The sequence below is a fragment of the Rhinoraja longicauda genome, unplaced genomic scaffold, assembly GCF_053455715.1.
Source record: "Rhinoraja longicauda isolate Sanriku21f unplaced genomic scaffold, sRhiLon1.1 Scf000264, whole genome shotgun sequence".
In the NCBI taxonomy this organism is placed as follows: domain Eukaryota; kingdom Metazoa; phylum Chordata; class Chondrichthyes; order Rajiformes; family Arhynchobatidae; genus Rhinoraja; species Rhinoraja longicauda.
In genome coordinates this window covers 10725-82385 of record NW_027601482.1, presented here as the reverse complement: position 1 = coordinate 82385, position 71661 = coordinate 10725, and the positions used below count along the sequence as shown (strand labels likewise).

At 46.5% G+C, this 71661-nt stretch overlaps 2 protein-coding genes and 1 pseudogene across 4 annotated transcripts in view; 1 reads left to right on the top strand and 2 right to left on the bottom strand.

Annotated features, from left to right (window-relative positions):
• Positions 1 to 2867: 2867 nt before the first annotated feature.
• Positions 2868 to 14244, bottom strand: LOC144590713 (uncharacterized). Of its 3 annotated transcripts, XM_078395138.1 has the most exons (3): positions 13743 to 14244; positions 4470 to 10591; positions 3666 to 3682 (listed from the first exon to the last, which is right to left on the bottom strand). In XM_078395138.1, the coding sequence occupies exon 2, from the start codon at positions 10444 to 10446 to the stop codon at positions 5491 to 5493; it is 4956 nt and encodes a 1651-aa protein (XP_078251264.1). In that variant the 5' UTR covers positions 10447 to 10591; positions 13743 to 14244; the 3' UTR covers positions 3666 to 3682; positions 4470 to 5490. The 3 variants fall into 3 exon arrangements, 2 of the variants coding, with proteins under 2 accessions (XP_078251264.1, XP_078251263.1); XR_013546533.1 differs by lacking the exons at positions 4470 to 10591; positions 13743 to 14244 and adding an exon at positions 3826 to 4009 and having other exon boundaries at positions 2868 to 3682; XM_078395137.1 differs by lacking the exon at positions 13743 to 14244 and having other exon boundaries at positions 4470 to 12706.
• A 12732-nt stretch (positions 14245 to 26976) lies between these two features.
• On the bottom strand, positions 26977 to 54819 carry LOC144590714 (fibronectin type III and SPRY domain-containing protein 1-like; annotated as a pseudogene).
• Positions 54820 to 65595: 10776 nt separating this feature from the next.
• The window catches only part of LOC144590712 (signal-transducing adaptor protein 1-like), a gene marked incomplete at its 3' end in the record, with an annotated part of 16654 nt that continues 10588 nt past the window's right edge, over positions 65596 to 71661 (top strand). Inside the window, exon 1 of the mRNA XM_078395136.1 lies at positions 65596 to 65710. Within this exon, the coding sequence (XP_078251262.1) occupies positions 65621 to 65710 (90 nt within the window). The remainder of the gene's footprint in view (positions 65711 to 71661) is intronic.

Sequence of the window (71661 nt, the reverse complement as noted above, 5' to 3'; positions counted from 1 at the left end):
TGTAACCGTGAGGGGGGAGGGAGGGTGGAAGGAGGGTGGAGGGGGAGAGGGGTGGAGGGAGGGGGGAGGGATTGGTGGATGGAGGGATTGTGGGAATGAGGGATGGGGGAGTTAGGTGGGGAGTGTTGAGGGGAGGGGTGGGTGAGGAGGGGGGAAAGGGGAGAGGGAGTGCAATTAAAGGCGTGCATTGAGATGTCACACGCTGAGGACGATTAAGCAGGTGGAAAAGGAATTTATTAAAGTTAAAAAAATGCGAATAACTCAAAACATAACAATTTGAACATTAAAGATCTATTTTATTAACTTGTCAGTTTCTCTTTTGCTTGCTTCTTCGTTGATCATCGAGACATTGAGTTCTTTCTTCTTGGGTCTTTTATTGCCTTCTGTTATGCATACTTTCTCGTTGACCCTCAGTTTTTTGTTGTTGCATACCTTGTCCCTCTATGTTATGCTTTCTTTCTCGATGATCCTTCACGTTCAGTTATTTGTTGTTGTTCCTCTTGTTCCCTTCTGCTCCTCACTGTCTGTCGATGTCTCTTTGCGTCGTTCCTTCCTTGACCAAGCTGTGACTTGTTTGCTCCCTCCTCTTGGCATGATCTAGAAAGTATAGAAATATCAGGATGTATATATTTATAATAAATTCTAAATAAAAACCTACTTATTAATGAGCACGTAAATCATTAGATCCGAATGGCAATTTATTTTTCTTGAAATAAAATAAACCTCAAAAAGGTTCTTTAGTACCTGTCACTTTCTGTTTTGCGTTCTTTCTCGTTGATCCTCATATGTTCCGTTATTTATTGTTGCTCCTCTTGTTCCCTTCTGCTCCTCACTGTCTTTCGATGTCTCTTTGCGTCGTTCCTTCCTTGTCCAAGCTGTGAATTGTTTGCTCCCTCCTCTTGGCATAATCTAAAAAATATAGAAATATCACGATGTCTATATTTATAAAATCTAAATAAAAACCTACTTATTAATGAACACGAAATCATTAGATCAAAATGGCAATTTTTTTTAAATTGAAATAAAATAAACCTCAAAAAGGTTCTTTAGTACCTGTCACTTTCTGTTTTGCGCTCGTTATCGTTGATCCTCACACGTTCCGTTATTTATTGTTGCTCCTCTTGTTCCATTCTGTCCCTCACTGCCTTTCGATGTCTCTTCTGCTACTCACTCCCTCTCGATGTCTCCTTGCGTCATTCCTTCCTTGACCATGCTGTGACTTGTTTGCTTCCTCCCCTTGGCATGATCTAAAAAGTATAGAAATATCAGGATGTATATTTTTATCAATTCTAAATAAAAACCTACTTACTAATGAACACGAAAGCATTAGATCAAAATGGCATTTTTCTTCTTGAAATAAAATAAACCTCAAAGAAAAAGTTTCTTTAGTACCTGTCACTTTCTGTTTGCTTTCTTTCTCATTGATCCTCACACGTCCAGTTATTTGTTGTTGCTCCTCTTGTTCCCTTCTGCTCCTCAGTCTTTCGATGTCTCTTTGTGTCGTTCCTTCCTTGACCAAGCTGTGAATTGTTTGCTCCCTCCTCTTGGCATAATCTAAAAAATATAGAAATATTACGATGTATATATTTATAAATTCTAAATAAAAACCTACTTATTAATGAACACAAAATCATTAGATCAAAATGGCAATTTCTTTTTCTTGAAATAAAATAAACCTCAAAAAGGTTCTTTAGTACCTGTCACTTTCTGTTTTGCGTCCGTTCTCGTTGATCCTCACACGTCCCGTTATCTATTGTTGCTCCTCTTGTTCCATTCTGTCCCTCACTGCCTCTCGATGTCTCTTCTGCTACTCACTCCCTTTCGATGTCTCCTCGCGTCATTCCTTCCTTGACCAAGCTGTGAATTGTTTGCTCCCTCCTCCTGGCACAAAAGCATTAGATCCTCACACGTCCAGTTATTTGTTGTTGCTCCTCTTGTTCCCTTCTGCTCCTCACTGTGTTTCGATGTCTCTTTGTGTCGTTCCTTCCTTGACCAAGCTGTGAATTGTTTGCTCCCTCCTCTTGGCATGATCTCAAAAATATTGAAATATCAATAGACAATAGGTGCATGAGTAGGCCATTCAGCCCTTCGAGCCAGCACCGCCATTCAATGCGATGATGGCTGATCACTCTCAATCAGTACCCCGTTCCTGCCTTCTCCCCATACCCCCTCACTCCGCTATCCTTAAGAGCTCTATCCAGCTCTCTTTAGTACCTGTCACTTTCTGTTTTGCATTCTTTCTCGTTGATCCTCACACGTTCCGTTATCTATTGTTGCTCCTCTTGTTCCATTCTGCCACTCACTGCCTCTCGATGTCTCTTCTGCTCCTCACTCCCTTTCGATGTCTCCTCGCGTCGTTCCTTCCTTGACCAAGCTGTGAATTGTTTGCTCCCTCCTCCTGGCATGATCTAGAAAGTATAGAAATATCAGGATGTATATTTTTATAAATTCTAAATAAAAACCTACTTACTAATGAACACGAAAGCATTAGATCAAAATGGCATTTTTTCTTCTTGAAATAAAATAAACCTCTAAGAAAAAGTTTCTTTACTACCTGTCACTTTCTGTTTGCTTTCTTTCTCATTGATCCTCACATGTTCAGTTATTTGTTGTTGCTCCTCTTGTTCCCTTCTGCTCCTCACTGCCTTTCGATGTCTCTTTGCGTCGTTCCTTCCTTGACCAAGCTGTGAATTGTTTGCTCCCTCCTCTTGGCATAATCTAAAAAATATAGAAATATCACGATGTATATATTTATAAATTCTAAATAAAAACCTACTTATTAATGAACACAAAATCATTAGATCAAAATGGCAATCTCTTTTTCTTGAAATAAAATAAACCTCAAAAAGTTTCTTTAGTACCTGTCACTTTCTGTTTTGCGTTCGTTCTCGTTGATCCTCACACGTTCCGTTATTTATTGTTGCTCCTCTTGTTCCATTCTGTCCCTCACTGTCTTTCGATGTCTCTTCTGCTACTCACTCCCTCTCGATGTCTCCTTGCGTCATTCCTTCCTTGACCATGCTGTGACTTGTTTGCTTCCTCCCCTTGGCATGATCTAAAAAGTATAGAAATATCAGGATGTATATTTTTATAAATTCTAAATAAAAACCTACTTACTAATGAACACGAAAGCATTAGCTCAAAATGGCTTTTTTTCTTGAAATAAAATAAATCTCAATCAAAAGGGTTCTTTAGTGCCTGTCACTTTCTGTTTTGCGTCTTTCTCGTTGATCCTCACACGTTCCGTCATTTATTGTTGCTCCTCTTGTTCCATTCTGTCCCTCACTGCCTCTCGATGTCTCTTCTGCTACTCACTCCCTTTCGATGTCTCCTCGCGTCGTTCATTCCTTGACCAAGCTGTGAATTGTTTGCTCCCTCCCCTTGGCATGATCTAAAAAGTATAGAAATATCAGGATGTATATTTTTATAAATTCTAAATAAAAACCTACTTACTAATGAACATGAAAGCATTAGCTCAAAATGGCTTTTTTTTTCTTGAAATAAAATAAATCTCAATCAAAAAGGTTCTTTAGTGCCTGTCACTTTCCGTTTTGCGTCTTTCTCGTTGATCCTCACACGTTCCGTCATTTATTGTTGCTCCTCTTGTTCCATTCTGTCCCTCACTGCCTCTCAATGTCTCTTCTGCTACTCACTCCCTTTCGATGTCTCCTCTTGGCATAATCTAAAAAATATAGAAATATCACGATGTATATATTTATAAATTCTAAATAAAAACCTACTTATTAATGAACACGAAATCATTAGATCAAAATGGCAATCTCTTTTTCTTGAAATAAAATAAACCTCAAAAAGGTTCTTTAGTACCTGTCACTTTCTGTTTTGCGCTCGTTATCGTTGATCCTCACACGTTCCGTTATTTATTGTTGCTCCTCTTGTTCCATTCTGTCCCTCACTGCCTTTCGATGTCTCTTCTGCTACTCACTCCCTCTCGATGTCTCCTTGCGTCATTCCTTCCTTGACCATGCTGTGACTTGTTTGCTTCCTCCCCTTGGCATGATCTAAAAAGTATAGAAATATCAGGATGTATATTTTTATCAATTCTAAATAAAAACCTACTTACTAATGAACACGAAAGCATTAGATCAAAATGGCATTTTTCTTCTTGAAATAAAATAAACCTCAAAGAAAAAGTTTCTTTAGTACCTGTCACTTTCTGTTTGCTTTCTTTCTCATTGATCCTCACACGTCCAGTTATTTGTTGTTGCTCCTCTTGTTCCCTTCTGCTCCTCAGTCTTTCGATGTCTCTTTGTGTCGTTCCTTCCTTGACCAAGCTGTGAATTGTTTGCTCCCTCCTCTTGGCATAATCTAAAAAATATAGAAATATTACGATGTATATATTTATAAATTCTAAATAAAAACCTACTTATTAATGAACACAAAATCATTAGATCAAAATGGCAATTTCTTTTTCTTGAAATAAAATAAACCTCAAAAAGGTTCTTTAGTACCTGTCACTTTCTGTTTTGCGTCCGTTCTCGTTGATCCTCACACGTCCCGTTATTTATTGTTGCTCCTCTTGTTCCATTCTGTCCCTCACTGCCTCTCGATGTCTCTTCTGCTACTCACTCCCTTTCGATGTCTCCTCGCGTCGTTCCTTCCTTGACCAAGCTGTGAATTGTTTGCTCCCTCCTCCTGGCACAAAAGCATTAGATCCTCACACGTCCAGTTATTTGTTGTTGCTCCTCTTGTTCCCTTCTGCTCCTCACTGTCTTTCGATGTCTCTTTGTGTCGTTCCTTCCTTGACCAAGCTGTGAATTGTTTGCTCCCTCCTCTTGGCATGATCTCAAAAATATTGAAATATCAATAGACAATAGACAATAGGTGCAGGAGTAGGCCATTCAGCCCTTCGAGCCAGCACCGCCATTCAATGCGATGATGGCTGATCACTCTCAATCAGTACCCTGTTCCTGCCTACTCCCTATACCTCCTCGTTCTCCCCATACCCCCTCATTCTAGCCCTTGCTGCTACTCGATGTCTCTTTGCTGTTGGTGACTCAATGCGAACCCAACGGGTCCGCGCCTGTGCAGTTGGGGCCAATTATAGACAATAGACAATTCCAGTGTATACAAGCCCAATCGCTCCAGCCTTTCAACATACGACAGTCCCGCCATTCCGGGAATTAACCTAGTGAACCTACGCTGCACGCCCTCCATAGCAAGAATATCCTTCCTCAATTGATCTAATACTTACGTTAGAAGGACTTTTCCATCTCCAGTGCCCGTCATCCGTGTGTGACGTTACAATGTGAACCCAACGGATCCGCGCCTCTAAAGTCGGTGCCCGTTGATCTACTACTTACGTTAAAAGGCCGCTGGTTCTGTGCGTGACGCTCAACGCCTAATTGGTCCGGGTTCACGTGGTGCATTCTGATTGGCTCCTGCCGCTCCTCCACACGTGCGGCCGATTAATATGCTCTGACCTCCCGCTCGACGCCTCATTGGTCCAGGTCCCACTTGGGGAGTCATTGCTCAGCGAAGCACGCTTCGAATGACAACATTCTTCGTTGATATCGTATCCTTCAGGAAAACTTTGACATTTTCCCTAGCCTTTCCTCGGCTAAGAGCCACATACAATTGACCATGCTGAAATACCGGTTTCTCCAGGTATATCAACACTTTTTCCATGGTCTGTCCTTGTGCTCTGTGGATTGTCATAGCAAAACACGTCTGAACGGGGAATTGTCTCCGCTGAAAGGGAATGTCTTCGCCTTCTGTCAAAGTAAGCGGTATCCTAGGAATCATCACAATTTCATTTCTGAAGGCTCCAATGGTGATTTTTGCAACGATCAAGTTATTGTGTAGCTGTTCCACAATCATCCTCGTTCCGTTGCATAGTCTTGGTGGTGCCAAATTCCTCATTAAAATGATCGGAGATCCCTTTTTCAACTCCAATTTGTGCGGTGGTAATCCAGAGATCTCCACTGAATCGAGGAATTCTGTTGGGAAGTGAGTAGCATCAGTTCCCTCAGTCACAGCATTGAACGAAAGGTATGTCTTCATGATCCCTGGGAAGCATCTGATACATCTAGAATTGATGCTCCTCATAATGTCATTCAGCGGAACCAAGATACAATTGTTAGAAAATAATTCGGCAGGATTGTCGAAGGTGGGATATATAAAATCCATGCAATCCTCCAGTGATCTTCCAGCTAGAACCATGTCTTGTGGGATTTCAATCTCATCGTCTTCATTTTTCAAAATCCTGTCTTCTCCAACATTCAGCAAAAATTGAGAATAGTCGTCTTCTCCATCTCCCAATCGCATATTCCTCTTCAAGTTGAACATGGTGAAAGTCCTCCACAAGTAGGATTTCTTGATGCATGAATTTTCAATATCAGCATCGTTTCCCCTTTTCACAACAGGAAGGAGTTGTCTAAAATCACCACAACAAACGGTAATAATACCGCCAAAAGGCTCATCCTTGGTGCATATATCCCGAAGAGTTCTATCCACGGCTTCGAAGCTCTCCCTCCTAATCATCGGACACTCATCCCAAACAATCAGTCTCACTTGCCTGATCAACTGTGCCGTGTAGGAATTCTTTTCAATGTTGCACATTGTATTCTCGCTCACTTCGATGGGTATCTTGAAGCGAGAATGTGCAGTTCTTCCACCAGGCATCAATGTAGCAGCTATCCCAGAGGATGCTACAGCAAAAGCAACATCACCTTTACCTCTAACTTTGGAGAGGATCAAATTTGTGAGAAATGTCTTTCCCGTTCCTGCTGGGGAATCAATGAAAATCATTGAAGGAACATTCCTATCCAAGCAGCCGCACACATGGTCATACACGACTCTTTGCTCAGCATTCAGCATCGGCTCCTTCTCTGCAACAAACTGCTGTTGTTCAGGCACACTATACTGCAACTCATGCAGCAATTCTGGATTGTCAACAATGTTCATCCTTCCATTTCTTGGTTTGGGCAAATGAAAGTATTCCAGGGTCTTGTTATAATTCGCAAGCTTGTCTTGAATATACAACAGAGCTTGATCATGATGCCTCTCATCAATCATGATATTTTGATGACTGCTTAGTGTCGATTCTTTTTCAAGGAAATTCTCAGACATGGAATTTTTGAAGCGATCCCATAGTTGTCGAGGATTGTTGACCTCGTCGTTCATCAGCAAAACGACAAATAAATCTCTTATTGCACCAGGGAGCTTTGTCTTCTCAGCATCTTCCATCGTCTGTCGCCAATGGTCATCATCTTGCAACAAACCTCTTTCTATGCAGACGTCTTTGAATGAAGAAAGAATATGTCCATCATGTGTCCTTAATGAATCAAAGGATACTGGCCCTTTTACGTGATGGAGAAGCAGTCTCAAGTAGTACAGATCACCACATCTTGGAGAAACTGTATACACACGTCCCAGAACGTTGACTTCAAAAAAACCTGGAAAATCCTCCACTATCTTTCCAACCTTCCTTCTTTGCCATTTCTTCTTGTTCCACGTGTAAAACCGGGGAACATCAGTGTAATACAAAGTCCGTGCAAATTGATCTCGAGAACACAATTCCATGAATGCAGTTAAAGTTGTTCTCGCGAAATCATCATTTCTCACCCGCTGAACAGCATCGGCTGTGATAACGACTCGTTGTTCTTCTGGTAGATGTACCTGGAGTCGAATGACAGGAGGGTGTCTCTCATGAGTTGTAAATCCAAGGATTGATCCCACTGCTTCTGATGGACCAATGTATCTTCCAGTCAAGTACTGTATAATCTCGTCATCCCTGTTAAGTCCAAAAACTGCTTGATCACTCCCCTTCAAGGTGTACTTGATGACGTATTTGACCGACTTGACAGAGGAGCATATCTCAACATTCAAGTGACATTGGAACAACTTCAAGAGTTGAGCATTATAGGGCACAACCCATTCAGAAGTAATAGGTCGATGCCGGCGTCGTTCTTGATGTCCTTGAAATCCTCCCATATCCGGAGATCTTCTCCTGTACATAGGATATGAATCATCTCCACACCTTGTGCTCTCGATAAATGGCTTCGGGAATCTTTTATTGCATCTTCCATTCTTCCAACACTGAGAGGTGTGTTTGCAGTACGGTCCATGAATCATGTGCTTTAGTACCAATCCATGCAGCTCGGGATCTAACTGCGGGTCTGGTATTTCAGCTTGCACAAATCTGTCAACATCTCGTGGCCGTGGCTTATTCGCTTCGTCAAGCCACAGCAGACAGTGCAAATGAGGCAGTCCTCTCTTCTGATATTCCACAGTCAAGACAAAAGCTATACAATTTCCAAAGAGGCCATCCGGTCCAGTAAGGCACTTGATGAAGAGTTTTCTTTTCAGATCGAAGACCCTTGTAATCAAGTCTGGTCTATCACACGGCTGCTGATTCAAAAAGAGGCCGCGTTGGATCTCGCTCCACTTCGGATTGCAAGTCATTGTAATGAAAAACGAAGCAGTGCCGTACTTCCGAACATACATCATGGCGTCCTGGCATCGTTCCATCATGTATCTCGGTCCACCGACAAATGTTGAGGAGAGGATTATGCGCTTTCCAATGTTATCCAAATCGTCATTATCATTTAAGGCATCCGTCAGGCCTTTGTAAGTTGTTGATCTCAACGATGCTTGATTTAGGCGAATATAATTGAGCCTATCGTTCTCAATCTTAGCAGCCATGTCGACGACATATTGTTGAAAGAGTCGTCCTCCTCTCAAAAGTTGGTTAAATTCATTATCACGATTCATGATCTTATAGGCATAATATCGCATCGCTGTCAACTTCCTGCTGTTACGCATTTTGAGTTGGTAATGCCATCCATCATCTCCAAGCGGAAAGAAAAGAACATATTGAAGACTATCATACGACCTGTGAGACTCTGAAATGATCCGCAGGCCTCCTCCTCTTTCTTTCAAGATAATGTGACGTGATGTTGCCTCAGGTTCATTATTGTTTGGTATTATGACAGCAACTTCATTGGCAATTTGTCTGTTAAATCTCCTTTCATGTTCAAATGGTGGCCGACGATCTGGATCAATGACGATGGATGCCTCTGGTAAATCTCGAATTCTATCCTTTGCCACTTTAATTGAATTAATGTAAGGGTTGTTTAGTCTCATCAAGTTTTCAAGCATCTCAACAATTTCCCTTTGAATACCAGCATCTTGCAGTATACCCATTCGCAATTCAACACTATCTTGAGGGTCCATAAAATAGATCTGCAAGAATTGACTTGGCTGGTCTAGGTCAGGCATCAATGGACCAATGTAATGATGAATCTGCCCTTGAATGATGACTGAAGGACTCCATCCAGGTCTTGGTGGCACAACTTCCTTGGCACCGAATGACGTCATTTGAAAGAGGCAGTTGTATTGTCTAATATTCTTTCTGAACTCTTTTGCTTGTGGTGTGTCAATTGTGTACAATTTCATCAATTCATCAGGTAGTGTGCAGAGAGGAGCAATGTTTACCTTACCCTGCATGCAGCAAAAGTTTGCAGTTTCTCCAGAGAAACGGTACGCTCGACACTGAGGGCAAATCTTGGTCATTTCACCAACATCAGCAGATAGATTTCTCCTTGCGATTTGTACATTTCTTCTTCTTTTCCTGGCCCGCTCTTCAGCCACTCTTCTAGTTCTTTCATCTCCCATCTCTTGTCTCCTTTTGTTTTGCGTGCTCTCAAGTTGATCCTCAACACTCTCAGTCATTTCTTGTTGCATCTCTTGTTCTCTTCTGTGTTGTATTCTTTTTTGGTTATCCCTGAGACGTTCATTTCTTACTTGTCGAGTTTCTTCACTCCTTGTATCTTGTGCTCTCTTTCGGAGATGCTTGAGACGCTCAGTCTTTTCTTGTTGCGTCTCTTCTTCTCTTCTGTGTTGAATTCTTTTTTGGTTATCCCTGAGACGTTCAGTTCTTACTTGTCGAGTTTCTTCACTCCTTGTATCTTGTGCGCTCTTTCGGAGATGCTTGAGACGCTCAGTCGTTTCTTGTTGCGTCTCTTCTTCTCTTCTGTGTTGCATTCTTTTTTGGTTATCCCTGAGACGTTCAGTTCTTACTTGTCGAGTTTCTTCACTCCTTCTATCTTGTGCTCTCTTTTGGAGATGCTTGAGACGCTCAGTCGTTTCTTGTTGCGTCTCTTGTTCTCTGCTGTGTTGCATTCTTGTTTGCTCATCCCTGAGACGTTTAGTTCTTGCTTGTTGTGTTTCTTCACTACTACTCTCTTGCGCTCTCTTTTGAAGATGCTCAGTCGTTTCTTGTTGCGTCTCTTCTTCTCTTCTGTGTTGCATTCCTTTTTGGTTATCCCTGAGACGTTTAGTACTCGTTTGTGGCATTTCTTCACTACTACTCTCTTGCGCTCTCTTTCGAAGATGCTCAGTTGTTTCTTGTTGCGTCTCTTCTTCTCTTCTGTGTTGCATTCCTTTTTGGTTATCCCTGAGACGTTTAGTACTCGTTTGTTGCATTTCTTCACTACTACTCTCTTGCGCTCTCTTTCGATCTCTTTTTTGGCCTTCCTTGAGATGTCCCGTTTTTTCTTGTTGCCTTCTAATTTCTGCCTGTTGACGTCTGCTAATGTTCGTTGACCATCCTGCACCTCGTTTTCTCCCTCTTCTTGGCATGATGTTAAAAACAAACAGATATTGATCAGGTGGGGGGGGGGGGGTGGGAGTTGAGGGATACAGAGGGTGAGTGAGGAAGGGTGTTAGACCAATGCAGGAGAGGTTTGGGGGACTTTCAAGGAGGGATCAGGGGTGGATGGATTGGGTGAGTGGGTGGGTGAAGGAGGGGGGATAAAGGGGGTTGCGGGGGATGGAGGATAAGAGTGAGAGGTGGGTTGTGGGGGGGCGGAGAGGATGATAACGGGTTGACGGGGCAATGGAGTGGAGAGTGGGGCTCTTAAAAAAAAATCTGAAACCAATTTAAGTTAATGCAGCACAGGTTTGGGGTAGTTTTAAGGGGGATTGAGGGGGGAATGGAGTTCGTGAGTGGGGCTCTCAAAAAAATCCTAAACACAATTTCAGCTAATGCAGGTTTAGGGGAGTTTTATGGGGGGTGGGTGGGGGGGAATGGGGTGCGTGAATGGAAGGATGGAGTGGTTGAGTAAGGGGAGGGTGGTAGACCAATGCAGTGGAGGTTTGGGGGAGTTTTAAACGGGGTTCAGGGGGAATGAATTGGGTGAATGGGGTGGAGGAGGGGGGATAAGGGGGCTGAGGGAGATGGGAGTGTGTGATTGGAGGATAAGGGGAATTGATTTGGGTTGTGGGGGGGTGATAAGTGGGGTTGAGGGGGTGTGGATGGAGTGGGTGAGTGGGGCTCTTAAAAAAAAAAAGGAAACCAATTTAAGTAAATGCAGCACAGAATTGGGAGAGTTTTAAGAGGGATTGAGGGGGGAATGGAGTGTGTGACTGGAGCTCTGTAAAATCTTAAACACAATTTCAGTTAATGCGACAGAGGTTTGGGGGAGTTATAAGGGGTTTCAGGTGGGAATGCAGTGTGTGAGTGGTGGAGGGAGGGGGGATGGAGTGGCTGAGTGTTAGACCAATGCAGTAGAGGTTTGGGGGAGTTTCAAAGGGGGTTCAGGGGGGATGAATTGGGTGAATAGAGGGGGGGATAAGGGGGCTGAGGGGGATGGAGTGGATGAGAAGAGGATAAGGGGGGATGAGGTGGGTTGTGCGGGGGATGATAAGTGGGATTGAGGGTGTGTGGATGGAGTGGGATTGTGGGGCTATTAAAAAAAACCTGAGACCAATTTAAGTAAATGCAGCACAGGTTTGGGGGAGTTTTAAGGGAGATTGAAGGGGGTATGGAGTGCCTGAGTGGGGCTCTCAAAAAAATCCTAAACACAATCTCAGTTAATGCAGGTTTGGGGGAGTTAAGGGGGTTTCAGGTGGGAATGGAGTGTGTGAGTGGGGGAGAGGGGGGATGGAGTGGCTGTGTTAGACCAATGCAGTAGCGGTTTGGGGGAGTTTCAAAGGGAGTTCAGCAGCGATGAAATGGGTGAATGGAGTGTGGAAGAGGGGGGGATAAGGGGGCTGGAGTGGGTGAGAAGAGGATAAGGGGGCTGAGGTGGGTTATGGAGGGGATGATAAGTGGGGTTGAGGGGGGTGTGGATGGAGTGGGTGAGTGGGGCTCTTAAAAAAACCCTGAAACCAATTTAAGTTAATGCAGCACAGGTTTGGGGGAGTTTTAAGGGAGATTGAAGGGGGAATGGAGTGCGTAAGTGGGGCTCTTAAAAAAATCTGAGACCAATTTAAGTTAATGCAGCACAGGTTTGGGGGAGTTTTAAGGGGGATTGAAGAGCATGAGTGGGGCTCTCAAAAAAATCCTAAACACAATTTCAGTTAATGCAGGAGAGGTTTGGGGGAGTTTTATGGGGGGGTGGGTGGGGGGGAATGGGGTGCGTGAGTGGAAGGATGGAGTGGTTGAGTAAGGGGAGGGTGTTAGACCAATGCAGTGGAGGTTTGGGGGAGTTTTAAAGGGGGTTCAGGGGGACTGAATTGGGTGAATGGGGTGGAGGAGGGGGGTATAAGGGGGCTGGAGTGGGTGAGGGGAGGATAAGAGGGTTGAGGTGGGTTGCAGGGGGGATGGTAAGTGGGGTTGAGGGGGGTGTGGATGGAGTGGGGCTCTTAAACAAAAAACTGAATCCAATTTAAATTAATGCAGCACAGGTTTGGGGAGTTTTAAGGGGGATTGAAGGGGGAATGGAGTGCGTGAATGGGGCTCTGAAGAAAGATTTGGGGGAGTTTTAAGCGGGGGGGGGGGGGGGTTGAGGTGGGAATTGAGTGCCTGAGTGAGGGGGATGGGGTGGCTGCGTAAGGGGAGGTGTTAGACCAATACAGTCGAGGTTTGGGGGAGTTTTAAAGGGGGTTCAGGGGGAATGGAATGGGAGATGGAGAGAGGATAAGGAGGATAGTGGGTGAGGGGAGGATAAGAGGGTTGAGGTGGGTTGCAGGGGGGATGATTAGTGGGGTTGAGGGAGTATGGATGGAGTAGGTGAGTGGGGCTCTGAAAAAAATCCTAAACACAATTTCAGTTAATATAGGAGAGGTTTGGGGGAGTTTTAAGGGCGGGGGGGTTAGGTGGGAATGGAGTGCCTGAGTGAAGGGGGTTGAGGTGGGAATGGAGTGGCTGAGTAAGAGGAGGGTGTTAGACCAATGCAGTGAAGGCTTGGGGGAGTTTTAAAGGGGGCTCAGGGGGGATGAATTGGGTGAGTGGAGGGGGGGATAAGGGGGCTGAGGAGGTTGGAGTGGGTGAGGGGACGATAAGGCAGGTTGAGGTGGGTTGTGGGATGATAAGTGGGGTTGAGGGGGTGTGAATGGAGTGGGTCTCTTACAAACACCTGAAACCAATTTAAGTTAATGCAGCACAGGCTTGGGGGAGTTTTAAAGGGGATTGATGGGGGAATGGAGTGCAAGAGTGGGGCTCTGAAAAAACCATAAACAAAATTCCAGTTAATCCAGGAGAGGTTTGGTGGAGTGTTAACGGGAGATTGAGGTGGGAATGGAGTGCGTGAGTGGGGATGGAGTGGCTGAGTGTGGGGAGGGTTTTAGACCAATGCAGTAGAGGTTTTTTGGGGAGTTTTAAAGGGGGTTCGGGGGGATGAATGTGGGGAGGTGGAGGGGGGATTGAGAGAGTGAGTTGAGTTCTCAAATGAAACAAATCTAAATGAGGAAAAATGAAATTATTTTTATGTTTAAAAAACAAAGCGTTTTTTTCTTTAAATCGTTTTTTAAAGTGAAATAATCCTATGAAAACGTACTTTTTTGACAAAAAAGAAATCAATGCTTTTTGAAATGAAGCGTTTTTCTTTGAAAATGAAAAGAATATAAATGAAGGCGACGTTTTATTTTACTCCCTCACGTGGTACACCAACCAATGGGGCGTCGAGTGCGAAGTGGGAAGCTGAACAGAAAAAGGCAACGTTCACTCACTAAAAAACCCTCCCCGAAGTATGAAATAGAAATAAAACAATCGGAAATGAGGAAAAATGAAATGCAAGTAATGTTAAAAAGACAAAAAAAATTTAGAGCACAAAACGGCAAACCTCCCTAACTAAAGAAAGCCTCCCCTAGGTAAAAACTAAAAAGAAACGAAAGTAAATAAGGTAAAATGAAATGGACTTTATGTTTAAACAAAGCGATTTGCTTTAAATAAAATATCAATGGAAATGAAGCTTATCTTGTATTGCACAGCAGCAGCCAAAGCTCGACGTCTCAGCACGAACCAGACAGTTCAGCAGCAGCGAGAGCTTTCAGGGGGACACGCCCTGTCGTACAAATAAGAGCGTCGGCGATCCTCTCACGTGGGGGGGGGGGGGGTGAGCGGGGGAGCGCATTAGTGAAAGGTCCGGGGGGGGGGGGCGGGGGAGCGCATTAGTGAAAGGTCCGGGGGGAGCGCATTAGTAGAGGTTTGGGGGAGTTTCAAAGGGGGTTCAGGGGGGATGAATTGGGTGAATGGAGGGTGGAAGAGAGGGGGGTAATGGGGCTGGGGGATGGAGTGGGTGAGAAGAGGATAAGGGGGTGGGTTGTGGGGGGGGATGATAAGGAGTTGAGGGGGTGTGAATGGAGTGGGTGAGTGGGGCTTGTAAAAAAAAAACCTGAAACCAATTTAAGTTAATGCAGCACAGGTTTGGGGGAGTTTTAAGGGGGATGAAGGGGGGAATGGAGTGCGTGAGTGGGGCTCTGAAGAGGGGAGGGAGGAGGGGAGGGAGGGGGAACTCCCCTTTTCCCAGTACCCCTCTTTCCCCGTTGGGCCCGTCCCCGTAGGGTTTCCATTGTAACCGGGAGGGGGGGAGGGAGGGTGGAAGGAGGGGGGAGGGGGAGAGGGGTGGAAGGGTGGAGGGATGGGGGGAGGGAGTGGGGGAGGGTCGGATGGAGGGAAGGAGGGAGGGGTGAGTTAGGGGCTGAGTGGTGATGGAGGTTGAGATTGAGGGGGGAGAGAGTGGGGATGGAGGTGGGAAGGAGGGGGGAGGAAGAGGTTGAGGGGGAAGTGGGACCTCCCCTTTTCCCAGTACCCCTCTTTCCCCCACCACCAAGCCCCCACCGCAACGACCCCTGTTGTCCCCCTACCCAGTCCCCATTCTCAGACCACCCCGCATTCTCTTGGAATAAAAAAAAATGCTTTAAAAAAAAGTGCTTTTTAATTGCTTGTTTTGAAACATTCGCGGTTAAGTGCTGGTTTTGAAACATTCGCGGCTACTTAGTGCTTCTGTCAGTTGCTTTTCGAGGGAGGGAGTAGGGAGGTGTGGAGGGGGGAGGGGAGGGGGAGGGAGGGGGGGAGGGGGGTAGGGGGGAGGGGGAGGGAGGGGGGAAGGGGAGGGAGGGGGAGGGAGGGGGGGAGGGAGGGAGAAGGGAGGGAGGGGGGAGTGAGGGGGAGGGAGGGGAACCTCCCATTTTCCCAGTACCCCTCTTTCCCCATTGGGCCCGTCCTCGTAGGGTTTCCATTGTAACCGGGAGGAGGGGAGGGAGGGAGGAGGGAGGTGTGTAGGTGTGGAGGGAGGAGGGGAGGGGAGGGGGAGGGGAGGGGAGGGGGGGAGGGGGGAAGGGGGGAGGAGGGAGGGAGAGGGGAGGGAGGGGGGTAGGGGGGAGGTAAGGGGGAGGGAGGGGGAGGGGAGGGGGGAAGGGGGAGGGAGGGGGATCTCCCCTTTTCCCAGTACCCCTCTTTCCCCGTTGGGCCCGTCCTCGTAGGGTATCCATTGTAACCGGGAGGAGGGGAGGGAGGGAAGGAGGAGGGAGGTGTGGAGGGAGGAGTGGAGGGGAGGGAGGGGGAGGGGAGGGAGGGGGGTAGGGGGGAGGGGGAGGGAGGGGAAGGGGGGAGGGGGAAGGGGGTAGTGAGGGGGACCTCCCCTTTTCCCAGTACCCCTCTTTCCCCGTTGGGCCCGTCCTCGTAGGGTTTCCATTGTAACGGGGAGGGGGGAGGGAGGGTGGAAGGAGGGGGGAGGGGGAGAGGGATGGAAGGGTGGAGGGAGGGGGGAGGGATTGGGGGAGGGAGGAATGGAGGAAAGGAGGGAGGGGGGAGTTAGAGGGGAGGGAGGGGGGAGGGAGTTGGGGAGGGAGGGGGAGGAGGGGGGGAGGGAGTGGGGATGGAGGTGGGAAGGAGGGGGGATGAAGGGGTTGAGGGGGGAAGGGGGACCTCCCCTTTTCCCAGTACCCCTCTTTCCCCATTGGGCCCGTCCTCGTAGGGTTTCCATTGTAACCGGGAGGGAGGGGGGAGGGAGGTGTGGAGGGAGGTGTGGAGGGAGGAGGGGAGGGGGAGGGAGGGGGGTGGGGAGGGGGGAAGGGGAGGGGGGAGGGAAGGGGGGAGCGGGTAGGGGGGAGGGGAGGGAGGGGGATCTCCCCTTTTCCCAGTACCCCTCTTTCCCCGTTGGGCCCGTCCCCGTAGGGTTTCCATTGTAACCGGGAGGGGGGGAGGGAGGGTGGAAGGAGGGGGGAGGGGGAGAGGGATGGAATGGTGGAGGGAGGGGGGAGGGAGTGGGGGAGGGTGGGATGGAGGGAAGGAGGGAGGGGGGGAGTTAGGGGCTGAGTGGTGATGGAGGTTGGGATTGAGGGGGGAGGGAGGGGGGGAGGGAGTGGGGATGGGAGTGGGGATGGAGGTGGGAAGGAGGGGGGAGGAAGGGGTTGAGGGGGGAAGTGGGACCTCCCCTTTTCCCAGTACCCCTCTTTCCCCCACCACCAAGCCCCCTCCGCAACGACCCCTGTTGTCCCCAGTCCCCATTCACAGACCCCCCCCCCCATTCCCTCTCTCCCCCATACAGTGCTTTTTTCGAAACATTCGCGGTCACATAGTGCTTCTCACTGTAGCACCCATCTCAAACAAGCATTGGGAGGATGGGAGGGAGGGAAGGGGAGGGAGGAGGGAGGTGTGGAGGGAGGAGGGGAGGGAAGGGGGGAAGGGGAGGGGGGGAAGGGGGGGAGGGAGAGGGGAGGGAGGGGGGATGGGATGGGGGAAGGGGGGAGGGAGGGGGACCTCCCCTTTTCCCAGTACCCCTCTTTCCCCGTTGGGCCCGTCCTCGTAGGGTTTCCATTGTAACCGGGAGGAGGGGAGGGAGGGAAGGGGGAGGGAGGGAGGAGGGAGGTGTGGAGGGAGGAGGGGAGGGGAGGGAGGGGGAGGGGAGGGAGGGGGGTAGGGGGGAGGGGGAGGGAGGGGGAGGGGAGGGGGAAGGGGGTAGTGAGGGGGACCTCCCCTTTTCCCAGTACCCCTCTTTCCCCGTTGGGCCCGTCCTCGTAGGGTTTCCATTGTAACCGGGAGGAGGGGAGGGAGGGAAGGGGGAGGGAGGGAGGAGTTAGGGGAGGAGGGGTGAGGGAGGTGGGGAGGGAGTTGGGGAGGAGGGGGGGAGGGAGTGGGGATGGAGGTGGGAAGGAGTGGGGAGGAAGGGGTTGAGGGGGAAGGGGGGAGGGAGGGAATAGGGGGGGAGGGAGTGGGGATGGAGGTGGGAAGGAGTGGGGAGGAAGGGGTTGAGGGGGGAAGGGGGGGAGAGAGGGAATAGGGGCCCCATGCTGATCTGTGTATGTTAAGTGACTTGCACAACTTTAAAAAACTGGCAGTTGCCTTTCGCAACAATGTTGCAACAATCTCACACAAGCATTGTGACGTCACAAGCTGAAGATGTAAATTTAAAACCGAGCTGATCTCTCATTGGTGCACGGGTGCCATTGTGACATCACGCGCTGAAGCCCCTTCAAGAAAAGGGTTAGAAATGAAAATTTAAACTTTAATATCTCTCTAGCTTTAAAAAGGTAGCTTCAATTTGAACGAAAGTACTTACAATAGTTGCCCATGTTAATGGTGAATATGGCGGTACAAAAATCGTAGCGCTTTGGTGTACCGTCAGGGAGGAGTAGGGTTTGTAAGTTATATGGACAGAAACTCTTCGGAATCTTCCGTACATACACATATACATACATACATACGGAATGTTGGACCGCAGAGTTTTAGTAGTATATAGATAGATAGATAGATATAGATAGATAGACTAGCACAAGTGTGCCCGTTGGGCCCGTCCTCGTAGGGTTTCCATTGTAACCGGGAGGATGGGAGGGAGGGAAGTGGGAGGGAGGGGGGGAGGGGAGGGTGGAGTGGAGGGGGGAGGGGAGGGGGAAGGGGGGGAGGGGGATGGGGAGGGAGAGGGGAGGGAGGGGGGTGGGGGGAGGGTCTATTTTACTTTAAAATAAACAGCGTTCTTTGTTGAAAAGGAAATAAACTTATCTATAGAGCATCAGCTTTTTTTAAATAAATAAAATCAAACTTAATGAAAATCACATTCCTCATTTTAAATAAATGTCTTTGTTATAAATGAAATCAAACAGCGGGAGAGGCGACGGCGACTACACCTCCCGGCGGTCAGCGCTGCTGGGACGGGAGGGAGGGAGGGATGAGGGAGGGAGGAGAGTGGGGAGGGAGGGGTACCTCCCCTTTTCCCAGTACTCTTCTTTCCCAAACCACCAAGCCCCCTGTTGTCCCCCTCCCCAGTCCCCATTTTCAGACCCCCCCATTCTCTCTCCCCCAGATATACTCTTACTCTCCCCCCCCCTTTCCCCAGCACACCCCTTTCCCCGTTGGGCCCGTCCTCGTAGGGTTTCCATTGTAACCGTGAGGCAGGGAGGGAGGGGGGAGGGAGGGAAGAGGGAGTTGTGGAGGGAGGAGGGGAGGGGGAGGGAGGGGGAGGGGGGATGTGGAGGGAGGGGGGAGGGAGAGGGGGAGGGGTGGGGGAAGGGGGGAGGGAGGGAGGGTGGAAGGGGGAGGGAGGGGGACCTCCCCTTTTCCCAGTACCCCTCTTTCCCCGTTGTGCCCGTCCTCGTAAGGTTTCCATTGTAACCGGGAGGGGAGTGGGGGGGAGGGAAGGGAGGAGGGAGGTGTGGAGGGGGGAGGGGAGGGGGAGGGGGGGAAGGGGGAAGGGGGAGGGAGAGGGGAGGGAGGGGGTAGGGAGGGGGGAAGGGGGGAGGGAGGGGGACCACCCGTTTTCCCAGTACCCCTCTTTCCCCGTTGGGCCCGTCGTCGTAGGGTTTCCATTGTAACCGGGAGGCGGGGAGGGTGGGGGGAGGGAGGGAGGTTTGGAGGGAGGAGGGGAGGGAAGGGGGGGAGGGGAGGGGGGAAGGGGGGAGGTGGAGGGAGGGGGGAGGGAGGGGGGAAGGGGGAGGGAGGGGGACCTCCCATTTTCCCAGTACCCCTCTTTCCCCGTTGGGCCCGTCCTCGTAGGGTTTCCATTGTAACCGGGAGGCGGGGAGGGAGGGGGGAGGGAGGGAGGAGGGAGGTGTGGAGGGAGGAGGGGAGGGAAGGGGGAGGGGAGGGGGGAAGGGGAGGGGGGAAGAGGGGGAGGTGGAGGGAGAGGGGAGGGAGGGGGGAAGGGAGGAGGGAGGGGGACCTCCCCTTTTCCCAGTACCCCTCTTTCCCCGTTGGGCCCGTCCTCGTAGGGTTTCCATTGTAACCGGGAGGTGGGGAGGGATGGAGGAGGGGAGGGGGATGGAGGGGGGGGAGGGGAGGGGGGAAGGGGTGGGAGGGGAAGGGGGGGAGGTGGAGGGAGGGGGAGGGGGGGAGGGAGGGGGACCTCTCCTTTTACCAGTACCCCTCTTTCCCCGTTGGGCCCGTCCCCGAGGGGTGAGGGAGGTGGGGAGGGATGGGGAGGGAGTTGGGGAGGAGGGGGGAGGGAGTGGGGATGGAGGTGGGAAGGAGTGGGGAGGAAGGGGTTGAGGGGGTAAGGGGGACCTCCCCTTTCTTTTTTCGTAACACTTGCCCCGGTGGCCCACGAGCATAGGGGCCCCATGCTGATCTGTGTATGTTAAGTGACTTGCAATTAAAAACACAACTTTAAAAAACAACCATTTGCTTTTCGCAACAATGTAGCACAAGCATTGTGACGTCACAAGCTGAAGACCTTTGAAAAAAAAGGTTAAAAATTAAAAAATGTAAATTTGTAAAGAGCAGACACCCAATAGCAGCTGCTTGGCACAGGGGCATTGTGACATCACAATGAAGATTAATCCGCACCGCAGCGCCCCCCTGCTGTCAAAACGTCGATAAATCAGGGGGGGCAGCGCTTTAAAACCTCTGTAACTTAAAAAATATATGACCAAATTAAATGAAAATATCGCGGCCGGTCAGACGGGAGGTTGGTGATCAAGGCGGTGCAAAAACCGTGACGCGACGGTTTACAGTTTTGCCGCAATCAGTGATACATACACAAACCCAGGATACAAACATATTTATAAACAAGAAGTGAGTTTTAATAGTATATAGATAGATAGATAGATAGAAGATATATAGATAATAGATATAGATAGATAGATAGATAGATAGATAGATAGATAGATAGATAGACTAGACAAAGTGGGCCCGTTGGGCCCATTCCCCACTCCCCCATTCTCTCGTCCCCCATCCCCACTCTTACTCTCCCCACACTCTCCCCTTTGGCCCGTCCATTGTATCCGGGAGGGGGTGAGGGAGTGAAGGGGGGAGGGAGGGAGAGGGAGGTTTGGGGGAGGGAGGTGTGGAGTGATCGAGGGGGAGGGAGTGGTGGAGGGAGGGATGTGTTGAGGATGGAGGGTGGAGGGAGGGGGGGAGGGTGATGAGAGATGGGGTGGTATTTGTGGAGGGAGGGAGGGGGGGGAGAGAGGGGGGAGGGAGGGATGGGGGAGAGGGGAGGGATATGGACTTCCCCTTTTCCCAGTACCCCTCTTTCCCCCTCCACCAATTCCCCTCCGCACTACCCCTGTTGTCCCATTCCCCATTCTCACCCCCCCCCCCCCATTTTCTCTCCCCCAGACACACTCTTAGCATCAGTTAAAGGCCCGGGGGGGGGGGGGGGGGGGTGTGCGGGTGATCGGATCAGTGAAAAGTTCGGTGGGGGGGGGGGGGGCTTCGGGAGATCGCATCATTCAAAGGCCCGGGGGGGGGGGGGGATAGCGGGGAGATGTTCTCCCGGGTGTGGGAGAGAGGAGAGAAGCAAGGGGAGAGAGGAGAGGTGAGCCGGTGATCGCGGGCTGGCGCCGCTAACGGCGTCCATTGTTTTGGTGCGAGTGAGGAGATGCCGCGCATGCGTGCTGAGTACAGAGTGAGGAGGATTCCGCGCATGCGTACTGAGCACTGCCGCACCGCAGCGCCCCCCTTCTGTCAAAACTTCGATAAATGAGGGGGGCAGCACTTTTAAACCTCTGTAACTTAAAAAATATGCGTCCGAATTAAATAAAAATATCATTTTCCAGCAGCGAACCGCATGCTGATTAAGGCGGTACAAAAATCGTGGCGCTACGGTTCACCGTTTTGCCGGAATTGCCGTATTCAGCCGACATCAGTGGAATATATATATATACATACAAGATCTGAGTTTTAATAGTATACTAGAACAAGTGTGCCCGTTCAAAGCGGGCCCTTTGGGCCCGTCCCCACACCTCCCATTTTCTCCTCCCCCAGCCCCACTCTTACTCTCCCCACACCCTCCCCTTGGGCGGTGAGGTAGTGGTGGAGGGAGGGAGGTGTTGAGGATGGACCCGGGGGGGGAGGATAGCGGGGAGATGTTCTCCCGGGTGTGGGAGAGAGGAGAGAAGCAGGGGGGGAGAGGAGAGGTGAGCCGGTGATCGCGGGCTGGCGCCGCTAACGGCGTCCATTTTTTTGTTGCGAGTGAGGAGATTCCGCGCATGCGTGCTGAGCACAGAGTGAGGAGATTCCGCGCATGCGTACTGAGCACTGCCTCACCGCAGCGCCCTCTATCGAAACCTCAATAAGGGGGGGGGCATTGCATTAAAACCTGTGTAACTTAAAAAATATGCAGCGCCCTCTATCGAAACCTCAATAAGGGGGGGGGGGCATTGCATTAAAACCTGTGTAACTTAAAAAATATGCGACAGAATTAAATAAAAAAATCATTTTCCAGCATTGGCCCGCGTGGTGATTAAGGCGGTACAAAAATCGTGGCGCTACGGTTCACCGTTTTGCCGTATTCAGCCGACATCAGTGGAATATATATACAACGCTACAAGATCTGAGTTTTAGTAGTATACTAGACAAAGTGGGCCCGTTGGGCCCATTCCCCACTCCCCCATTCTCTCGTCCCCCATCCCCACTCTTACTCTTCCCACACTCTCCCCTTTGGCCCGTCCTCTTAGGGTTTCCATTGTATCCGGGAGGGGGTGAGGGAGTGAAGGGGGGAGGGAGGGAGAGGGAGGTTTGGGGGAGGGAGGTGTGGAGTGATCGAGGGGGAGGGAGTGGTGGAGGGAGGGATGTGTTGAGGATGGAGGGTGGAGGGAGGGGGTGAGGGTGATGAGAGATGGGGTGGTATTGGTGGAGGGAGGGGGGGTGGGGATGGAGGGATGTGTTGAGGATGGAGGGTGGAGGGGAGGGTGATGAGAGATGGGGTGGTATTGGTGGAGGGAGGGAGGGGGGGAGAGAGGGGGGAGGGAGGGATGGGGGAGAGGGGAGGGATATGGACCTCCCCTTTTCCCAGTACCCCTCTTTCCCCCTCCACCAATTCCCCTCCGCACTACCCCTGTTGTCCCATTCCCCATTCTCAGCCCCCCCCCCCCCCCCCCATCCCCATCTTCTCTCCCCCAGACACACTCTTAGCATCAGTTAAAGGCCCGGGGGGGGGGGTGCGGGTGATCGGATCAGTGAAAAGTCTGGTGGGGGGGGGGCTTCGGGAGATGGCATCATTCAAAGGCCCGGGGGGGGGGGATAGCGGGGAGATGTTCTCCCGGGTGTGGGAGAGAGGAGAGAAGCAAGGGGAGAGAGGAGAGGTGAGCCGGTGATCGCGGGCTGGCGCCGCTAACGGCGTCCATTGTTTTGGTGCGAGTGAGGAGATGCCGCGCATGCGTGCTGAGTACAGAGTGAGGAGGATTCCGCGCATGCGTACTGAGCACTGCCGCACCGCAGCGCCCCCCTTCTGTCAAAACTTCGATAAATGAGGGAGGGCAGCACTTTTAAACCTCTGTAACTTAAAAAATATGCGTCCGAATTAAATAAAAATATCATTTTCCAGCAGCGAACCGCATGCTGATTAAGGCGGTACAAAAATCGTGGCGCTACGGTTCACCGTTTTGCCGGAATTGCCGTATTCAGCCGACATCAGTGGAATATATATATATACATACAAGATCTGAGTTTTAATAGTATATATAGATAGACTAGAAAAGAGGGCCCGTTGGGCCCGTCCCCACACCCCCCATTCTCTCCTCCCCCAGCCCCACTCTTACTCTCCAAGTGTGCCCGTTGGGCCCGTCCTCCTGATCTGTGTATGTCAAGTGACCACTATAGCCTTCTTCTTTTTTTTTTTTTTCCTAATCAGATGTGCAGCACTTTGGTCAACATGGGTTGTTTTTAAATGTGCTATACAAATATAATTGACTTGACTTGACTTGACTTGACTTGCAATAACAAAACAATCAGTGCTTTTCTGGAAACTTTTCGAAACAATGTAGCCGTCACAAGCTGAAAACTAAATCATTTTCTGTCTGTCAAGTGACCACTATAACTTGTCTTTTTTTTTTTTTTCCTAATCAGATGTGCAGCACTTTGGTCAACGTGGGTTGTTTTTAAATGTGCTATACAAATAAAACTGACTTGACTTGACTTGACTTGACTTGCAATAACAAAAAAGACTACTTGGAAGCTTTTCGAAACAATGTAGCCGTCACAAGCTGAAAACTAAATCCTTTTCTGGAAACTTTTGGAAACAAATGTAGCCGTCACAAGCCACAAGCTGAAAACTAAATCTGCACCGCAGCGCCCCCCTGAAAAATGGGGGGGCAGCGCTTTAAAACCTCTGTAACTTAAAAAACACGCGACCAAATTAAATGAAAATATCACGGCCCAGCGAGCGCGAGATTGGCGATTGAGGCGGTGCAAAAACCGTCGTGCTACGGTCTGCCGTTTTGCTGCAATCGCTGTTACGTATAAACATACGATATATTCAGGTCAAACCCAAAAAAAATATATAAACAAGATCTGAGTTTTAATAGTATACTAGAACAAGTGTGCCCGTTCAAAGCGGGCCCTTTGGGCCCGTCCCCACACCTCCCATTTTCTCCTCCCCCAGCCCCACTCTTACTCTCCCCTCACCCTCCCCTTGGGCGGTGAGGTAGTGGTGGAGGGAGGGAGGTGTTGAGGATGGACCCGGGGGGGGGGGGGGGGGGATAGCGGTGGAGATGTTCTCCCGGGTTTTTGGAGAGAGGAGAGAAGCAGGGGGGGAGAGGAGAGGTGAGCCGGTGATCGCGGGCTGGCGCCGCTAACGGCGTCCATTTTTTTGTTGCGAGTGAGGAGATTCCGCGCATGCGTGCTGAGCACAGAGTGAGGAGATTCCGCGCATGCGTACTGAGCACTGCCTCACCGCAGCGCCCTCTATCGAAACCTCAATAAGGGGGGGGGCATTGCATTAAAACCTGTGTAACTTAAAAAATATGCGACAGAATTAAATACAAAAATCATTTTCCAGCATTGGCCCGCGTGGTGATTAAGGCGGTACAAAAATCGTGGCGCTACGGTTCACCGTTTTGCCGTATTCAGCCGACATCAGTGGAATATATATACAACGCTACAAGATCTGAGTTTTAGTAGTATATAGATAGATAGATAGATAGATAGATAGATAGATAGATAGATAGATAGATAGATAGATAGATAGATAGATAGATAGATAGATAGATAGATAGATAGATAGATAGATAGATAGATAGATAGATAGATAGATAGATAGATAGATAGATAGATAGATAGATAGATAGATAGATAGATAGATAGATAGATAGATAGATAGATAGATAGATAGATAGATAGATAGATAGATAGATAGATAGATAGATAGATAGATAGATAGATAGATAGATAGATAGATAGATAGATAGATGATAGAAGTTGTGTGGAGTGATGACCGGTCTCTAATCTAATCTAGAGATCTTGGGATATCTGAAGAACATTTTATTCATGGGTTGAGTTTTTATTTAACTCCTATTAACTCAATCTAATGCCATCCGGTATATTGGTTTATTGTCATTTGTACTGAGAGGTACAGTGAACCTGTTTGTGTGCTATCTGTCAAGTGAAACTACGCACAAGTGCAATCCTGTCACCTACAAGTACAAAAGGTAGTACAGAGAATAGAGATTTAAAAGTGTGTAAGGATTGTAGTGGATGATAGTCGATGATTTGTAAGTGTATTCTGTGCAAGTGTATCCGGTTTTATGCAAGGTTGATATTTGTGGCGCTACGACTGTTTAATGATTGGGTAGGATAAGTGTGAGACAGGATGCGAGGGTGTAGCATTTGTTTGAGTGAACTAATCGTCTGTAGTTTCCTTTATTTAGTAGATACTGCTAGCATAGGTGGTGAGAGCAGGTATCATGGGGGGTGGCTCTGGGACGCCAGAACCAACTGTTGAGCCTTCCCTTGGTGTTGTGGGCCTAACTCACCGAAATACCAGTGAAGGGAGGAATCCACTTGATAACTCCAATGATATACTTACATCAACGCAATTAGTTTAGCTTGTTAACATGTAGATAGCTTATTATTACATATGCAATTAGTATTTGTCCTTAGCATGTGTGTGTATAAGCAGTTTAGATACTACTTTGGCTATGGGTTCGGCTTTCTTGGTTGAGTGCTTACCCTATAACTTCTGCTGCCTCAAATGCAAGAAGAAGCGCTTACCCTAGTTTTAAAGCACAAGTACTTTGCGTTTTAAAAGTAATTTGTGTAAAGGAATAAGATTCAGTAGAAAACCGAGGAAATTATGTCTGTTGTGCAATACCCTGGAGTGATTACCGGTCTCTAATCTAATCTAGAGAAGGATTGATCTTGGGATATCTGAAGAACATTTTATTCATGGGTTGAGATTTTACTTAACTCTTTATTAACTCAATTTAATGCCATCGGGGTATATTGGTATAATACTGTCACATGTACAGCGATGCAGTGAAAAGCTTCATTTTCGTGCTATCCAGTCGTCATATTACGCACGTGTACATCAGGTACAACAGGCAGTACAGAGAATAGAGATTTAAAAGCATGCAAAGATTGTAGTGGATGGTAGTGGAACCCCTTCTATGACCAGCACATAAAGATTCGCTCTGACATCATTCTTGCAATCACAAAACATCAAGTTTGTCTGCATTTTAAACATTATCTAGGTAACTGATTTTGGACGATAGCAAGACATTTAGGAAAATGTAATAAACTAAAGAAAAACTGAAGAGGCACAAAAAAAAAATCATCCATGGAATACACAAACATAATAGTTTAAAGATTTACAATTTATCATTTCAGTTCTCCAAATAATTTTTGGAGGCCATCTATTATAACAACGTGGGAGGGGAGAAGAATTTCTACCTCTTTGCAAATGATGGCCAAAATTATTCTGGAAGAGATGCTCAACATTCAGCCAGCAATATTTAAGTCAGAATTAGACACAAGGAACTGCAAAAGCAGGTTTACAAAAAAAACAAAAAGACACAAAGTGCTGGAATAACTTAGCAGGTCAGGCAGCATCTCTGGAGAACATGGACAGGTGATGTTTCAGGTCTGGAGCCTTCTTCAGATTGAATATTTAAGTCAGATTGAGTAATACATCAGAGTAAATAACCCATCGGAAGAATCATCATGCTTTACCTAACGAAGGTTGAATAAACAAATTCCTCATCAATCAAGATCACGGGAAAAAAGAAACGTTAACTTCTTTTTGCTTTATTTAGAAACATAGAAAATAGGTGCAGGAGTAGGCCATTCGGCCCTTCGAGCCTGCACCGCCATTCAATATGATCATGGCTGATCATCCAGCTCAGTAACCCTTACCTTCCTTCTCTCCATACCCCCTGATCCCTTTAGCCACAAGGGCCACATCTAACTCCCTCTTAAATATAGCCAATGAACTGGCCTCAACTACCTTCAGTGGCAGAGAATTCCACAGACTCACCACTCTCTGTGTGAAGAAATGTTTTCTCATCTCGGTCCTAAAAGACTTCCCCCTTATCCTTAAGCTGTGACCCCTGGTTCTGGACTTCCAGCAAGCAAGCCAGCTAGAGATGAGGAATCACAATACCTTCGTTGTAGTTGCAATAAACTCCGACTCTGTCCGGCACGGTGACGTCCAGCACTTTGGCCTTGTTGTTGTGCTTGGCGGTGAAGCTGACTTGCAGCCAGTTATTGAGGTGAAGGCACCAGGAAGCATTGGTCTTTCCCAATTGATCAAATTTGCCCAAGGTCCTGTAGGCTACACCTACAAGGAACGCCTTGCTGTCCTTTTCAAACACAACCTCCCAGTAATGCTGTCCACCATCAATTAGAGTATCCCCTGGCAGAAACAAGGAGGAAAATAAAAACGAAATCATCTTTATTGACCTGTAAAAAAATGAAATAATCTGCCTCTTCTCATTTCCACTTAAGTTTTCATAGCATACATAAGCGGTCCATAAGCAAACACCACACGATTCACTATTATCACGGATCACACCGGACACGGATTGCTGCTGTAAAGTTTTCATTACAACATCCTTCTAAATACCGAATAGCATACTTAATTTAAAATAATGCTCCACTTCACTCTACATTACAACAACTTGCTCTGGAATTAATATGAACAATTTGAAATAAAAACAACATTTCAACCTAGACCACAAAGGAGATATACAGCATCAGAGTTGAAGTTGTCAGCATTCAGGCATCTATAACATCAGCAAGTCTGAGACTTGACGTTATCAAGCACAGCTCCACAGCTGGGGTTGGCTGGGGAAGGGGCAGCACTAAATCGCCTTGGATATGAAAGCCTCAATCATTTCAATGGGGATTTGAGGGAGATGGCAAAGGGGAAAGGGCTATTGTTTTTCTGTTAAATCACTGCATTTACTCCAGCACCCTTGGGATAAGATTGGTACAGGACCACAGAGACACAGAGAGAGGGACACAGACGGAGAGAGGGAGACACAGACAGAAGAGGGGGAGAGAGCGAGAGGGCGAGGGAGAGAGGGCGAGAGAGAGAGGGAGAGAGAGAGAGGGCGAGAGAGAGAGGGTGAGAGAGAGAGGGCGAGAGAGAGAGAGGGCGAGAGAGAGAGGGCGAGAGAGAGAGGGCGAGAGAGAGGGCGAGAGAGAGAGGGAGAGAGAGGGCGAGAGAGAGAGAGGGCGAGAGAGAGAGGGCGAGAGAGAGAGGGCGAGAGAGAGAGGGCGAGAGAGAAAGGGCGAGAGAGGGAGAGGGCAAGAGAGAGAGCGAGAGAGAGAAAGAAGAAAGGACGGAAAAAAAACCTGTGATCAACTTTGCTGGAGAATTGTTCTTTTTAAGTACGGACCACTCTCAAATCATGAAAGGACTGAGAACCATCCACATTTCCCAGTTACCGGAGAGCTCGCTACACTGTAACTGCACAGTTGCCATTGATCTGTTTTGTCCTGGGCTTCAATCACTGTCGACCAACGTTAATAAGTTCAAGTCTCTCTGGGACATTCTCAGAAATGCCGCTACTTTACTGTGACAGCTTAAAGAGGGAAATAGAGGAAATCCTTCCACATGGAATGCATTTGCAAACCTTGGTTATTTGCAAATGTCTGTCAAAGTATTGACTGCGGATGAGAATTGTCATGTCCCAAGAAATAACCTACTGGGAACAATGGAATAACAAAGGATCTAGTCTACAAGTTGTTACATTGATGATGATCTGGTAAAGGGTTTAAATCTGGAGCCACAGGGAAAACATTCCAGTGGAGTAGCTTGAGCAAAACCATTTAAGGAAAATGTGGATAAACATTTAGAAACATAGAAAATTAGGTGCAGGAGGAGGCCATTCATTGTGATCATGGCTGATCGTCCCCAATCAATACCCTGTGCCTGCCTTCTCCCCATATCCCTTGATTCCACTAGCACCTAGAGCAGGGCCGTCTTAACGCATGGGCCTGATGGGCACTTGCCCGGGGCCCCACGAAATAGGGGCCCCATGCTGATCTGTGTATGTTAAGTGACTTGCAATAAATAAATACTACTTTAAAAATGTAGGTTCAATAAGTGCTTTTTCCACAAAATTTTTGGTCCCTAAGTGCTTCTCACAGCGATCTGTAAGTGCTTTTCGCAACAATGTAGCACCCTAAGTCCATCGCAAAGTGCTTTTCGGTAAGTGCTTTTCGCCGGCACGACAGGGGGGGGGCTGGTAGGGAAAGGGGGGTGGGGGAGGGTAACGGTGGGGGCCCCAGTACACTGCTTTGCCCGGGGGCCCATAATGCTCTAAAAACAGCCCTGACCTAGAGCTCTACCTAACTCTCTCTTAAATCCATCCAGTGATTTGGCTTCCACTGCCCTCTGTGGCAGAGAATTCCACAAATTCACAACTCTCTGGGTGAAAAAGTTTTTTCTCACCTCAGTTTTAAATGACCTCCCCTTTATTCTAAGACTGTGGCCCCTAGTTCTGGACTCGCCCAACATTGGGAACATTTTTCCTGCTTCTAGCTTGTCCAGTCCTTTTATAATTTTATATGTTTCAATAAGATCCCCTCTCATCCTTCTAAACTCCAGTGATCTAAAGAGCAGGGCTGTGTGGAGAATTACTATAGGAACAGCACTGATTGTCAGCCAACTGATGGTCCGGCAAACTTCCTTTAATCCGGACAAAATTACGAGAGTATTGTGTGTAGCTCACAATCTCTTGGGATGTGTGCCTCCATCTTGAAAGAGTTAATTGTTTACTTTTGTTAATTGTTCATTCTTTATTTATGTTTCTAGCAGCCCATGCACCTTCGAGATACGGGAAGGGTATAATTAGTGGGTCGGAGGTGAATTGTGGAAATATTATTACGTGACCTCTGTCGGTCCGGCAAAATGGATGATCCTGAAAGGCTCTGGAACCCGGGGGCCGGAAAATCGCTGGTGGACCTGCAGGGCACTGATCATTAATGATGGGCCAGAGCTCCTCCTTCCAGAAGTTCCATAGGTCATTGGAATTTCTTCAGATGCAAATTTTGTAACAGATTTCTCTCAATGATCGATTTGATTTTCTGAGTCAAATTTAATCAAGGGGATCTAATTGAGCTGAGGAAATCCAAAGACTGGATTACAATTTCCACAAGCAAGCAAGTTTTCTTTGCATTTACCAGGCTCTCTCCCCGAACCATCATTAAATTTGAAAGGGTTCTATGCACAACTAGAAATGGTCCCAATATACCTATGATATATAGGAAAATAACTGCAGGTGTTGGTTCAAATTGAAGGTAGACACAAAATGCTGGGGTAACTCAGTGGGTCAGGCAGCTTCTCGGGAGGGAAGGAATCGGTGACGTTTCGGGTCGAGACCCTTCTTCAGGCTATATTATAGCTTTATAACATAAAACTCCTTATTACGAAGAATAAGGATTCTTTATGCTCCAAGAATGGAGCATAGAGGGCTGCCTTTCACTTAGACATTACAACCATCTGGTCTTATAAAACATTAAGTTTAACAATTCATGAACGTACCCAGAAAAGTGTACGACTCTGCGGTGAATCGATCCCTGCCACTCCTCGCCGAAGGCATTCACTTTGGGGACTGAATGATGCTTCTAAATAAAATGGTCGTCAGAAACCCACTGCCAGCATTTGACTTGCATATTGAACCACCACATTCAGCGCTACTCCAACATTACCACGGTATTTAAGATTATTCAGAGTAAAAATTAAATAAACACAGAGAGCTAATAATCCTCTGCAAATAGAGGTGCTTAAAACTTGACAGTCATGGAGAGTTCCACATTTTGATGCGAGTGGAAACAAGTATCACAACTTGATGGGAATTTTTTTTTAATTGTTCAAAACCTTGAGCAAATTAAAGGAACCTTTAGTATATAAATTGTCATTGGTTGGATTGTTTCTAATAAATATTTTTTTTTTAAATCACCAAATTTAAGGAGTACACACAAATAACTGTAGAAAAAAGGAATTGCAGATGCTGGTTTACAAAAAAATAAAAATAAAGTGCTGGAACAACTCAGCAGGGTCAGTAACCATCATTGGAGAACATGGATAGGTGATATTTCGGCTCTGGACCCTTCTTCAGATTGACATTTTCAGGTCAGTACCATTCTTAAGACTGGGTCAAATAGCTACCTCCCTCCCCGAGTTACGTCCCAAACTATGACTTTTTCCCTTCCATTTGAACAATTGGTCATTCCACAGTTTGAAGGATGTAGCCAGACTCCCAGAAATGGTCATATTTGCCTTCATTGGAGCCGTGTCTCTCTCTCTCCCCGTCCCTCTCCCTCCCTCTCCCTCTTCCCCCGTCCCTCCATCTCTTTCCCCCTCCCTCCCTCTTTCCCCCTCACTCCGTCTCTTTCCCTCCCCCTCCCTCCCTCCCTCCATCTCTCTCTCCCTCCGTCTCTCTCCCTCCCCGTCCCTCCCTCTCTTTCCTCATCCCTCCCTCTCTTTCCCCCTCCCTCCCTCTCTTTCCCCCTCCCTCCCTCCATCTCTCTCTCCCTCCGTCCCTCTCCCTCCCCGTCCCTCCGTGTATAGAGGAATATTAATATCTAGTTGTGTACCTTGCAGGGGAATGTGCAGGTGAGGCCGTCCGACTTCGATTTTCCTTTCCTCTAACTTTGATCTCTTGCACCTTTTCCCCTGACGCATCCCATTCCACTTTGTGGTCTTCCACTTTCAAGTTCTGATGAGCAGTCAAGGCGTCTAAACTGAAATTAAACGCTGCGCAGAAAGATAAGCGTGGCGTTAATTGTCAGAAGCAATTACTGCCAAACACTGCAAACCCTATAGGATATGTTATCATACATTTCCTAAGCTGGTATTTTGAATGAAAGAGTTTTTTCTCTCCCCATATCTGCATTCTCCACAATGCCTTCCATTTCCCTTGTGTCGTTCCATCTTCCTTTTTACATGCGCTCAAATTAGGCTCCCATTATGATCAAATTCTTAAACATATTCAACCATACAATAGATAGCAGAGTGGCAATCACCAGATAAGACAATAACGTCACGAGGAGTTAAAGCAATCTTAATATTGGCATATTCCTCCAAAATAACTGTTTAACTAACTCCTCTGGGCTAAAATTGGAAGCACAGTCTCTCTAACACAAGGACAGTTAAATAAGATTATAACTCCACAGCAAACATTGAAATCTAGTTGTAGGAAGGAACTGCAGATGCTGGTTTAAACCAGAAGGTAGACACAAAAAGCTGGAAGTACTCAGTGTATCTGGCAGCATCTTTGGAGAATAGGAATAGGTGACGTTTCGAGTTGAGATCCTTTGTCAGACAGAGAGTCGTGGGGGGGGGGGGGGGGGAGATCCATTTAGTATTGCAGGCGAGGATGTGCTGTACAAACCATTTGTTTCCAGTGTGACCGTCTCAGAGAACTCTCCAGCCACTGCCTTGTTGCAACCTTTCACCCGAAAGTTGATGAATTTTGTGTCAAATTTCAAACCTGGGATAAGAAATAAAGTAAAACCATGGGTTATAAATGTACTGGCCATGTTCCACTATTCGAAAATTGGAACTGCAAATAATTTAGGGTATACTATCGTATATCTCTCTGGCTAGCATTTTGAATTGCATAATTTATGTCCTTTCTCTGCGATGCCTCATTTTTCACTAGTGTGATTACATTTACGAGTCATTTTTATTAAGAGTCAGGAGAGTTTTATTGTCATGTGCCACAAAACAATGACATTCTTACTTGCTGCAAGAAGATATGTTGTGCACTACTGAAACACAGTAAATAAAAAGTAAATCTAGCCTGGGTTTGGACTGAAGACTTCAAGGCTCCAGTAGTTGATTATAGTTTGGGTCACGTTAGCACATTTTACCAATCAGAAATGGGACTGGTACAATTTATCTCAATTTCCTTGCGCCATAGGACAGAGTCACAATTATACATAGCACAGAAGCAGGCCCATCAGTCCCCCATGTCCGACCTCCACTGCCTCCCCGGGGCTCCTGCCGCCGCCGCCGACCTCCACCGCCTCCCCGGGGCCGCCGATTGCCGAGGCTTACCTGACGCTGCCGCCGCCGACCTCCACCGCCTCCCCGGGGCCGTTGCCGCCGACGAGCGAGGCCTCTGCACCGCCGCTGCCGCCCACGTCCTTCCCGACCCCTTCACCGCTGCCGCTGACCTTCCCGACCCCTTCACCGCCGCCCATGCCCTCCCCAGCCATCCGCTGACCGAGCCGACCGCCACTTACCCGGACTCCAGGTCCCCGCGGGCCTCCCCCAGCGACCGTGCTGACCCGCGCCGCTTCACCGCCCAGCAGCAGGTCACAGCCGTCGTTGTACCCGGCCCCCGGGACCAACAACAGGCTGCAGCTCCACCTGGCCCACACACACCGCGCTGGGCCCACAGCCCCCACCAACCAGAGCTCCTCAGCACTGCTGGGTCCTACTGCCCACCCTCTACTACAGGTAACTGCAGCAGGGGTTCCCCTGGGTCTCCCTCTTCCCCCTCCAGCCAGTTGACCCCCAGTACTCCCCACATCGGTCCTCATGCCCCCCTCTGCCCAGCTAACCCACCACCCCCCCACCATACATCCCCTCCATCTGCCCCCCTGCCTCCATCCGACCCCAACCCCCACCATTGCCGGGTGTTCACCATCCCCCCTGACCTCCCCCTTTCAGACACCGAACGGTCGGTCCTCAGCAGAGGCCTTACCTTTGTTCCCCTCCGCCCCCACATCAACGAATTCCGCGTCCGCCATGACGTGGAGCTCTTCTTCCGCCGCCTCCGCCTCCGAGCCTTTTACCACGGGAAGGAGTCCCGACCCCCCACTGATGACCCCTTCTCCCATCTCCAATGGACCCCCTCCACTTTTACCTCCCAGTGTGGCCTACTACCCTCACTAGAACTTTTTATCTCAAACTGCCGGCGTGACATCAGCCGCCTCAAATTTTCCACTCCCCTGACTAACTCCAACCTCTCCCTGTGGTAGTCTGGCGTGCTGACCTCTACCGCACCGAGGCCAGACGACAACTATCAGACACCTCTTCGTACCTATCCCTGGACCATGACCCCACCGATAAACACCAGACCTTTATCAGCAGCACCATCACCGACCTCATCACCTCCGGCGATCTACCCCTCAGTGCCTCCAATCTCATAGTTCCCCAGCCCCGCACGGCCCGATTCTACCTCCTACCCAAAATCCACAAACACAACTGTCCCGGCAGACCCATTGTCTCTGCCTGCTCATGCCCTACCGAACTTATCTCTACCTATCTCGACTCCATCCTATCCCCCCTGGTTAAATCCCTCCCCACCTACGTCCAAGACACCTCACATGCTCTCCATCTCCTGGATAACTTCTGGTTCCCAGGCCCCCACTCCCTCATTTTCACCATGGATGTCCAGTCACTCTACACCTCCATCCCCCACAAGGATGGTCTCGAAGCCCTCCGTTTCTTCCTCGACCGTAGAACCAGCCAATCCCCATCGACCAACACGCTCCTCCGCCTATCAGAGCTGGTTCTTACCCTCAACAACTTCTCCTTTGACTCCTCCCACTTCCTCCAAACCAGAGGCGTAGCTATGGGCACTCGCATGGGCCCTAGCTACGCCTGCCTCTTTGTCGGGTACGTCGAACAATCCCTGTTCCAGACGTACACTGGCCCGATCCCCGAACTCTACCTCCGCTACATGGACGACTGCATTGGTGCTACCTCTTGCACCCATGCAGAACTCACTGACTTCATACACTTCACCTCCAATTTCCATCCTGCCCTTAAATATACCTGGACTATCTCTGACATCTCCCTCCCGTTTCTGGACCTCACCATCTCCATCACAGGAGACAGACTAGTGACGGACATTTACTACAAGCCCACCGACTCGCACAGCTATCTGGATTACACTTCTTCCCACCCGGTCCCCTGCAAAAAGTCTATCCCCTACTCCCAATTCCTCCGTCTACGCCGCATCTGCGCCCGGGATGAGGTGTTTCAGACTAGGGCTTCCGAGATGTCCTCGTTCTTCAGAAAACGGGGCTTCCCCTCCTCCATTATAGATGAGGCTCTCACTAGGGTCTCTTCTACATCCCGCAGCTCCGCTCTTGCTCCCCCTCCCCCCACTCGCAACAAGGACAGGATCCCCCTCGTTCTCACCTTCCACCCCACCAGCCAGCGGATCCAACATATCATCCACCAACATTTCCGTCACCTACAACGGGACCCCACCACTGGACATATCTTCCCATCCCCTCCCCTCTCTGCATTCCGCAGAGACCGTTCCCTCCGTAACTCCCTGGTCCACTCGTCCCTTCCTACCCAAACCACCCCAACCCCGGGCACTTTCCCTTGCAACCGCACGAGATGCAACACCTGTCCCTTTACCTCCCCCCTCAACTCCATCAAAGGACCCAAACAGTCTTTCCAGGTGAGACAGAGGTTCACCTGCACCTCCTCCAACCTCAACTATTGCATCCGCTGCTCTAGATGTCAACTTATTTATATCGGCGAAACCAAGCGCAGGCTCGGCGATCGCTTCGCTGAACACCTGCGCTCGGTCCGCATTAACGCAACTGATCTCCCGGTGGCCCAGCACTTTAACTCCCCCTCCCATTCCCAGTCTGACCTCTCTGTCATGGGCCTCCTCCAGTGCCATAGTGAGGCCCACCGGAAATTGGAGGAGCAGCACCTCATATTTCGCCAGGGCAGTTTGCAGCCCGGTGGTATGAACGTCGACTTCTCCAACTTCAGATAGCTCCTCTGTCCCTCCCTTCCCCTCCTCCTTCCCAGATCTCCCTCTATCTTCCTGTCTCCACCTATATCCTTCCTTTGTCCCACCCCCGACATCAGTCTGAAGAAGGGTCTCGACCCGAAATGTCACCCATTCCTTCTCTCCCGAGATGCTGCCTGACCTGCTGAGTTACTCCAGCATTTTGTGAATAAATCGATTTGTACCAGCATCTGCAGTTATTTTCTTATACCATATGATTCTATGATCCTCCAACTCTAAGTCCTGAAACTGTTTTTGCTGTTTATATATAAACCTCACTGGAGCTTTAATAACCTGGAGTGCTATAAGAAATGGGACATCTTCTGTTCATATTTTGGGAGTTTGGGGAAAGTAACAATGACATTTTGTCTTCCTGGACAATTTATAAAGGAAGTTTTGAATCCAGAATAAGACTTACAATCTCACTCCCGTACTAAATTAAAGTCAAAATGAGAACAAAAGGGAACATTTTCTAAAGTGACTGACATTCTTTGTGGTCTGAAACATGAAAGAATTGAATCGTTTTTGTGACTGAGGAACTCAGGGTGGCACTGCTGTCGATCTGCTGCCTCACAGAGCTAGAGATTTGGGTTCGATCCTGATCCTGTGGTGCTCTCTGTACGGAGTTTTCACGTTCTCCCTGCGACCGCGTGGATTTCCTCCGGGTTTAGTTCAGCTTAGTTTAGAGAGATAGCGCAGAAACAGGCCCTTTGGCCCACCGAGTCCACACCGACCAGCACATTCCTGCACATTAACACAAGCCTACATACACGTTGGACAATTTACACTTATACCAAGTATACAAACCCAAGCCAATTAACCTACAAACCTGTACGTCTTTGGAGTGTGGGAGGAAACCGAAGATCCCCACGCAGGTCATGGGGAGAACGTACAAACTCCATACAGCCAGCACCCGTAGTCGTGATCGAACCCGGGTCTCTGGTGCTGCAAGTGCTGTAAGGCAGCATCTCTACTGCTACCCCATTGTGCTGTAAGGCAGCATCTCTACTGCTACCCCATTGTGCAGCCCCGGGTACTCCGGCTTTCTCTCATATCCCAGAGGTGCGGGTTTGTAGATTAATTGGCCATTGAAAATTCCCCCGGATGTGTAGGTGCCCCAGCCTGTTTTCATGCTGCATCTCTAAACTGAACTAAACGAGACCCCTGGTTGTAAATGGAAAAAAACAAGAAAACAATTATCTGGGCCTTCAGAAATGTGGGTGAACCTGTCAGGCATTTCTGGTAAGGCATTAACTCAGAGCGCCCAAGGTATTCTTGCACTTGTAGATACTTGCTATTGTAAGTTTCAGATGGGTTTAACCCTTCATGGTACATACTGAGATGTCTGGTTCGCCAGGCTTCTGGGTGTATTTTCACCTCATGATAATCTTAGGATATGGCAATCATCGAGTTACAAGATTGATTTTAACCGTTAAGGATAAGAGATGCTAAGTTAGATACATTTTCAAAATGATATTATGGAAGTCAATCAAAGAAGTAAATGGTTGTACCAATTTATTAGAGGGGTTTGTGGAGGCGCACTCAAATGAAGGTTTTACTGAACTGGGATGGCACAGCAATGCAGCTAGTTTCATAGTGCCCAGGGACTGGGGTTCAATCCTGATCTCTAGTGCTGTCTGTGTGGAGTTTGCACACTCTCCCTATGACCACGTTTGTTTCCTCTGCATGCATCGGATTCCTACCACATCTCAATGACTTGCCGGCCAATTTGCCACTTTAAGTTGCCCCTTAGTGTGTAAGTGAGTGGTTGAAACTGATGGAAGTTGACTGTAACTTATGGGGAGAATTTAAAAAATGGAAGGTGGGGTAAGTGTACGTGGGTGGTGGATGGTTGGGACAATCAGTTGGTTTGAGGGCCTTCCATGCTGAATGTCTCCACGATGCCAGGAAGGTGAGATCTTGTTTGTGGTGCGGTGGGGAGGAATTGAGCTGGCTCCGCACTGTATCTGTACTTTGACTTGCATAGATGATTAAAGGTGGTGGAGTGGGACTAGGTACACACACTGCATGATTGTTGGTGCTGGCAGTGAAGGTCCTTGTAATCCAGAGAGTGTCTGCCAGCACTAATTACAGGATGGAATCAAACTTGACCTGAGGTAAATGGACCATCTATCCTGTGCCCCGCCCCCTCTCCATCCTTTCTCACGATCTCTGAATGAATGCCCCTCACATTCACGTTCTGTGTTCAATCTCACATCATGTGCCTGGAAATTATCTTTGCCGGTCAGGATTTATGTTAATAGCACTGGGATTGATAACCACTCTCATCCTTTAGGTTCATATCTTCCACTAGAGTTTAAGGGAAGGCAATGGGATTGATCTCTGGGGCTATTCTTTGCTTCCTGTGTGCATTAGTGATTTATTTCCTTCGCTCGGGAATTCCTACAATTTAATTAAAATCCTGCCCAATCGTACTCTACTGGTATCTCATTCTCCATATTCTTCAGAATCCAGCGCAGTCTAATCCCACTCTCCCCTTTCCTCACACCCTCTAAATATCACCCTCTCTCCCTCAGATGCTACAACCTTCTATATCACCCTCCCCCCACCCCCGTATAATCTGAAACTCTCTCTCATACCCAAGTGGGGCATCGGCAACAGTGGGGCCTCAGCGGCAGCGGTGAGACCTCGCAGCGATGGGCCTCGCGGTGGTGAAACCTCGCGGTGGTGGCGATGCCTCGCGGGTTGGCCCGCGGTTGATGGTCGATGAGAGCCTGGGGGGGCCGCCGTGGGGGAGGGGGAGGACAATGAACAGTGGGGAGGGAGGGGAAACAAAGGACAATGGGGACCCGGCTTGGGGGGGACCGCTGTGGGGGGGGGGGGGGGGAGAACAATGAACAGTGGGGAGGGAGGGGAAACAAAGGACAATGGGGACCCGGCTTGGGGGGGACCGCTGTGGGGGGGGGGAACAAAGGGGGAGCCGGCGTACTTTGTAACTTTGTCAGCGCTGCAGGTGGCCGCTGTTTGTACACATTGGGTACGCAAGCAAAGAATTTCACTGTGCCTTGTCACGTGTGACAATAAAGTATTCCATTCCATTCCATTCCAAAGCCTGCACTCTTAATCTCCCAACCAATTTGTTTTGAGTCTCCCTCATACCCTACAATATCCCACCCAGTCTAATTCCTCTCTCCTTCCCACCCTTCTCTCCAATATCCCACCCAGTCTATTTCACACTGTGCACCCTTCAATATCCCACCAAGGTCTTCCGCCGCCCTCACAGAGAGGCACTCGTGATCTGAATTCGAACCCGCGGGGTAAACGTTCAAGGTTCGGCCGATGGCAAGAAACTTATAAATGTAATAAAACAACATGGCATCACGTTTAGGGCAGCACAGGTAGGCAGACTGGTCAAATGGGCGCATTAAAGACAAAATGATAACATTTTGGTAGGAAGAATGTAGGCAGGCAATGGAAGATAAACTGTACAATATCATACGATTGTAGGAATAATGAGAAATACTTTAAGGTGACAAATGGCGGCACAGTGGCGCAGCGGTAGAGTTGCAGCCTTACAGTGAATGCAGCGCCGGAGAGTCAGGTTCGATCCTGACTACGGGCGCCGTCTGTACTGAGATCTTCGGTTTCCTCCCACACTCCAAAGACGTACAGGTTTGTAGGTTAATTGACTGGGTAAATGTAAAAATTGTCCCTAGTGGGTGTAGGATAGTGTTAATGTGCGGGGATCGCTGGGCGGCGCGGACTCGGTGGGCCGAAGGGCCTGTTTCCGCGCTGTATCTCAAAAAAAAATCCAAAAATCTAAATCAGAAAGGCTGGTAAAATAAGCCCTGTTCTTTATGAATAGATGTAGAATGTGCAAAAGCTACAACTAATGTAAAAACAATTAAGAAATTACTCAACTTCTGTTGCAGCACAGTTCATTTATTAGCTCATATAAGAAAATAACTGCAGATGCTGGTACAAATCGATTTATTCACAAAATGCTGGAGAAACTCAGCAGGTCAGGCAGCATCTCGGGAGAGAAGGAATGGGTGACGTTTCGGGTCGAGACCCTTCTTCAGACTGAAGAAGGGTCTCGACCTGAAACGTCACTCATTTATTAGCTCTACACTTTGAGAAGGTGGCGTAACGGTTGAGTTGCTGCCTTACAGCGCTTGCGACGTCCGAGACCCGGGTTCGATCCTGACTATGGGCGCCGTCTGTACGGAGTTTGTACGTTCTCCCCGTGACCACGTGGGCTTTCTCCGAGATCTTCAGTTTCCTCCCACACACCAACGACGTTCAGGTTTGTAGGTTAATTGGCTTGGTATAATTGCAAATTGTCCCCAGTGTGTGTAGGATAGTGTTGATGTGTGGGATCACTGGTAGGCTCGGACTCGGTGGGCCGAAGGGCCTGTTGCCAAGCTGTGTCTCTAAACTAAACTAAACTAAACTAAACAAAACATAAGGGAGGGGACAGAGGAGATGTATTGGAATGGTGCCAGGGATGATTCACATGTGAAGAAGGTAGGGTTGTTGTTTGGGTTACAGAGGCCGAGAGATTTAGATTAAGACGCTAAATCACGTGAAAGATTTTATAAAAAATTGGCAAAGGATAAACAAAATGCAGAGGGAACGTGTGTAACGAGTTTTTATGGACTGCAGGTGCTGGTGAAGTGGTGTGCATTTCCTGGTAGGGTGGTGGCAGTATGCTCAATAGCAGCTTTCCAACAGAATTGGTCAATACCTTATGGAATAAAACAAAGCATCTGAGAAAGTGGAGGGAGGGGGGGGGGGGGGGTGGAGAGGGGCAGGGGGGTGGGGGGCAGGGGTTTTTACTTGTTAATTCCGACAAAGAGCTGCCACAAGCAGAATAATGTGAATAGAGTCATTCTATGAAATAAGTTACTACAGGTGCCTATGGAGCAAGCGTGAACCCAAGGCATACCACCCTCCCTTACACGTACACTTCAAGCTGCCCCGGCAAGGCCACCAGAATAATCAAGGACCAGTCTCACCCCTTCTCGAAAAAGAACTCCTTCTTCTCCCCTCTACCATCAGGCAAGAGGTACAGAAGTGTGAAAACGCACAGCTCCAGATTCAGGGGTCGTTTCTTCCCAGCTGTTATCAGGCAACTGAAGTATCCTATCGCCAACTAGAGAGCAGTCCTGACCTACTGTCTACCTCATTGGAGACCCTCCGACTATCTCTAATCGGACTTTCCTGGAATTTATTTTGCACTAAATCAAGCGATTTTATAAATACATAAGGGGGAAAAGGGTAACTCGAGAGTGGGACCCCTCCGGAATTAAAGCGGTCACCTCTGTGTGGAGCCACAGGAGATGGGAATGGTCCTCAATGAGTATTTCTCCTCTGTATTTACCAAGGAGAAAGACAGGAGAACGGAGGAACTTGGGGCAGTCAATGGAAGTGTCTTGAGAACAGTCAGTGTTACGGTCGAAGAGGTGCTGAAGGTGCTATTGTGTATGAAGGTAGACAAATCTCCACGGCTTGATCAGATATATTTGAGGACATTGTGGGAAACTAGAGAGGAAATTACGGGAGACCTGGATGAAATTTATGAGTTGTCTTTAAATACAGGAGAGGTGCCGGAAGACTGGAGAGTGGCAAATGTTGTGCCTCTATTCAAGCAGGGAAAATGCTGGCAACTATAGACCAGTGAGCTTAACATCTGTAGTTGGAAAGTTACTAAAGGATATTCTGAGGGATAGGTTATACAGGCATTTGGACGGGCAAGGGCTGATTAGGGATAGTCAGCATGGTTTTGTATGTGGGCAGTCGTGTCTCACAAATCTGATTGAGTTTTTTGAAGACGTGACCAAAAAGGTCAATGAGGGCCGATCTGTAGATGTTGTGTACATGGATTTCAGTAAGGCATTCAACAAGGTTCCGCATGGTAGGCTGCTGTGGAAGGTTAGATCACATGGGATCCAAGGCGAGATAGCTGAATGGATAGAAAATTGGCTTTATGGAAGGAAGCAGAGGGTGATGGTGGAAGGTTGCCTCTCGGACTGGAGGCCTGTGACTGGTGGTGGTGCCTCGGGGTGCGGTGCTGGGCCCGTTACTGTTTGTCATCTACATTGATGATTTGGATGAGAACATACATGGCAAAAATTGGCAAGTTAGCTGATGATACATAAGTGGGTGGTTTTGCAGATAGTGAAGATAGTTGTGAAAAATTGCATCAGGATCTTGATCGATTGGCCAGGTGGGTTGAGGAATGGTTGATGGAATTTAATACAGAGAAATGTGGGGTGTTGCATTTTGAGAAGTCTAACATGGGCAAGAACTACTCTGTGAATGGTAGGGCTCTGGGGGGTGTTATCGAGCTGGGGGATGTAGGTGACTTTATGGACTGTGTACAAGGTTTAAAAAAAATGTAGGTGAATCAACCAGGAAGAAAGCTAATTTGCTTCTTGTTTTGTGCACCAAGAAAGGGTTAATTAATAATCTTGTCACCAAGGGGCATTTAGGGAAAAATGAAATTAAACTAAACCAAACTAAACTGAAAAAATAATGCCCTAATTAACTGGCTCCGGTTTATCACTAAAAAACAAGTGACTGCGGCCTGTTCCGTAAATGGAGGAGGCTGCGTTATGTTCATTCATTTTTGTTTACCCTATTTGGCTTGACGTAATTTAAATCAGCCTGCTTGCTTATAAAGTGACAAGCTGACGTCAAATTTAAATAATGGAGGATTAGAGTGAGCTAGTTAAAACTATATTTTAAAAAAGGGTTCTTGTTACACATTGATACCTACGCCTAAAGGTTCTTTTTTTTTTTTTTTTTGGTCTGTCGAGTTTAGTTTTTAGCTTAGTAGTTTCCGACTGAATTTGTAGTTAACTAGCTAGCGGTTTCACAATTTAGCCTTTAGCTAGCCTTTGGGCTTAACAGGCTAGATAGTTGAAGTAACCCCCGTTTACAGTATGTTAGGATATTTTCTCTCACTTTGTTTGGGAGAGTGGGGATGGGGGGAGGGAAAGTCCGAGTTTTGTATGTGCTTTTGTGTTGGTGGTCTTCCTGTTTTTTTGTTTGAGGCAAATTATTATGTCGCTGCTTATGTAATACAATTTACACCTTCTGATGGTACCTGGGGATGATGATGTGCGTGGGAGGGTTACCATGGTGAGCTGGAATGTCCACGGCATGGGCCACCCAATTAAACGAGCTAAGGTGTTTTCACACCTTAGGTCTTTATCTTGCGACCTTGTGATCGTCCAAGAAACTCACATTAGAACATTGGGGCAGAGACAGTTGCGCTGTAGATGGGCAGATCAGATATTTCAATCCACATTTTCTAGCAAAGCCCGCGGGGTGGCAATTATGGTTAAGAAAAACATCGATTTCAGACATATTTCTACAGTAAGTGACCCGAATGGTCGATTTCTCATAGTAACTGGGTACCTTTACTCTGTTCATGTAACACTGCTTAACATTTATGGTCCGAATATTGATGATGCAGCTTTCTTCCGCAAAATCTTTGATAAGCTACCTGACCTTTCTAATACGAATGTGATTGTTGCAGGGGACCATAACACAATCCTCGACTGGCACCTGGATAGGTCATCAAATAAAATGTGTAGCCCTTCGAATGCATCCACGGTTTTGAAAAATCTCATCTCCTCCACCAATTTAGTTGACATTTGGAGGATACAGCATCCCACAGACAGAGAATACTCTTTTTTTTTCTAAAATGCACAATTCATACTCTCGTATCGATTATTTTTTATTAGACTCGAAACTCATACCTAATGTAATAAATACCAAATATCATAACATTTTGATCTCAGATCACGCTCCAACCTCAATTATCTTTGACTTTAAGCTGTCTAAACAATGTGCTAAATGGCGACTATGCCTTTCCTTGCTTAATGATGGAACTTTCTGTAAATACATGTCTGAAAAAATTACAGAATATTTGGAGACCAATGACACTTCTGATGTCTCGGACTCCACCTTGTGGGAAGCTTTCAAGGCAGTTATGAGGGGTCATATTATTTTGTATGAAGCGTCTTTAAAGAAATCCAGAGAGAAACGTCTACAAGAAATTGATTCTGAGTTTTCTCCAATGGAGACGTTGTATAGGAGCACAAACAACCCCCAAACGCTGCAAAATATGCTCAGTCTTAAATATGAGTATAACACGATTCTAACAAATCAAGTCAGTGACCAGCTACTGCGACTGAAACAGCGATATTTTGAATTAGGGGACAAACCGCATACATTGTTAGCCCATCAGCTTGGAGGGCAACAAGCAAGTAGGGCCATACATATAATAAAATCAGGCAAGGGTGTTGTTTTAACCGATCCAAAATTAATAAATGAATGCTTTAAGGAGTATTATCAAGAGCTGTATAAATCCAAAGCTAACGGTGATATCAATGCATGGTTAAAAAAGTTGGACATACCAAAATTAGATAGTGCCTCTTGTGAGGCCTTAAAATCAGAACCCTCCTCTGTAGAAATCATGGATGCAATTAGGTCGTTGCAAAACGGCAAGAGCCCTGGGCCAGATGGTTTTGGAGTCGAATTTTATAAGACGTTTGCTGACCAGGTAACTCCGATCCTGCACAGGATGCTCTCCCACTCAATCGAGTTGAAAAAGCTCCCACCGTCATTGTACAATGCTAATATTTCTCTCTTATTGAAACAAGACAGGGATGAAACCAATCCCTCCTCATACCGACCAATTTCTATGCTTAATTTGGATTTCAAAATTTTTACTAAAATAATGGCGACTAGACTAAATAAGTGTATAGAATCCATTATCCATACGGATCAGACCGGGTTCATCCCCAATAGGTTCTCTTTCTTTAATGTTAGAAGAGTAATGAATATTATGTATCACAAATTCGACAGTTCTTCCAAACAAGCCATTCTGTGTTTAGACGCAGAAAAAACTTTCGATCAGGTTGAGTGGGGATATTTACTCAGAGTGCTGGAAGAGTTTGGTCTTGGTGCCTCTTTTATTTCCTGGGTACGTCTTATATATGCTCATCCCACCGCTTCCATACTCACAAACCAGGATAGGTCACCCCCTTTTGCCCTTCAGAGGGGTACGCGACAGGGCTGCCCCCTCTCGCCGCTAATCTTTGCGTTAGCCATTGAGCCGCTGGCAATCGGCATAAGAGGGCATGCACTTATAAAACCAATAATACTGGGTGGGGTGGAACATAAGATTTTGCTTTATGCGGATGATATTGCCATCTTTGTATCTGACCCTGAACATTCTGTCCCTTACCTATTCCAGCTTATTAATTCCTTTGGCGAGGTCTCAGATTACACTATAAACTGGCAGAAGAGTGAACTTATATCGATAACAGCAGAATTAGACCCTGTATTCTTAGCCAACATGCAGTTTAAAACAAATCCGGATAGTATAAAATATCTGGGCATTAAAATATCTAAAAACCCCAAGACCCTTTTTAAAATGAACTTTACCGAAAGGTTGAACAAGCTACAGGAGAACATAGAGAAATGGAGAACGTTGCCTATTTCCTTGATTGGCCGCGTGAACGCAGTAAAGATGGTCTCCCTGCCGAGATTTCTGTATTTATTTCAGAATGTCCCTGTTTTTATCCCCAAATCCTACTTTAAGTTAATCGATTCTATCATTATGCCATTTATTTGGGGATATAAAGCACACAGGATCTCAAAAGCTTATCTTCAAAAAACGAGGGAACATGGGGGACTGGGGTTACCGTGCTTTTTATATTACTATTGGGCGGCCAATGTTAGAGTCATGGTATAATGGCAGTATGCATATGAACGGGGAGTTGGATATGACCTGCCCCCTTGGCTGGCGATTGAAAAAAGCTTAACCCCAAAATCTTCTCTCCCTGCTCTCCTTTTTTCATTACCCAGATCTCTCATCTCTCTTAGAGAGGATCACTTCACTCTGTCCAATGCTCACAGAATATGGCACCAAATTAGGAAAGCTTGTGACCTTCTGAATACGTCAATGCACGCCCCAATCTGGCATAACCACGCTTTCCCCCCATCATTTACAGACACAGCATTCAGAGAATGGAGCTGTAAAGGGATAGTTACAATAAAAGATCTTTACATAAATAGACACTTTGCATCATTTGATCAGCTACAATCCAAGTTCTCATTGCCCAAAACTCAATTCTTCAGGTACTTACAGCTGAGAAATTATGTTCGACAAAACAATTCGCTTTTTGAGTCCCTGCCCGAAGACGACTCGTTGTCCAAAATTTTGCTGGGTCCCCCGGAAGCAAAGAACCTAATCTCATCTTTTGTAGGTATCTTTTCAAACAAACTAGATAAATCTACTTTAAAAATAAAACAAACCTGGGAAGACGAATGGAAACCTGGGAATGAAATTGATGACGATGTCTGGAAGGTAGTACTGAAAAGTATAAAATCCTGTTCTATTAATTCTAGGCTACAACTGATTCAATTCAAGGTTATACACAGATTACACTACTCTAAGGTTAAGCTGCATAAAATCTTTCCTGATCTCTCACCTTTGTGTAATAGATGCAAGACCGCTGAGGGTACACTCGCTCACCACTTTTGGACTTGTCCAAAACTTCACAACTTTTGGTGTCTTTTATTTCAATGGTACTCCACTGTTTTAAACGTCACTTTAACTCCGGACCCTGAAACTGCTCTATTCGGGTATTCCACAACGCTTGAGAAGCTAGACCATAATGCTCGCACAATCTTGGTTTATGGTATGGTAATTGCCAACAGATGTATTTTGAAACTATGGAAATCAGACTCTGCTCCTCAGTTTGAGACTTGGTTAAGAGAATTAATGGACATCTTACACGTAGAGAGGTTGAGATATGAATTGTCTGGCAACCCTCAAAAGTTCTTCAACATATGGAACCCAGTGCTGCAGCATATTAAGGACAAGTAAAACTATCCCCTCAATGCCACATGCTTTTGTACCTTCTTTGAATCCAGCAGTGAAAACACTGAAATATTTGACTTGTGAAAATTACCTTGCCTCATGTTTTTGTGCTTTTGTCTTTTTTGTCACATTGTAGTTATGGTTTTTTAAAAATGTATTTTAATTTATTTATTTGTTTGTTTTTGTTTGTTTGTTTTCATGATTATGTAGGGAAGGGGAGGGATGGGGTTTACTGTTGTTGTTATATGCACTGTAATCAATTAAAAGAGGATACAAAAGAGACATCGAAGAAGCTTTTGGATTGGCATAAGGATATGGAGTGATATGTATATTGCTAGTCCTTCATTGTTGCTGTGACCAAATCTTATTAAAGTTAAAGAAGGTGGCTGATGCCACCTCTTGAGGGCAATTAGGAATGGGGAATAAATGCTAACCTTTTCAGTAATGCCAAGATACTGGAAGATACAGAAGCACTGAAATGATCCATATTTCCTCTGAACTTGGAACCAAAGCATCAGGAATGTATTTGTTTAGGGGACAATTCCCTGATACTCTATTGACCGCGTCAGCCTTCCTTACGCAGCATGAAAGCATGAGTCGGGTGTGAGTGAGTAACTGGGCTGTAATGATTCTGGGAAATTTGACTACGTGCTCTCTCCAGCTCCAATTTCCTGGACAAACTAAGCAGCTTTTCCTCCATCCTTCTTATTTGCATACGGTTACGTAGCTAATAAGGAATCAAAAAGAAAAATCTGGATGGTTTGGTTTCAATTCCCCCATTGTTTTCTCCAGTGCCCCAAAGTCTTTTTTTTAATGTTCTTGACGTTCTAAAGCTTTCCTGGATTAAGAACCAGAGGATGTAGGTTTAAAGATGACAGGGGAAAGATTTGATAGGAACCTGCAGGGCAACTTTATCTCTCACAGGGCGGTGGGTAAATGTAACGAGCTGCTCGAGGAGAGGGTTGAGGCAGCTACAAAAACAGCATTTAAAAGATACTTGGACAGGTACATGGATAGGACATTTTTTAGAGAAATAATCCAAATCCCTCTCGATGGGACTAGTTTGAATGGGGGATCATGGTTGGCATGATAAATTGGGCGAAGGGCCTGTTTCCAATCCGTATGACTCTATGATCCTCCAACTCTAAGTCCTGAAACTGTTTTTGCTGTTTATATATAAACCTCACTGGAGCTTTAATAACCTGGAGTGCTATAAGAAATGGGACATCTTCTGTACATATTTTTGGAGTTTGGGGAAAGTTACAATGACATTTTGTCTTCCTGGACAATTTATAAAGGAAGTTTTGAATCTAGAATAAGACTTACAATCTCACTCCCGTACTAAATTAAAGTCAAAATTAGAACAAAAGAGAACATTTTCTAAAGTGACTGACATTCTTTGTGGTCTGAAACATGAAAGAATTGAATCGTTTTTGTGACTGAGGAACTCAGGGTGGCACAGCTGTCGAGCTGCTGCCTCACAGAGCTAGAGATTTGGGTTTGATCCTGATCCTGTGGTGCTCTCTGTACGGAGTTTTCACGTTCTCCCTGCGACCGCGTGGATTTCCTCCGGGTTTAGTTCAGCTTAGTTTAGAGAGATAGCGCAGAAACAGGCCCTTTGGCCCACTGAGTCCACACCGACCAGCACATTCCTGCACATTAACACAAGCCTACATACACGTTGGACAATTTACACTTATACCAAGTATACAAACCCAAGCCAATTAACCTACAAACCTGTACGTCTTTGGAGTGTGGGAGGAAACCGAAGATCCCCACGCAGGTCATGGGGAGAACGTACAAACTCCATACAGCCAGCACCAGTAGTCTGGATCGAACCCGGGTCTCTGGTGCTGCAAGTGCTGTAAGGCAGCATCTCTACTGCTACCCCATTGTGCTGTAAGGCAGCATCTCTACTGCTACCCCATTGTGCAGCCCCGGGTGCTCCGGCTTTCTCTTATATCCCAGAGGTGCGGGTTTGTAGATTAATTGGCCATTGAAAATTCCCCCGGATGTGTCGGTGCCCCAGCCTGTTTTCATGCTGCATCTCTAAACTGAACTAAACGAAACCCCTGGTTGTAAATGGAAAAAAACAAGAAAACAATTATCTGGGCCTTCAGAAATGTGGGTGAGCCTGTCAGGCATTTCTGGTAAGGCATTAACTCAGAGCGCCCAAGGTATTCTTGCACTTGTAGAACTTGCTAATGTAAGTTTCAGATGGGTTTAACCCTTCATGGTACATACTGAGATGTCTGGTTCGCCAGGCTTCTGGGTCTATTTTCTCCTCATGATAATCTTAGGATATGGCAATCATCGAGTTACAAGATTGATTTTAACCGTTAAGGATAAGAGATGCTATTTCTTACATTTTCAAAATGATATTATGGAAGTCAATCAAAGAAGTAAATGGTTGTACCAATTTATTAGAGGGGTTTGTGGAGGCGCACTCAAATGAAGGTTTTACTGAACAAGGATGGCACAGCAATGCAGCTAGTTTCATAGTGCCCAGGGATTGGGGTTCAATCCTGATCTCTAGTGCTGTCTGTGTGGAGTTTGCACACTCTCCCTATGACCACGTTTGTTTCCTCTGCATGCATCGGATTCCTACCACATCTCAATGACTTGCCGGCCAATTTGCCACTTTAAGTTGCCCCTTAGTGTGTAAGAAAGGAAAGCTCTACAGCGGGTAGTCCATAGAGCTCAGAGGGCCATCGGAACACAGCTACCAGACTTGGAGGGCATCTACAACACACGATGCCTCAGAAAAGCCACCAGCATCCACAAAGACTCTTCACACCCCTGCAACAGTCTGTTCGAACTCCTTCCATCGGGCAGACGATACAAGGCCTTCTACGCCCGCACCTCCAGACTCAGGAACAGCTTCATCCCCAGGGCCATAGCTGCTGTGAACCGGTCCTGCTGAGCCGGATGGCCACAACGCATAGATCAACTTGCACTTTACCCTGTCTAAAAACTGTTACAACTGTTTCGTTTCGTTGGGTTGCTGTTAATTACTTAAATTATTGCATCGTATGGGAGGCGCATTCCCAATCTCGTTGTACCCCTGGGTACCATGACAATAAAGATATGTTGTATTGTATTGTATTGTATTGTATTGTATTGTAAGTGAGTGGTTGAAACTGATGGAAGTTGACTGTAACTTATGGGGAGAATTAAAAAAATGGAAGGTGGGGTAAGTGTACATGGGTGGTGGATGGTTGGGACACTCAGTTGGTTTGAGGGCCTTCCATGCTGAATGTCTCCACGATGCCAGGAAGGTGAGATCTTGTTTGCGGTGCGGTGGGGAGGAATTGAGCTGGCTCCGCACTGTATCTGTACTTTGACTTGCATAGATGATTAACGGTGGTGGAGTGGGACTAGGTACACACATTGCATGATTGTTGGTGCTGGCAGTGAAGGTCCTTGTAATCCAAAGAGTGTCTGCCAGCACTAATTACAGGATGGAATCAAACTTGACCTGAGGTAATTGGACCATCTATCCTGTGCCCCACCCCCTCTCCATCCTTTCTCACGATCTCTGAATGAATGCCCCTCACATTCACGTTCTGTGTTCAATCTCACATCATGTGCCTGGAAATTATCTTTGCCGGTCAGGATTTATGTTAATTGCACTGGGATTGATAACCACTCTCATCCTTTAGGTTCATATCTTCCACTAGAGTTTAAGGAAAGGCAATGGGATTGATCTCTGGGGCTATCCTTTGCTTCCTGTGTGCATTAGTGATTTATTTCCTTCGCTCGGGAATTTCTACAATTTGATTAAAATCCTGCGCAATCGTACTCTACTGGTATCTCATTCTCCATATTCTTCAGAATCCAGCGCAGTCTAATCCCACTCTCCCCTTTCCTCACACCCTCTAAACATCACCCTCTCTCCATCAGATGCTACAACCTTCTATATCACCCCCCCCCCCACCCCCGTATAATCTGACACTCTCTCTCATACCCAAGTGGGGCATCGGCAACAGTGGGGCCTCAGCGGCAGCGGTGAGACCTCGCAGCGATGGGCCTCGCGGTGGTGAAACCTCGCGGTGGTGGCGATGCCTCGCGGGTTGGCTCGCGGTTGATGGTTGATGAGAGCCTGGGGGGGCCGCCGTGGGGGAGGGGGAGAACAATGAACAGTGGGGAGGGAGGGGAAACAAAGGACAATGGGGACCCGGCGTGGGGGGGACCGCTGTGGGGGGGGGGGGGGGAACAATGAACAGTGGGGAGGGAGGGGAAACAAAGGACAATGGGGACCCGGCTTGGGGGGGACCGCTGTGGGGGGGGGAGAACAATGAACAGTGGGGAGGGAGGGGAAACAAAGGACAATGGGGACCCGGCTTGGGGGAGGACCGCTGTGGGGGGGGGGGGAACAAAGGGGGAGCCGGCGTACTTTGTAACTTTGTCAGCGCTGCAGGTGGCCGCTGTTTGTACACATTGGGTACGCAAGCAAAGAATTTCACTGTGCCTTGTCACGTGTGACAATAAAGTATTCCATTCCATTCCATTCCAAAGCCTGCACTCTTAATCTCCCAACCAATTTGTTTTGAGTCTCCCTCATACCCTACAATATCCCACCCAGTCTAATTCCTCTCTCCTTCCCACCCTTCTCTCCAATATCCCACCCAGTCTATTTCACACTGTGCACCCTTCAATATCCCACCAAGGTCTTCCGCCGCCCTCACAGAGAGGCATTCGTGATCTGAATTCGAACCCGCGGGGTAAACGTTCAAGGTTCGGCCGATGGCAAGAAACTTATAAATGTAATAAAACAACATGGCATCACGTTTAGGGCAGCACAGGTAGGCAGACTGGTCAAATGGGCGCATTCAAGACAAAATGATAACATTTTGGTAGGAAGAACGTAGGCAGGCAATGGAAGATAAACTGTACAATATCATACGATTGTAGGAATAATGAGAAATACTTTAAGGTGACAAATGGCGGCACAGTGGCGCAGCGGTAGAGTTGCAGCCTTACAGCGAATGCAACGCCGGAGAGTCAGGTTCGATCCTGACTACGGGCGCCATCTGTACTGAGATCTTCGGTTTCCTCCCACACTCCAAAGACGTTCAGGTTTGTAGGTTAATTGACTGGGTAAATGTAAAAATTGTCCCTAGTGGGTGTAGGATAGTGTTAATGTGTGGGGATCGCTGGGCAGCGCGGACTCGGTGGGCCGAAGGGCCTGTTTCCGCGCTGCATCTCTAAAAAAAAATCTAAAAATCTAAATCAGAAAGGCTGGTAAAATAAGCCCTGTTCTTTATGAATAGGTGTAGAATGTGCAAAAGCTGCAACTAATGTAAAAACTATTAAGAAATTACTCAACTTCTGTTGCAGCACATTTCATTTATTAGCTCATATATGAAAATAACTGCAGATGCTGGTACAAATCGATTTATTCACAAAATGCTGGAGTAACTCAGCAGGTCAGGCAGCATCTCGCAAGAGAAGGAATGGGTGACGTTTCGGGTCGAGACCCTTCTTCAGACTGAAGAAGGGTCTCGACCCGAAACGTCACTCATTTATTAGCTCTACACTTTGAGAAGGTGGCGTAGCGGTTGAGTTGCTGCCTTACAGCGCTTGCGACGCCCGAGACCCGGGTTCGATCCTAACTACGGGCGCCGTCTGTACGGAGTTTGTACGTTCTCCCCGTGACCACGTGGGCTTCTCCGAGATCTTCAGTTTCCTCCCACACACCAACGACGTTCAGGTTTGTAGGTTAATTGGCTTGGTATAATTGCAAATTGTCCCCAGTGTGTGTAGGATAGTATTGATGTGTGGGATCACTGGTAGGCTCGGACTCGGTGGGCCGAAGGGCCTGTTGCCATACTGTGTCTCTAAACTAAACTAAACTAAACAAAACAAAACATAAGAGAGGGGACAGAGGAGATGTATTGGAATGGTGCCAGGGATGATTCACATGTGAAGAAGGTAGGGTTGTTGTTTGGGTCACAGAGGCCGAGAGATTTAGATTAAGACGCTAAATCACGTGAAAGATTTTATAAAAAATTGGCAAGGGATAAACAAAATGCAGAGGGAACGTGTGTAACGAGTTTTTATGGACTGCAGGTGCTGGTGAAGTGGTGTGCATTTCCTGGTAGGGTGGTGGCAGTATGCTCAATAGCAGCTTTCCAACAGAATCAATACCTTATGGAATAAAACAAAGCATCTGAGAAAGTGGAGGGAGGGGGGGGGCGGGGTGGAGAGGGGCAGGGGGGTGGGGGGCAGGGGTTTTTACTTGTTAATTCCGACAAAGAGCTGCCACAAGCAGAATAATGTGAATAGAGTCATTCTATGAAATAAGTTACTACAGGTGCCTATGGAGCAAGCGTGAACGCAAGGCATACCACCCTCCCTTACACGTACACTTCAAGCTGCCCCGGCAAGGCCACCAGAATAATCAAGGACCAGTCTCACCCCTTCTCGAAAAAAAACTTCTTCTTCTCCCCTCTACCATCAGGCAAGAGGTACAGAAATATGAAAACGCACAGCTCCAGATTCAGGGGTCGTTTCTTCCCAGCTGTTATCAGGCAACTGAAGTATCCTATCGCCAACTAAAGAGCAGTCCTGACCTACTGTCTACCTCATTGGAGACCCTCCGACTATCTCTAATCGGACTTTCCTGGAATTTATTTTGCACTAAATCAAGAGATTTTATAAATACATAAGGGGGAAAAGGGTAACTCAAGAGTGGGACCCCTCCGGAATTAAAGCGGTCACCTCTGTGTGGAGCCACAGGAGATGGGCATGGTCCTCAATGAGTATTTCACCTCTGTATTTACCGAGGAGAAAGACAGGAGAACGGAGGATCTTGGGGCAGTCAATGGAAGTGTCTTGAGAGAAGTCAGTGTTACGGTCGAAGAGGTGCTGAAGGTGCTATTGTGTATGAAGGTAGACAAATCTCCAGGGCTTGATCAGATATATCTGAGGACATTGTGGGAAACTAGAGAGGAAATTGCGGGAGACCTGGCTGAAATTTACGAGTTGTCTTTAAATACAGGAGAGGTGCCGGAAGACTGGAGAGTGGCAAATGTTGTGCCTCTATTCAAGCAGGGAAAATGCTGGCAACTAGAGGCCAGTGAGCTTAACATCTGTAGTTCGAAAGTTACTAAAGGGTATTCTGAGGGATAGGTTATACAGGCATTTGGACGGGCAAGGGCTGATTAGGGATAGACAGCATGGTTTTGTATGTGGGCAGTTGTGTCTCACAAATCTGATTGAGTTTTTTGAAGACGTGACCAAAAAGGTCAATGAGGGCCGATCTGTAGATGTTGTGTACATGGATTTCAGTAAGGCATTCAACAAGGTTCCGCATGGTAGGCTGCTGTGGAAGGTTAGATCACATGGGTTCCAAGGCGAGATAGCTGAATGGATAGAAAATTGGCTTTATGGAAGGAAGCAGAGGGTGATGGTGGAAGGTTGCCTCTCGGACTGGAGGCCTGTGACTGGTGGTGGTGCCTCGGGGTGCGGTGCTGGGCCCGTTACTGTTTGTCATCTACATTGATGATTTGGATGAGAACATACATGGCAAAAATTGGCAAGTTAGCTGATGATACATAAGTGGGTGGTTTTGCAGATAGTGAAGATAGTTGTGAAAAATTGCATCAGGATCTTGATCGATTGGCCAGGTGGGTTGAGGAATGGTTGATGGAATTTAATACAGAGAAATGTGGGGTGTTGCATTTTGAGAAGTCTAACATGGGCAAGAACTACTCTGTGAATGGTAGGGCTCTGGGGAGTGTTATCGAGCTGGGGGATGTAGGTGACCTTATGGACTGTATACAAGGTTTAAAAAAAATTGATATGTAGGTGAATCAACCTGGAAGAAAGCTAATTTGCTTCTTGTTTTGTGCACCAAGAAAGGGTTAATTGATAATCTTGTCATCAAGGGGCATTTAGGGAAAAGTGAAATTAAACTAAACCAAACTAAACTGAAGAAATAATGCCCTAATTAACTGGCTCCGATTTATCACTCAACCTGTAGCTTTCCATGCCTAGGCAGTTCAAGTATTCATCGAGGCACGCTGCTAACTGCCATCAGCAACTCCACCTCTACCGCTCTCATGGGCAATGCATTCCAGGCAGCCACCACCTTCCAGGTAAAAAGATTCCCCCCAAAACCCCCTGATACTCCCCATCCACCATGCCGAATTTATGCTCTCCAGTACTAATGGTAGTGACATTTTTCACCTGATGCATTCGCCACAATACTTATACTGACATGGAGTCAATATTGGAGTTATTCCTCCTGCTGTAGGCTCATATTCTGTATACATACCATGCTGCCCAAAGCTCCCTCCATTCTCGGAGACCGTTTCCATGGATGCAGTCATCTCGTACATCGATTTGAATGTTCGATTTTGCATGTTTAGTAACTCGGAATAGACGTACCCATCCATTACACTAAGAACAAATATATAGCATGACAAATAATTCACAAACCCACTAAAGTTTACAAGAGGTATTTTTAAATGCTGTGTGTAGGAAGGAACTGCAGATGCTGGTTGAAAACGAAGATAGACACAAAAAGCTGGTGTAACTCAGCGGGCCAGGCAGCATCTCTGGAGAGAAGGAATGGGTGACGTTTTGAGTCGAGAGCCTTCTTCAGACATGATCACTAATCATCTCTCCTGACTTCTAAGTGCAAACTTATAACCTTCGCGTTTTGCAGTGGCAGTAAGTTGAAATACCATTGCATTTTTCTGCTGCCTCATAAAATGAAGCATTGATGACTGTAAGTTTGATAATATTGTGTAAGTATATGGCCCAGTTTCTTCTCTGTGAATTAACTTATTCCTTGCACATTTGACCTAATTCTGAATGCTTTTGCCCTCAATCTCTGCCTTAATGATACTATTTAGCCTGGGAGACATTTCGCTCTCTTCAATGTACGAATGAATGTCTGTTGCACGTCATCATTTTTGTTCAAACCGGTTTGGGACCTGATTGACATTTTGTATTGTTCTCTGGCGCAACAACCTCCTCACTTGCCTTTTGATTTTTAGATGCGCCATTATAATATAAGTAGTCAAGTATGATCACATTGCCATTGGTCAAGTGTGTCTGCAACGTGACCAAAGCCGTAAATTAAGCATTAAGTACCACAGACAACAAAATAAAAGGTAGTGGTCTGTTAATGAGATCAGTGTTAGGCCTGTCCCACTTAGGCATTTTATTAGGCGACTGCCGGCGACTGTCATAGTCGTAGCAGTTCGCCCAAAAACTGGCGACTAAACCCCCCCTACGACAATGTCGACAACAAGCTACAACAACCTACCACCTAGTTGATGTCAAGCTACAGCAAGCTACCGACAACCAGCGCTCCAATCGTCGCGACTTAGGTTGTCCACCTACGACCGCACCTACGGCAACTTACAACCACACAGGCGGCATCCTACGACAACCAAAGTCGACCTACGTCTACCCGCGACAAGCTACGACAAGCTACGACCGTGTCGGCGACAACTGAAGACAATTCACGTCATTTTGGCCTCTGGTTTTGACACCGGTAGGTAGTCGCCAATGGAATTCAACGAAGTCCGACAACCTACGTCACCTAGCGACAACCTACGACAGCGGCTACATCAGGGGATGTCAAGCTACGATCATTGGCGTTAAACCAACAGTCGGCTAAATTTTTTTAACATTTCAAAATCCAGCGGCGACCAGAAAAACGCTACGCCTCTTTGGAGACGACTCACGACCGTACAGGTGATACCCCGGCGACCGTGTGGCGACAGCCTAGGCCCCTGTGGTTGCCTAAAACGTCGCCTAAGTGGGACAGGGGTTTAACAGTGACAAAGAATCATGTGTGGTTTTATCATATGGCAGAATATGGGTCAAGTTAAAAAATAACAAAGTGCAGTAAACAATGGTAGACGTTATTCATGGTCCCCCAAACAATAGCTGTGGTATTGAACGTGGCATGAATTAGGAAACTAGGTGATAAACAATTGGGTAATAATGGAAGAGTTTAACCTACGTATAGATGGATAAGTAAAATGTGTTGAAATAAGGTGAAAGACGATGTCATGGACTGTATACGTTTTTTTTTCGATTCGTATGTAGGTGAATCAACCAGGAAGAAAGTTAATTTGCTTCTTGTTTTGTGCACCATGAAAGGCTTAATTGATAATTTTGTTATCAAGGGGCATTTATGGAAAAGTGAAAATATGATAGAATTTAACAATGAGTTCTAATCTGAAAAATTATTAGATAGTATTTAGATAATCTATTTCTCTGTCCATGTAGTTAATAATGAAGTAGATTTTCAAAGTCTACAGAGAGACTTGGGCCTTTTGGAAGGGTGGGCTGAAAGATGGCAGATGGAGTTTAATGCTGATCAGTGTGAGGTGCTGCATTTTGGTAGGACAAATCAAAATAGGATGTACAGGGTAAATGGTAGGGAATTGAGGAATGCAGTGGAACAGAGGGATCTGGGAATAACTGTGCATTGTTCCCTGAAGGCGGAATCTCATGTGGATAGGGTGGTGAAGAAGGCGTTTGGTATGCTTGCCTTTATAAATCAGAGCATCAAATATAGAAGTTGGGATGTAATGTTAAAATTGTACAAATTATAGGAAGGATGTCGACAAAATGGAGCGGGTACAGAGGAGATTTACTAGAATGTTGCCTGGGTTTCAGCACTTAAGCTACAGAGAGAGGTTGAACAGGTTGGGTCTTTATTCTTTGGAGCGTAGAAGGTTGAGGGGGGACTTGATAGAGGTTTTTAAAATTTTAAGAGGGACGGACAGAGTTGACGTGGGTAAGCTTTTCCCTTTGAGAGTGGGGAAGATTCCAACAAGAGGACATAACTTCAGAATTAAGGGACAAAAATTTAGGGGTAACATGAGGGGTAACTTCTTTACTCAGAGGGTGGTGGCTGTATGGAATGTGCTTCCGGTGGAAGTGGTGGAGGCAGGCTCGATTTTATTATTTAAGAGTAAATTGGATAGGTATATGAATGGGAGGGGATTGGAGGGTTATGGTCTGAGAGCAGGTAGATGAGACTAGGTCAGAGAAAGTGGTCGGCGTGGACTAGTAGGGCCGAACGGGCCTGTTTCCATGCTGTAATTGTTATATGGTTATATGGTTATATGGTTATATGTTCTACATGCAGGTGCATGGCTCCTTAAAGGTCGAGTCGCAGGTAGATAAAGTGGTCACAAAGGCTTTTGGTACATTGGCCTTCATCAGTCAGAGTATTGAATATAGAAGTTGGGAGGTCATGTTGCAGTTGTTTAAGATGTTGGTGAGGCCGCATTTAGAGTATTGTGTTCAGTTCTGGGCACCATGTTATAAGAAAAATGTTGTCAAGTTGGAAAGGGTACAGAGAAGATTTATGAGGATGTTACCAGGATTACATGGTCTGAGATGTTGTAGGCGGGATTCTATTCCTTGGAGCACAGGAGGATGAGGGGTGGTCTTATAGAGGTGCAAAGATTCATGAGAGGAATAGATCAGGTAGATGCACAGAGTGAATTGCCCAGAGTAGGTGAATCGAGGACCAGAGGCCATAGGTTTTAGGTGAAGGGGAAAAGATTTAATAAGAATCTGAGGGGTATCTTTTTCACACGAAGGGTGGTGGGTGTATGGAACAAGCAGCCAGAGGAGATGGTTGAGGCTGGGACTATCCCAACGTTTAAGAAGCAGTTAGACAGCTACATGGATAGGACAGGTTTGGAGGGATATGGACTAAACGTAGGCAGGTGGGACTAGTGTAGCTGGGACATGTTGGCCTGTTTGGGCAAGTTCAGCCGAAGGGCCTGTTTCCACACTGTATGGCTCTATGACTCTAAATGTTCATTCCCTCTATCCTGTATCTGTACACTGTGCACGGCTTGATTGTAATCATGTACAGTTTTGTTTTTTTGCTGACTGGAAAGTCATAGTCAAACAGTGTGGAAACAGGCACTTTGGCCCAACTTGCCCACACCGACCAACATGTCTCATCTACACTAGTCCCACTTGCCTGCATTTGACCCATATCCCTCTAGGGCATGCAAAAAAGCAACCTTTCCCCTCCCTCCACCCCCTCCCTCGCTCCCTAGGAGATAGATTTAATCTTTAAAATGTGAATAACTTTAAAAATATAACACAGATTTCAACGAAACATCTTCCATTAGCACCAAAGGGACGACGGTGAGTGAGTTGGGCCTAAAATTGCTGAGCTATCGTGTACCGTTTTGGCTGTAGTTCAGGAACAAACAAACAAACAAACAAGAGTTTTAGTATATAGATGTGTAGGAACTGCAGATGCTGGTTTAAACCGAAGATAGACACAAAACGCTGGAGTAACTCAGCGGGACAGGCAGCATCTCTGGAGAGAAGGAATGGGTGACGTTTTGGGTTGAGACCCTTCTTCAGACATGATCACTTAATCATCTCTCCTGACTTCCAAGCGCAAACTTATAACTTTCGCGTTTTCCAGTGGCAGTAAGTTGAAATACCATTGCATTTTTCTGTTACCTCATAAAATGAAGCATTGATGATTGTAAGTTTGATAATGTTGTGTAAGTATCTGGCCCAGTTTCCTCTATGTGAATTAACTTATTCCTTGCACGTTTGACCTAATTCTGAACGTTTTTGCCCTCAATCTCTGCCTTAATGATACTATTTAGCCTGGGAGACATTTTTCTCTCTTCAATGTACAAATGAAAGTCTGTTGCACCTCGTCATAATGACCGACATTTTTGTTCAAACCGGTTTGGGACTGGATTGACATTTTGTATTGTTCTCTGGCGCAACAACCTCCTCGCTTGCCTTTTGATTTTTAGATGCTCCATCATAATATAGGTAATCAGGTATGACCACATTGCCATTAGTCAAGTGTGTCTGCAATGTGACCAAAGCCAGGAATTAAGCATTAAGTACCACAGAAAACAAAAGAAAAGGAAGTCGTCTGTTAATGAGATCAGTGTAACATGTGTGGTTTCATCATATGGTAGAATTTGGGTCAAGTTAAAAAATAATAAAATGCAGTAAACAATTTTAGACGTTATTCATGGTCCCTCAAACAATAACTGTGGTGTTGGACATAATTGGGAAACTAGGTAATAAATATGGGGTAATTATGGAAGAGTTTAACCTACATATAGCTGGATAAGTAAAATATGCTGAATAAGGTGAAAGATGACTTCATGGACTGTCTACATGGTCTTCTTCTTGATTGATATGTAAGTGAATCAACCAGGAAGAAAGCTAATTTGCTTCTTGTTTTGTGCACCAAGAAAGGGTTAATTGATAATCTTGTTATCAAGGGGCATTTATGGAAAAGTGAAAATATAACATTGAGTTTTAAAGTGTTCTAATAATCTGAAATATTTTTAGATAATATTTAAATAATCTATTTCACTGTCCATGTTCTACATCTGTAGAGGTTCAAGAGAGTATTCGTTGACATAGCGAATCTCCTCAATATTAATAAATGCTAAACCAAGCGGACCCGTTGTGCCCAAACCTCTCCTGCATTGGTGCAGCACCCTCAACTCCTCCCCTCCCCTCTCCCCCTCCCTCCTCCCCCCTTCACCCCTCCCTACCCTCCACCCCACCCCTCCCTCCCGCTAACCCCTCCCCTCCCCCCTCCCCTCCTCCTCCCTCCATCCCCCTCCCCCCTTCCCCTGACTCCATCCCCCTCAACCCCCCTTATCCTCCCCGCCTCCCTCCCTCCCCCCACCCTCCTTCCCCCCCCCCCCCCAGGAGATAGATTTAAACTTTAAAATGTGAATAACTTAAAAAACATAACACCGATTTCAATTAACCTTCTTCCATTAGCACCAAAGGGACGACGGTGAGTAAGGTGGGCCTAAAATTGTCGCGCTATCGTGTACCGTTTTGGCTGTAGTTCAGGAACAAACGAACAAACAAACGAGAGATTTAGTATATAGATACCGATTCTCCTCCAAGTTGATGGGCTTTCAATGTGCTAACCTAGCCAGGATTGAGAGTATGGAAGAGAATGTAAAGAGAATTCAAGGGGAACTGGACAAGCTGAGTGAATGTGTTGAAATATGGCACGTGGAATATAATGTGGAAAAATGTGAAGTTATCATTTTGGTATAGAAAGCATAGAACACAGGAACAGATCCTTCAGCCCACAATGTCTGTGCCGAACATGATGTCAAGTTAATCTCCTCTGCCTGCACGTGATCCATATCCCTCCATTCCCAGCATAGCCATGTGCCCAACTAAAAACCTCTTAAACGCCACCATGGTATTTGCTTCCGCAACCACACTTGGCAGAGCATTCCAGGCACCCACCATTCTCTCTGTGTAAAAATACTTACCCTAGCCATTTTCTTTAAACTTTGCCACACTGCCCTTAATGCTATGCCCTCTGGTCTTCGACAAAAGGTTCTGACTGTCTACCCCATCTGCGCTTCTCATCATTTTATATACTTCAATCTTCCCTCAACTTCCAATGCTCCAGTATGTAACAAAGAAAAACAAGTATTTGTTAAACGGTGAAAGACTGGGACCTATCAGTGCAGGAACATAAATCGTCACATGCACTTGGGGCCCAAGGTATGAGTAAGGAAGTTTAGCTGGCATTATATCGAGCCTTGGTAGTACTGAACCTGGAATATTGCGTACAGCTTTGTTCTCTGAGAAAGCATGCATTTTCCATGGTGGGAATGCAGCGAAGATTCATTAGTCTGATTCTAAATTGCAGGATTTATGCCTTATGGTGAATGATTGTACTGACTCGGACTATATTCCATAGAGTTTAGAAAAATGAGGGGAGACCTGCTGCCTCAAAGTTCCAGCAATTTTGGTTCAATCCTGAACTCCAGTACGAAGGTATCACAAAAATGCTGGAATAACTCAGCGGGTCAGGCAGCATCTCTGGAGAGAAGGAATGGGTGACGTTTCGGGTCGAGACCCTTCTTCAGACTGTACCAGCATCTGCAGTTATTTTCCTACTGAACTCCAGTGCTGTCAGTGTAAAGCTTGTATGTCCTTTCTCCTGTGGGACTGGGTATCCTTCAGTTTCCAACTTCATCCTAAAAACATAAGATCATATGGTCATAAGTGATAGGAGTAGAATTAGGCCATTCGGCCCATCAAGTCTACTCCACCATTCAATCATAGCCGATCTATCTCTCCCTCCTAACCCCATTCTCCTGCCTTCTCCCCATAACCTCTGACACCTGTACTAATCAAGAATCTATCTCTCTTTGCCTTAAAAATTCCCACTTTGCCTCCATAGCCTTGTGTGACAAAGAATTCTACAGATTCACTACCCTCTGACCAAAGAGATTTCTCCTCATCTCCTTCCTAAAAGAACGTCCTTTAATTCTGAGGCTATGACCTCTAGTCCGAGACTCTCCCACTAGTGGAAACATCCTCTCCACATCCACTCTATCCTATCCACATCCACTCTGTTTCAATGAGGTCCCCCCTCATTCTTCTAAACTCCAGCGGGTACAGGCCAGTGCCGACAAACATTCATCGTAGGTTAACCCACTCATTCCTGGGATCAATCTTGTAAACCGCCTCTGCACCCTCTCCAGAGCCAGCACATCCTTCCTCAGATATGGTGCCCAAAATTGCTCACAATATTCCAAATGCGGCCTTACCAGTCAGTGCCTTATAGAGCCTCAACATGACATCCCTGTTTTTTTATACAAGCCCTCTTGAAATAAATGATTCGACTTGCAAATTAACTTTTTGGGTTGTAGAGCAAAAAGGTTATTCAGCTTCTCTGCCATTTCTTTATTCCTCATTATCACTTCTCCTGCATCATTCTCCAGCGATCCAATGCCTCTTTCTTGCTCTTTGTATGACTGAAGAAACTCTTGCTATCCTCTTTTATATTATTGGCTAGCTTACATTTCATCTTTTCTCCCCGAATTGCCTTTTTAGTTACCTTCTGTTGTTCTTTAAAAGCTTTCCAATCCTCTGGCTTTCCACTAATCTTTGCCATGTTATACGCCTTCTCTTTTAGTTTTATACTGATCTTGACTCCCCTTGTCATCCACAGTCACCTCTTTCTCCCCCGAGAATTGTTCTTCCTCTTTGGAATGAAAAGATCCTGCATCTTCCAGATTATTCCCAGAAATTCCTGCCATTGCTGTTCCACCGTCCCTCTCCAGGGTCCCTTTCCAGTCAACTTTGGCCAGCTCCAAACCGACATCCAATTTCACCTTCTCCCTCTCAAATTGCAGAGTAATACTTATCAATATTGTGGTTGCTACCTCCTAATGGTTCCTTTACCTTGAGTTCCCTTATCAAATCTGGTTCATTACATAACACTAAATCCCAGAATTGCCTTTTCCCTGGTAGGGTCCACTGCAAGCTGCTCTAAGAATCCATCTCGGAGGCACTCTGCAAATTCCCTTTCTTGGGGCCCAGTACCAACCTGATTTTCCCAGTCTACCTGCATATTGAAATCTCCCATAACCACCGTAGCATTGCCTTTTTTTACATGCCAATTTTATCTCCTGATGTAATTTGTACCCTATATCCTGGCTACTGTTTGGGGGTCTGTAAATAACTCCCGTTAGGGTTTTTCTACCCGTATAATTTCTCAGCTCTATCCACAATGACACCACATCTTCTGATCCTATGTCACCCCGCGCTAAGGACTGAATTTCATTCCTAACCAAGAGAGCTAACCCACCCCCTCTGCCCACCTTTCTGTCGTTCCGATATGACGTATAGCCCTAAATATTCAGCTCCCAGCTCCGATCCTCTTGCAGCCACGTCTCTGTAATTCCCACAACATCATACCTACCAATCTCTAACTGTGCTACAAGCTCATCCACTTTGTTTCTAATACTAAGCGCATTCAAATACTACATCTTTAATTCGGTATTCACCTACCTTGTCACACTGGTACCTATTTTATTCTAATACAAAGCTTGAAGACAGTGAATTGTGATGAGGATATCATTATACTTCAAGGACATGTGAAACAAAAAAGTGCTGGAGAAACTTAGTGAGTCAGGCAGCATCTGGGGAAGGAATGGACAGTCGATGTTTTGAGTCCGGAACTTTCTTCAGACTCCTTAAGCAAATCTTAATGACTTGGAGCCTGAAGAAGATTGCCAACTCAAAACATCGCCTGTGCATTTCCTCCTCAGATGCTTCCTGACTTGCTGAGTTTCCCCAGCACTCTACTGATGATTCCAGCATCTACAAGGAAATGTAGACAGACTGGCAGAATGGGTGGAAGTGACAGTGGACATTGAGAAATGCTAAGTGTTACATTTTGGAAGGAAGAATAACAAGAGCCATTCATCGGAGAAAGTAACTTGAATCTCTTTCTGATGTGGTTGCAATGTCGACATTACTGAATCAACCCATTAATTTTGAAAGCCACAATCACATTCTTTTGGGTACACCGCACTGGTCCATTATGGCTTACTTTCATTTCAGGAGTTAATCTATATACTAAAACTCTCGTTTGTTTGTTTGTTTGTTCCTGAACTACAGCCAAAATGGTGCTCAACAGTGCGCCAATTTTAGGCCCACCTTATTCACCATCAGTCACCCCTTTGGTGCTAATGGAAGAAGTTTCATTGAAATTGGTGTTATATTTTTTAAGTTATTCACATTTTAAAGTTTAAATCTATCTCCTAGGGAGGGTGGGGGGAGGGAGGATAAGGGGGGGTTGAGGGGGATGGAGTGGGGGGGAGGGGAAGGGAGAGGGGGAGGAGGAGGAGGGGGAGATGGAGGAGGAAGGGGAGGGGGAGGAGGAAGGGGGGGGAGGGGAGTAAGGGGAGGGGAGGGGAGGGAGGAGGGAGGGGGGAGGGAGGGGGGAGGGAAGGGAGGAGGGGGAGGGGAGGGGGCTGAGGGGAGAGAGGGGGGAAGGAGTGAGAGGAGAGGGGGGAGTGGGAGAGGGGAGGGGAAGAGGGCAGGGGAGAGGAGAGGGTGCTGCTCCAATGCAGGACAGGTTTGGGCCCAATGGGTCCACTTGGTCTAGTATCAACTAAAGGGTGCATTTCCAAGAGGGATGTAGAAAAAGAGAGATTTTGAGGAAACTGATTTATTTATTGCAATTTGCAAGGTTGAGAAAATGGTTTGAAAAAATAGGTTCAGGGGCTTTCTAGTTTTATTAATTGAGGCATGGAGTGCAAGAGTAAGGAAACCACGATGAACCAATCTAAATAATTGCTGAAGAAGGGTCTCGACCCAAAACGTCACCCATTCCTTCTCTCCCGAGATGCTGCCTGACCTGCTGAGTTACTCCAGCATTTTGTGAATAAAAACCTTCGATTTGTACCAGCATCTGCAGTTATCTTCTGATACTAAATAATTGCTAGAACTACTGGCGTATTAAGTCCAATTATGGTGCCATACTTTGAGAAAATTGCAAATGCTTCAGAGAAGGTGATAACCACTTGTGAGGTGTTTGCGCAGTAATCAACCAGAACCAGAACCAGGTGTAATAAGGGATTTACTGAAAAGTTTCCATTGATTTTAGTTGGAGCAAAGAAGCTGGGGCTGTTTCTTCTTTGGACTAAAGGAATCGGGTGGAGGTGTTCAATATCACAACGGACAGAGGCAGAATATGTAGAGAGAAATCATTTCCATTCACCAAAGAGCAAAGAACTGGAGAAAACAGAATGAGGATGATTAGTAAAAGAACCAAAATTGCAGGGAGAAATCCTTTATTCAATAGCAACGGGCTGGGAGTGGACTCAAGGCCAGAGTCAGTGGGGAGAGAAAAAAAAATCATTTGCAGCTGGAGCTGGATAAATACTTGACTTTTTTTTGTTGTTGCAAGGGCAAGGCTATTGAGAAAGGACAAGGATATTAGATGACAAGGAACTGCAGATGCCGGAATCTTGGATTACTTCCATTTCCCTGAGCGTGACAAGATTGGTCAAATGACATCCTTCCACGCCAGAACCACTCGGCAATGTCGTAATGCTGTGAACTATTCACGTGCATCTGCCGTCGGGTAACAGAGGACAGACACACTCAGGAATTTGGAAACAACCTGCACAGGTTCCCCAGATCCAATCGCTGTCTGCGAGGGGGCGGGATCCACCTTGATTCATTCCCTTGCCCCTCAGGGCACTGCAATGAGCATTTATATCCTTCACATTTCCTGGAGCAGGACACTGAGAGCAACACACTCAAGCTGTCACTCGAGAAGATAGCCCGCTCCCTGCAAACGCAACCAGTATGACATCCACGAGACCAGCAAAGCCCAGCGCCTGCCTTGTCCCGAGCTACTACGACGGCTTCTTAGAAAAGATGGAGAATAAAAGCCAGGTAAGTACTTTTCTTACAATTTCGCTATCGTCGTTTTTGCAATGAATTTTTACGTTAGATTTTATATTAAAATGCTGACAGGTGCTTTTGAAAGTCTACCTGTAACTCGGTTGCCCTCTCGTTTAGTAGTTGATAGCTTATTGATGTCAACCATCAGGCTATTTATTAAACACTGCAACCTCCAAATAGGCTCCGAACCATCTAGACTTGAGGGGACATTATTTTTGACTTTGCATTATTATTGTTTATATAAAAACACACACACACATATAACAACTTTTATCGTTTATTTATTTGTTATATGGAAAAACATTTAATGTATGGCGACTATATATATTTATATTTATTCACAAAATGCTGGAGTAACTCAGCAGGTCAGGTATATATAGGTATAATTAACTAAAGGGTTGGATCAGCAGTGCTGTATCAATACTGAATGTCTGCCCCAGGGCTCTGTTCAGGAAAGCTCTAATGTTTATAATTTGTGTAAATGACACCGTTTCAGACATTCAATGCACAACAATTATATTTGCTAATGATGCAAATTGGAGTGGTATAAATGAATCGTTAGGAACAGTAACAATTAATTAACAAGTTCGACGAAGGAAAAAATAGGTGGGCGGAATAAGGGCAATTAATCGGAACAGGGATAAATGTATAAACACAACATTTCAGAAAGAAAATAAGGCAAACGCCCCTGGTGCTTTGCCAATCCTTGTGTTTTCAGCACTAAATACTGAAATATTGCATTCGTATCTGTGCGTTACATTTTGCCTTATTTCTGATTTTTACAACACAACACGATTGTTGACAATCTCCAGTGACAGCATTCTATTTTGAATTTTATTAAAATTTGTGTATTGTGCACTTTTTAAATAAAAATGCCTGTTCTCCCATTTCGGTCGATCTCTGGTTCTCTGCCACTTCAATGTTGGTTCCATCTCCAGTTATGTTTCCCCTGCGCCTTTAGACGTTGAGATGCAGCGTGGAAACGGGTCTTTTGGCCCACCAAGTCTGCGCCGACCAGCCATCACCCTGTACACTAGCACAATCCGACACACTAAGCACAATTTACAGAAGCGAATTAACCTACAAACCTGTACTTCTTTGGAGTGGGGGGTGGGGGGAGAAACCAGAGCATCTGGAGAAAACCCAAGCGGTCACGGGGAGAATGTACAAACTTCCTACCTGCAGACAGTACCTGCAGTCAGGATCGAACCTGGGTCTCTGACGCTGTAAGGCAGCAATTTTGCTGCTTTTGCTGCCCTGTGAAATTATTTTCTTTGCTGGCTCAATAATCCTCCCAAAATTTAGGTTTCCTGTGCCAATGCTCCTTATTTTGGAAGAATTTCCAGTTACTTATTACATTCGCGCCATGGTCCAAACTGAACTCTCTGGTTGGTAAAGGGAAGTACATTGTGGATGATCATATTGTTATCATGTGTTGTATTTATGCTGGCTGGTTAGCACGCAAAAAAAGCTTTTCACTGTACCTCAGTACACGTGACAATAAACTAAACTGAACTACTGTTTCTGTCTATGATGTCCAGCTGAGGGGCAGTGCAAAGTGGCACACCCAGTAGAGCCGCAGCCTCACACCGCCACAGAACCAGGTTCAATACTTGCCTCGGGTGTTGTTTGTACGGAGTTTTCATGTTCTCCCTGTGACCGTGTAGGTTTTCTCCTGGTGCTCCAGTTTCCTCCCACACTTCAAAGACATCTGGGTTTGTAGGTTAATTGGCTTCTGCAAATTGTCCATAGTGCGTCAGATAGAACTAGTGTACGGGTGATCGATCACTGGTCGGCACGGAGTTGGTGGGCTGAAGGGCCTGTTTTCATGCTGAAGAAACTAAACTAAGTACAATAGCAGTGTAGGAGTCTAACAGGTTACCTTCTAACATTCTGCTATATATTTATATATATATAGCAGAATGTTGGAAGGTATATATATATATATGCTGTAACAGAGTAAGAGTTCTGCACTCCATAGTGCAAACATGGAAGTCTAGCACAGGTTGACTTGTGCACTACAGTAGCTGGTGGCTATCAGTATGATCCAGCCCATTATATTAACTGGTTACCAGGCATTTATACATACGGCAGAGGTTAACATGATTGCACAGAACAATAGTTATGATTTTCCAGATTATTGATGAGCTGATGCAGTTTATTGATGATGTTGCTTACACACCCCATCACTCTGAGGAAGGGCAGGTCAATAACTGGCTGAGTTAAATTTATCTTCTTTATTTCTTGGATAGGCTATGACTTGAGAGGGCTTCATGTTGTTGACTGATTGCTGCTCTGGGTTTGCCTGAGGGCAGTTACCTGTGATGCATAGATCACCACACAGACCATTAGCATCACTGCAGAAATTCTTTGGAAGCATCCTATGCTTAACCAGTTTGGGCAGTTTCAACAAAGGGCTTATTCTATCGTATAAAATCAGGTCTTTCCTGGTAACTCCAGTAGACAGCTTCATTTATACCTTCTCCACTGATGAGGTGGCCCTTGTCAGCATCTGGTCCCAAAAGAGGATTTGAATAATTTTCAGACCAGGGCTGACGGCTTAATGCACCTCATTATTTTTAGACATTACGATCCCTAATATGATACGGGTCTTCCCTTCCCCTTGCCTTCAAGAACCTTGCCATTACCAAACCCTCCATTCCCAATATCCTGGAGGTTACCATTGTCTGGAGGGATTGGAAGGAACCCCAGGAATTTGATCCATCGACCAAGCATTGGCAATCTCTATTCTTTTCAAAATGGTTATCTTGGATGGAAGTCACGAAGTGATGATCTCGCACGAGATGCAACACCTGTCCCTTTACCTCCCCCTCAACACCATCCAAGGACCCAAACAGTTTTTCCAGGTGAGACAGAGGTTCACCTGCACCTCCTCCAACCTCATCTATTGTATCCGCTGCTCTAGATGTCAACTTATTTACATCGGCGAAACCAAGCGCAGGCTCGGCGATCGCTTCGCTCACACCTGCGCGCTCGGTCCGCATTGGCCAAACTGATCTCCCGGTGGCCGAGCACTTCAACTCCCCTTCCCATTCCCTGTCTGACCTTTCTGTCATGGGCCTCCTCCAGTGCCATAGTGAGGCCCACCGAAAATTGGAGGAACAGCACCTCATATTTCGCCTGGGCAGCTTGCAGCCCAGTGGTATGAACATCGACTTCTCCAACTTTAGATAGTTCCTCTGTCCCTCTCTTCCCCTCCTCCTTCCCAGATCTCCCTCTATCTTCCTGTCTCCACCTATATCCTTCCTTTGTCCCACCCCCCTGACATCAGTCTGAAGAAGGGTCTCGACCCGAAACGTCACCCATTCCTTCTCTCCTGAGATGCTGCCTGACCCGCTGAGTTACTCCACCATTTCGTGCCAAATGTCTCTTGATAATTATGGGGAGAAAGCAGGAGAATGGGGTTAGGAGAGATAGATCAGCCATGATTGGATGGCGGAGTAGACTTGATGGGCCGAATGGCCTAATTCTACTCCTATCACTTATGATCGCTTGTGTCCAAACCATGACCATAACCAGTTCTAACCTCCTGCATTTACCTACACATGGTTGTTGGAGTGTAATTAAAATTCTGCCTCGCGTGCTTTCCCAAAAAACCTAAAACCAACTTGTGGTCCAATGGCTGGTATTAATTAATTCGACAAAGACAAATGTGGGTCCCTTGAAGACAGAAGCAGGGGAATTTATTATGGGGAACAAAGAAATGGCAGACGAGTTAAACCGTTACTTTGGATCTGTCTTCACTGAGGAAGATACACACAATCTCCCAAATGTTCTAGGGGCCGGAGAACCTAGGGTGATGGAGGAACTGAAGGAAATCCACATTAGGCAGGAAATGGTTTTGGGTAGACAGATGGGACTGAAGGCTGATAAATCCCCAGGGCCTGATGGTCTGCATCCCAGAGTACTTAAGGAGGTGGCTCTAGAAATAGTGGAAGCATTGGAGATCATTTTTCAATGTTCTATAGATTCAGGATCAGTTCCTGTGGATTGGAGGATAGCAAATGTTATCCCACTTTTTAAGAAAGGAGGGAGAGAGAAAACGGGTAATTATAGACCAGTTAGTCTGACATCAGTGGTGGGGAAGATGCTGGAGTCAATTATAAAAGACGAAATTGCTGAGCATTTGGATAGCAGTAACGGGATCATTCCGAGTCAGCATGGATTTACGAAGGGGAAATCATGCTTGACAAATCTACTGGAATTTTTTGAGGATGTAACTAGGAAAATTGACAAGGGAGAGTCAGTGGATGTGGTGTACCTCGACTTTCAGAAAGCCTTCGACAAGGTCCCACATAGGAGATTAGTGGGCAAAATTAGGGCACATGGTATTGGGAGTAGGGTACTGACATGGATAGAAAATTGGTTGACAGACAGAAAGCAAAGAGTGGGGATAAATGGGTCCCTTTCGGAATGGCAGGCAGTGACCAGTGGGGTACCGCAAGGTTCGGTGCTGGGACCCCAGCTATTTACGATATACATTAATGACTTAGACGAAGGGATTAAAAGTACCATTAGCAAATTTGCAGATGATACTAAGTTGGGGGGTAGTGTGAATTGTGAGGAAGATGCAATAAGGCTGCAGGGTGACTTGGACAGGTTGTGTGAGTGGGCGGATACATGGCAGATGCAGTTTAATGTAGATAAGTGTGAGGTTATTCACTTTGGAAGTAAGAATAGAAAGGCAGATTATTATCTGAATGGTGTCAAGTTAGGAGGAGGGGGAGTTCAACGAGATCTGGGTGTCCTAGTGCATCAGTCAATGAAAGGAAGCATGCAGGTTCAGCAGGCAGTGAAGAAAGCCAATGGAATGTTGGCCTTCGTAACAAGAGGAGTTGAGTATAGGAGCAAAGAGGTCATTCTACAGTTGTACCGGGCCCTGGTGAGACCGCACCTGGAGTACTGTGTGCAGTTTTGGTCTCCAAATTTGAGGAAGGATATTCTTGCTATGGAGGGCATGCAGCGTAGGTTCACTAGGTTAATTCCCGGAATGGCGGGACTGTCGTATGTTGAAAGGCTGGAGCGATTGGGCTTGTATACACTGGAATTTAGAAGGATGAGGGGGGATCTTATTGAAACATATAAGATAATTAGGGGATTGGGCACATTAGAGGCAGATAACATGTTCCCAATGTTGGGGGAGTCCAGAACAAGGGGCCACAGTTTGAGAATAAGGGGTAGGCCATTTAGAACGGAGATGAGGAAGAACTTTTTCAGTCAGAGGGTGGTGAAGGTGTGGAATTCTCTGCCTCAGAAGGCAGTGGAGGCCAGTTCGTTGGATGCTTTCAAGAGAGAGCTGGATAGAGCTCTTAAGGATAGCGGAGTGAGGGGGTATGGGGAGAAGGCAGGAACGGGGTACTGATTGAGAGTGATCAGCCATGATCGCATTGAATGGCGGTGCTGGCTCGAAGGGCTGAATGGCCTACTCCTGCACCTATTGTCTATTGTCTATTGTCTATTAAATTAAAGATATGATTCATCAATCTATTAGGTCACATTAACCTAGTTTGTTGAACCTAGTTCATGCATTTTCAACATCTTTATTTTTAACACTCCATGTTTTTATTTCCTGTGAAGTTCGGGAATTTGACACTAAAATGTGTCACTGAATTTAAGGTGTGTAATATAAACACGTGAGTAGTATCGGGATGTAAAATTCGAAAATGCTCCAAGCACTTTCAGGTGTGTAGGGAGAGAAGTAACGTGCCAGATTAATGGCATGTCACCAGACTTGCTTCAAAGAAAGTGTTTAGTTCAAGGCTATAATTACATTGCATTATTTTACTGTAAATCCACACATGTGTCAGAAACTAAAACAAATTGATTGGGAATATTTTATTGCAAAAAAAAAAGATTAAGTTTTCGATTTGCCTTGGCGTACTGATTTTAGTTTTGAGTTATAAATGTTGTGGTTTTTGCAA

Excerpts from the sequence above, each read along its gene's own strand:
- LOC144590713 (XM_078395137.1), bottom strand. The coding sequence starts at position 10,602 with ATGCCAAGAAGAGGGAGAAAACGAGGTGCAGGATGGTCAACGAACATT.